This window comes from Ochotona curzoniae, unplaced genomic scaffold (genome assembly GCF_017591425.1).
Source record: "Ochotona curzoniae isolate NIBS_2020 unplaced genomic scaffold, NIBS_Ocur_1.0 scaffold_4506, whole genome shotgun sequence".
NCBI classification, from domain to species: Eukaryota; Metazoa; Chordata; class Mammalia; order Lagomorpha; family Ochotonidae; genus Ochotona; species Ochotona curzoniae.
Window position 1 is genome coordinate 51,071,465 of NW_024467119.1, and position 71,617 is coordinate 51,143,081.

Here is a 71,617-nt window from a genome sequence, read left to right on the forward strand (position 1 = left end):
GAGGATGAGGTGGAAAGGAATGCTGTAAAGAAAGCAGGGTATGGCTCCTGTTACAGCCTCTCTCCTTCTCAGACGTGAAGATAGAAGATAGTGTTTGTCTTTATGCGAAAGTAGCTGCTAATTACGTTATTATGTGTTAACATTCACCTCTTAAATAAGCCCAGCTTCCATCAGTGCACAAAGCCAATGTTCATCGGGCCATGTGCAGAGTACAATGTTTCTCAAAAATGCAAATCACGTAATATTTAGACAACCGGTAACAAGTTCTATCCTAATCATAAATCCGAAGACTGTGGGCCTCATCACAATTGAACCTGAAAATGAGCAGGAAAGTTTTTCAACATCATCAATTCTCTGAGACCCTCCACCAGCTCATGAAGTCCCCATCAGTCAGGAGAGTGCCGCACGCCTATCACTTAAAAACTCAAAGTGATTCTGTTGGGCATCAAAGGTTGTTTTGTTTCTGCCTTGCCACAGTCCCTGAAGCCCAGCATCAGTCTGATTTGAGATTTTGTTGGTGCTATAAGCTTCCAGGCCTTTCTCCAGATCTACAAAATCAGAAACTCTGGGATGCAAAAAGTCACATTATAAGAAGTCCCAGGTCCAGAGCAATAGCGTGGCAGCTAAAGTCCTCACCTTGAACGCAGCAGGATCCCACGTGGGATTATAATCCCAGCAGAGCTCCCTGCCTGAGGCCTGGGAAAAGAGTCAAGAATGGCCCAAAGCTTTGGGACCCTGCACCCCACCCGACGTGGGAGATCCGGAAGAAATTCCTGGCTCCTGTCTTCGGATTGGCTCAGCTCCACCGTTGCCTGCCACTTGGGGAGCGAAACCATCGGACAGAAGATCTTCTTCTCTGTCTGTCCTTCTCTCTGTATATCTGCCTTTCCAATAAAAATAAATAAATCTTTAAAAATAAAAGAAGCTCCCATATGATTCTGGCTCATGTTCAAGCTTAAGAATCACTGCTTTAGAATAGTTGTCAAAGTGCTTCCATCTACTTAAGTTAAACACCCAAAATAACTCCTGAACCATTCTCATTTTTTAACATTAGAAGATATTTGCAAAAAGAAAAATATACTTTGCCTTTGCAAAAACAAGAGCTCAGTAAATAAATCCAAACTAAAAGATGTAGAGAAAAAATTTCTACCATTTAATTAATTTTTCCTGGTTCCTTCTCCTTCCCCCATTTCTCGTTGATTTCTTTCCTTCTGTTTCTGTTGATCAAAAACTGAAGTTTTCAGAGTGCCAGCCTAATGAAATGAGCTCTCTTTCTCTTTAATTGCATGAGACACATGTGAGCACCAAAATATGAGTTGCAGATTTGCATGTTTTAATCTTTGTGAGAGCAGCATTCTCCAAGCATCATGCAAGCCCCCACGTGACGGTTTTGGGTGCCACAGGCAGGCATAAGTTGTTTACATTAGCAAATACATTTCAACAAAAACACATGTTGGCAGTTAGCACTCCCTCAGCTCCTCATACAAGCCACTCTGCGGAGAACAAGACTTTGTTAGAAGAATTTGAATGTGAAAAGTATCTTTTTTTTTATGTTTGGTTCCTAACAACCATGGAAAGATCTCAAAATATTTTGGATGTGTTAGATTTTCAATGCTCCATATAATGCAAGTAGTTAACATGATGAATCCAAAGTTTCAAGTAAGAAATTCAAAACTCCCAGGCCACATTTTCAGTGAGAAATTTCTATGAAAACTTCTGGCGGAACTTCTCATCCAGAAGCCAACCAAGAGAGCACTTCTGCTGACAGCGGGAACCTCAGTACCAGATTCTGTGTGACTGTGAATTGCTGGGTATGCCACAAAGATGACCTGGAGGGGGAGGTATCTGGCACTCCTCGCCATGCCCTCTTTCTGTACTGAGGTGGCTAGTTAGAGTTCCAGATTTGCTTGCAATAGCAGCTTCCTGCTAATATGTATTCAGGCATGGAGCAGGAGATGACTCAAGTAATTGGGTCACTGATACCTACCTAGGAGGCCAGATTGCGTTCCAAGCTCCTGACTTCTGCCTGGCCCAATCCTGGCTGTGCCTGGCACTTGGAGTGTACTCTAGCAATGGAACATCTGTCTATCCCTGATAGTCTCTCTTTCTCTGCCTTTCAGTAAAATGAAAAGATATTATTCATTAATATTCCCAATCCAGTGAAGTAACACAGGCTGGAGACATGCAAGCCATTTCCATAAGGCAAATAATCATCTAGAGCCAACTTGTTGCTACACAATGTTGCTACTTCTAAATAATCATCGGTAAATAACTGATTCCCTGAGCTCCTTTGAAGTCACTTCACTGCCCCTGCCAATGCGCCTGCTTCTCCAGACACTCCTACCCCTCTCCCATCCTTAAGCTACAGAAAAGATACCAAGTGGAGCAAGCACTCCAGTGCCATACTGAAACTCTGCAACTGCCATGTCTTCTGATGCCCACTGCCCAAACCATGTAGTATACTGAGTATTTTGAACATCACACTTACATCCACTTCGGCTTTGCAAATGACTAACAAGTTACTTACATACGCAATGTCTTGGCTTGACACGAATACTCAAGTATTTTGTTCTTGAATTACAAGCCCTTCAACATAGAGACGTTTGAAATCGTACAATCCCTCTGAGGAGGTCCTACTCCCAACATTCACAGTGGCACCAGCAGCCATTGTGGTCATAGTCACAGTCACTATTGAACGAATCTTCCCTCCTTGCTTTTTTTCATTGCACCTCTCCCAAGCCAACAGTACCATGGATCACCAAACTGCAAATGTGCTCTTCCCCCTCACAACCAGTATTTGAAAGAGTGAACACTGTGGTATAGTAGACAGTGATGTCACCTGGGATCCTAGCATCTCATATCAGAGTGATGGGTTCAAATCTCAACCATCCCATGCTTTAAATGCAGTTTTCTGCTAATGCAGTTTGGAGGCAGTGGGCTATAGCCCAAGTACTTGAGTTTGTGCCTCTCAAGATGGAACTTCTGGCTCTTAGCTTTGGCTGAGCCCAGTCCCAGCTATTACAGACGTTGAGGGAGTGCACCAGTAGATGGATGATTGTGTGTGTGTGTGTGTGTGTGTGTGTGTGTGGCTTTCTGTATGTGTATGCCTTTAAAATTAAATGAAGATAAATATTTAAATTTTTAAAGCGACTTGAAAGTGACATATAAAAATTACCAGCTCTCATATTTGCATGATCTTTTTTTCTTCATTTCCAAGCCTTTCTAGATTTTTTTTTTCTTCAATTCTCACATTGTCATGGGCTACTAGTGAGTGGTGATGCAGATGCATAACCAGTACACTCTTCTGATTGGTCATTCCTGCCCTTGCCGTTCAAGTTGAAAGACTGAGTTGAAATACACGGTGCCATGCCAAGAAACAGGCTCAGCCACAACCATACAGCCTCTAGAGCAGTTTTCTTCAAGCCTAACCTTCCAAACCTGCTCATTCAGTTTTGCCTGTTGACTAATCCACACCCGCCAATTCCTTGTCAGCTAGCTGGGGGCTTTACCGGTTCCTTTGCTTCCTGTTCCATCAGTGACCCCATGGTTCTATTGCTTCAAGCCCTGCAGTTCAAGAAGTACCCAAAAGTTCAAGTGCCCCAAAAGCCTGAGACACTGGGCATAAGCAGCCATGCCCCACAGCCCCGCAGCCCTGTTTTGCCCTGTCACTGACATTTTCACAAGTGCAGTGGCTGAGCTCAGGATCTTTCCCTCCCCTCCACCCTGTGCTACCATTTAATCAGCCTCTTGCAAATACCAACCCTTTACAAGTTACCCTCTAAGAATCTTGGAATCCATGACTTAACAGGGCTTAAACTAGTAATGGAAATAGTGGTGAGTCAGAACAGACATAAAGACAGACATTTTAAGACTTATGCAAAAAATAAATACATAAAATAATTCAAATAGATGTAAAACACCTATGGTTTTTCAGCATGGGAATGCTCAATTTATGTGCTTCTTATGTTGCTGCTAATAAAGAATTTCTGTTCAAAATATTTCCCAAATGTGTAAGTTCCATAATAACATCTCCTCCTTTTTTTAATTAGGTTACTCACTTTAAGAACATTCTGGAAAATGAATTCAACTTAGTACCCAAGACTTTGTAGTAGGCTTGAGTTCTCTCATCCAACTTCTGATGAGGTTTACTATGTAAAGAGGATTAACTTTAACATTTAATTTAAGCACGTAAGGATTATATTATCTATAAATGTCAGTAAATAGTATTATCTTTATCCTTTGGTATACAAGATATCACACTGTGGTACCCTATTTTAATTCAGGAACACTTGGCAAGTTTGGCATAAGGTGAGTTTCTAAGAAAGTGAAACATGACTAACTACACAGGGCAAAGACCCATCTGATCTTGAAGCTCCTTTATTTTCTCCTATATGCCCAAAGCTTATGCACATTTTGACTTTTAATTCATCCATCCCATAGCAATACCAGTGACTTAATTTTCCTGAGAAGAAGGCAACTTTGTCTTCAATTACATGTATTCATCCCTAGGTTAGTAGTTAAACATCTTATATAAATCCCTGATGGTGAGAAACAAACTTTGCATTAGATTTCCCTTAGCAACAAGAACCTTTGGTCTAGAATACTTCATTTATCAATTTATTCTTTTCCACAAACATTTTTGGTCCTTCCTAATGTTACTATATTCCCTATTATTTGTTATTTGTTGACATTAATAAATCTAGTTATAAATACACCCAAGATAATGCTCTTGAGAAATTCAGTATAAAAGTCATCATCTCAAACCACTCTCCTAATTGCAAAGATAAGAAACAAAATGTTTGAATGTCAACATGTTTTAAAAGTGCTATTTTATTTGCTTCATAATTATCTTATTTTCTAGTTATAATACACTATAACAATGGTATCTAACTTCAGATGAGGCCTATTGCCAGGACTGTAATACAATATCAAGTACAGGACGCGGGAAAGGGTGCATTCGGTATTGAAGTGCCTCGATGAGAGTCCTAGTTCTTCCAGTTTTGTCACCCTACAGGTAATGATGCAGGTGCTTGCATCACTGCCACCACACAGAAGACCGAGATCCACGATTCTGGCTTTAGTCTGATTCAGGCCTGGAAATTGCAGGTGTTAGGGGAGCGAATCAATGGATAGGAAATCTGTCTGTGTCTCCTTGCATTTTAAATAAAATGAAAAGAAAGAAAGAAAGAAAGAAAGAAAGAAAGAAAGAAAGAAAGAAAGAAAGAAAGAAAGAAAGAAAGAAAGAGAGAAAGAAAGAGAGAGAGAAAGAAAGTAGAAAGAGAGAAAAAAGAAAGAAAGAAGAGAGAAAGAAAAAGAAGTATGGGGGAGGAGAGAAATAAGATCTAGTTCATCCCCCAGTTCACATGAAAATCAATGTTGTTTCTTAACCTTCAGTGGGCACTTTAAGAATAGAATGCTCTCAAACTAGTAAATCTCTAATTGGAATAATTTCACTGAATGTGTGTGCAAATAAAGTGCATACATATAAGTCACACACATACACACACAGAGTATATTGTTACCTGACATAACAATGATAACTCAATTCTACGTATTTAGTAAGCAGGTCAGCTTACCTGTAGTGTTTATTTTAGTAAGGGACTAATACAGTGTTATGCATTCTGCAGGATTGACAAATGCAATTTGTAAGCACTTTGTTTTGTCAAAGCTAACTGCTTCTTTGTGTCACTGTGGAAGCTGAGTTCCTCCTGAAAAGAATGAAATAATTTATTCATTTACCCAGGGAAAGTTAAATCATTTAAGAAAAAGCTGTTAATTTGATTTTCTTTGATGAGAATTAGCCAACTAACAAATCCTCAAAGGGAAACTTTTACTCACATGTAAATACAGTGGATTTCTGTTACACCAATAGGATTGATCTTGTGAAGGATCGCCACCAAAAAATATGATCTTGGAGAAAAATGACATTTTATGGAGGGGTGACATATGAAGGGTCACAAATATATAATGAGCCTTGCATGAACATAATGTCCAACAGAAAATCATAGAGTCTCTGCTTAGTGGACTTTTTAACTAATCAATTACTTTATCTGGAAGGGAGAGTGACAAAGACACACAGGATTAGAAAAACAATTCTCATCTATCACACCCCAAATGTTCACAACAGCCAATTGGGTGGGGCTGAAGCCAGGAGCCAGAAATTCCTACTGACGCCTCACATGGTCACAAGGACCTGATTACCTGGTTATTTTCATTGCACTCCAGGTGTGCTGACACAGGAAACCAGAATGACAAGAGGAGTCGGGCTTGAACTCAGGCACTCCAAGGCGGAAGGAGGAGTCCAAGGCAGCACCAATGTCTCTGTACCAAACAACCAGCCTAGATCTGTGTTTAAATCATCAATTTGACTTGGGTAAATCTCTTATTTGTACTACGGAGACTCCTCCTTATGTCTTGCAGCTGGCTTTTCATGGATTGTGGCACCATAACTCTAATCCCTGCCTCTGTTTTTAAATGACCTTCCTTCGGCTTCTCTGGAGCCAGGTCTCTCCTGTCTCTTATCAATGCATACATTTGGGTTTAAAGTCGATGCTAAATTCAAAATGATCTCATCTCAGGGTTCTTAATTCTACCTACAAGAACCATATTTTCAAATAAGTTCACTTTCACCTATACTGGGTCCTAGGGAAAGATTTCATCTGTCGAAGGACACAAATAATTCCACTACACATTTGTGGGGTTTTTTTTTTTTTTTAAGATTTATTTATTTTTATTGGAAAGTCAGACCTACATAGAGAAGGAGATGCAAAGATCTTCCATCCACGGATTCACTCCCCAAGTTGCCTCAACAGTGAAAGCTAAGCTGATCCAAAGCCAGGAGTTTCTTCTGGGTCTCCCATGCGGGTGCAAGGCCCAAAGGCTTTGAGCCATGCTCGACTGCTTTCCTACGCTACAAGCAGAAAAATGGAAGGGAAGTGGAGCAGCCAGGACATGAACTAGAGCCCATATGGGATCCCAACGGATGAAAGGTGAAGACCTTAGCCTCTAGGCTACAATGCCGGCCCCCACTACACATTTGTAAGCTTGGTAGCGAATATATGGTTAGCTACAAATGACACATAACTCAAAATAAAAGAGGTATAAATAAGTGAATTTTTTTACTCAAAGCGAAACTCTACAACAGGCATCAGTGTTGGTGTAGCTCCCATATTGTCCAAAATCCAAAGTGCCTCTTTTTACTATTCATATTAAAGAAGCATCCTTTCCTAAGTTCATCCCACAGACCAAAAGGAATGCCCAATCAGCAGCTATCATATCTATCTCTCTATATTGCCAGCTACCAAGAATGTAGAAAAAAATTTAAAATTTGAAGAAAGGAAGGGAGAGAAGAGGTGATGGAAAGAGAGGAGTGGAGAGATGAAGAGAGAGAAAAAGAGAAGAAAAGGAGGGAAGGGATGATGGAGGAAGGAAAAGGGGGTGAGGGATGGTAAAAAAAAAAAAAATTAGAATAGTTCTTTCTTTCAGAAAAATTTCCTGGAAAATGTAAATGTCACTGCTTATAGCCAAAACTAGCAGACCTAGCTGTAAGAGAAGCTGGAAACTAGTCTATATTCTGGCCAAACAGTATCCCAGCTAAAATCTAAGAATACTATTACTGAGAAAGAAAGGGGAAGCAAAGTTAAACAACATCTAAAGATCTCTGCCCTCGTGGAAAATGATCTCCCAGGACTGTCCTGAAGAACTGAACATCCTAAATTGTTGTGTGGTACAGAATCCATGCCAACAGAAAACCTGTACTGAGTTATCTCTGAAATATCTAAGAAGGAAATACGTAAGCTCTGAGCAGAAAGCAGAGCAGAACTCATGGCTTCCATTTCCCCTAAGACAATGGTAACATGAGAACTACACAACCACAAACGTAGGTCACTGTGAGCTGACAGAAAAATATACTTTAAAAACTCCTGTGGTTATATTATTCAAAGTATAATACAGATCATGACATTTTCTCAAGAAGATGATTTGATGTAATATAAAGTGTGTAAGATAGGAAACGATACCTTGCCCTAGGAAATGGAGCTTACGGCTATCAGACCTGGAAACAAACCCCTATAAGACAGCTGCCCCTACTGGAGACTAGAAAGCTAAGACAACAAAACCCAGATATGAAAAGTAAGTGGACTGCAGATGGCTTTAGCAAGAAATCCCTTAGCAGATGCTGCCAGCCACAAGCACAGAACCCAGCACCTAAACTCCTCGCTCTAAGAAAAAAGACGCAGACAGCATGTGACAAGCAGTAAGCAGAGAAAATACATCACAGGACCTTTATGAGTGGGGTTCCCACACAACCAGCTAAGGGCATCCATTTACCAATAACGAGGACGAGTTGAAGTTAAAAAAAAAAAAGAAGGACTGAGAACTACTTTTTTTAAAATAGATGTATATTTCTACTTAAAGTACAAAAATTCTTTGCTAACCAGAACCGGAGAACACTAGTCCAAATCCTAAAGGGAAGGCTCTTTTTGTGGCAAAACTGATGGCTAACTCCTTTTATTTTAGGTCTCCTGTGGCTCTGGTCCCAGGCATACATCTCCTATCCTTTTCACTGAAGCTCTCCCCTTTGTTAAATCTTTTGAGTTTAGTAAGAAAGACATTGCTGTTACTCTGAATCACTGTTAAATGCTTACTGCTAAAACGAGAAAATCTAAGTCTTCTATGAATAAACTAACAAAGGGAAGTCTTCCGAGTTCAGGCAGTGATGGAAGAACATACATGTTTCTGAAACAGTAGACAATAAAATATCATTTTTAGGTCATTATCTGGAATCCAGTCCCATAGTACACAAGATGCTAAAAAAAATTTAAATTAAAAATCTAGCTTAAGTATCACTCCAACTACTACCAAAAATGGTAGAAACAGTTGTGCGATAAGAGATCATTATCTTCTATTATTGGATCAGACAACAATCATCTGACCAACTCTCATTGTCAGAAATTTATATTACATCTTGTGGCCTCCTATCTATCACATCTATAATAATGAAAGCAAACTATCTTACCAACATGTTAGTGTTGGTATAAAAACCATATAAGGAAGCAGATGTGGGCACTTTGCACAGTACAAAGTAACACGGAAATGCAAATACTAGAATTTCCATGAGCAGGAAGATTTTTGTCTTTCCTCCAGGAGCATTTTGCACACCCTGACTCACCACAGGATCACTGTAATTGCCAGGTGTTGAGAGGATTTTGTTTTATGTTCATTGTTATATAGTTCGTGTTCCCATTTCATCTTTCAGGTCTTTATCTTGATTCTTCGTTTTGTTTGCTGAATTTTCATTTTGCTTGCTCAGGAATAAAAATCTTCTGTTTATGATCCCTCCACTGCACAGTTTTTCTCACTCCGCAGCATGGAATTGTTGGTGTATCCCTGAAGGCTTCTTGCTGGGGAGCATGTGGGCTTGTAGGATGAGTGACTGCAGGTGTTTCCTCGTCGCCAATAGACTTAAAAATTGAGATGTGAAAACAAGTTAGCTTAACTGATATATCGGAGGTGGCAGGGAATGTAAATATTCAGCTTTGAACTTCACTTTCAAATATAACAAAGCACTCAGAGCACCTGTTTAGGCACAGGTTGTTTTCCTTAAAGACACCTGTTTTGGGTGACACTTTCTATAATAATAATCTTGGTATTCTTAAGGGGCCACAGTAAGAATCTAGGGAAAAGAACCAGCAATTGGACCAAAACAACAATACAACTGATCCAGACTAGGTCAAATGACTCTACCCTGACATCCAAGACATTCCCTGTTTCTTCTCAATTCTGTTTGCCAGACCCTCAGCCTTCCTGGAGCATGGTGGCAGCAGGGAGGGGAGGCTGAGAAAACAGAACAGATTCTTGTACTGTGGTACTCAGGTCATTGTCCCCACTGCTCTAAAGGGAGAGCGACAAAGAAAGGCACCAGGATCTCCTCCAGCTCATGGTGTTTGCTACAGTAGCCACAATAAAGGGGAATAGAGATGATGGTTGCACTGATGGCCCAGGCCACCAGGAGGAGGATCAGTGATCAGCCAAAGGTCATGGGGGTGGATCCCTTTCATGGAAATAAGGCATCAGAAGAGGGTTCTCCCCCCCCCTCCCCCGGTAAATGATAGAGCTGACATTTATTGCCCCCCCCACTATGTGTCAGGCACTGCTTTAAAAGCTCTGTTTGGATTGACATATTCATCCTCACCACAAGCCTGGGAGGCAGGTGCCATTGTTTTCTGTATTTTGCAGATAAGAAGCACAGAACAATTAAGCAACTGAATGAGAGAGAAGAGAATATTCTTCAGGAAGCAAGCAACATATTTGTAGAATTTCACCAAAAAAGTCCAGCCAAGATGAAAGAGATAATTTTATTGAAAGCTTATGGGGGGGGGGGGACCCTGAGTGATGGCCTAGTGGCTAAAGTTCTCACATTGAACGTGCCAGGATGCAATATGGGCACCAGTTCTAATCCCGGCAGCCCCACTTCCCATCCAGCTCCCTGCTTGTGGCCTGGGAAATCAGTAGAGGATGGCCCAAAGCCTTGGGACCCTGCACCCGCATGGGAGACTTGGAGGAACTTCCTGGCTCCTGGCTTCGGATTGGCACAGCACCAGCTGTTGCCGCCACTTGGGGAGTGAACCATTGGTTGGAAGATCTTCCTCTCTGTCTCTCCTCCTCTCTGTATATCTGACTTTGCAATAAAAATGGAATAAATTAAAAAAAATATATTATTAGGGGGCCAGCATTAGGGCACACCCAGTTAAGCTGCAACCTGTGAAGCAAGCGTTATATATGAGTGCTGCTTTGAGCTAGATGAAATTCCTGTCCCCTGGCTAGCTGCTGGTTCACACCCCAAATACCCACAACAGCCAAGGCTGAATCAAGCCAAGGCCAGGAGTCCAGAACTCAATCTGCATCTCCCATGTGGGTGACAAGGATTCAACTACTTGTGTCATCATCTGCTGTCTGCCAGGATGTGTATTAGCAGGAAGCTGGAATTGAAACAGAGCCAGGACTCAACTAGGATGCAGATATTCCAATCTGGAACAAACCCTCACCCCAAATATTTTTCTATAGATATCGGGGTTCCAATTCCCAACATACTTAGGACCATAAGAAAATAGCTACATTATGTGCTGCTCAAGAGCTGGACTACAGGCCAACACCGCAACTGGCGATGTCACTGCTCACAAGGCTGGGATCCTATAATGTAACACCAGCCTGAATCCCGTTACTCTGCTTCCAATCCAGCTTTTTCTAATGTTCTTAATTAGCTTAAACACTTGATTTTCTGCCACCTGTGTGGGATACCAGGATGGAATATGAAGCTACTGGCTTTTCAGCTGGCCCAATGTTGGCTGTTGTGGTCATCTGGGGAAAAAATGGGCAAATTGAACTCTCATTCTTTCTTTTTCTCTCTTTCTCTATCTCTCTCTTCCTATTCCCCTCTCTCCATATGTAACTCTGACTTTTCAACTAGATTTTTTTAAATCTTCAAGGAAAAAGAGGGGCTGAGATTATGGCAAAGTAGATCAGGCTGCTGCCTGCATATCCCATGTGGGTGCCAGTTCATGTTCTACCTGCTCCGTTTCCAATCCAGCTCCCTGTTAATGCTCCTGGGAAAGCAGCAGAAGATGACCCAAGTGCTTGGGCCCCTGAACCCACATGGAAGATTGGGAGGAACCTCATGGTTCTTGGTTTCAGCCCTGCCCAAACCCAGCCGTTGTACCCATTTGTGCCATGAACCAGTGAGTAAAGATCCTGTGTGTCTCTCTCCTTCTGTTTCTGTAATTCTGCCTTGAAGTATATAAATAAATCTATTAAAATTTTTAAAAGAACCAACCTACCCTCAGTAGGACCTGGCAATATGGACTGGAGGAATGTTCATCAGTCCAAAATGTGTCTCACTCCAATGCCAGTTGAGAAAGATTTCAATATTAATCAGGCAGGGTAGCAACAAACTATAACCAGCTTTTATCTGCTTGTGGTATAGTAATTTGAAGGCTGAAGAAAGTGAGCTGAGTTGTCAGGACGTGTGACAAGGAGGTGTCACCAGCTTTCCTAGGGCAGTGTAAGCTCACTGAGGATTGCAAGTGTGTGAGCACAGGGCAGAACAAGTATGTCCTTCCCTCACTCTCCCACTCCATTTGTCATGATGCTTTCAGGTCTGTCTCTAGCGAGTTTTCTTTTCTTTATTTTTTATACTTTATAAAAATCTCTCATGTTGTTTACGTAGTTGAGAGGAATGCATGCCTAAGTGAGTCTCAGATTAGAGTGGTGAGGGTCACAGTATGGAGTAAGGTTGATGAGACAAATGTTTCAATTTTTTTCTCCTGTGTTTACAGAAAGGTACTCCTTGCTGTCAAACTAAATCAGTAGGATGGTTTTTCAATATCACCTTACAGACCCTAATATGGGGAAGAGTATTCCAAAGTTGTTACTTGAGTAGTTTTGAAAGTTCTGAGATGCCATAGACTTCATTGCAACAGAATTGAGAAAGCCTTTCCAAGGTCAACCAGTTGATAAAGTTCACCTTAATGCATCCACAGACCCAGGAATATGTTGCAAAGCTTGGCCAGGAGAGTGGTCCAACCTGTTCTGCTTTCCATCCTCTGACGAGACACTTCATGTCCTCTATTGGCCTAGATAAGCTGGCTTTTACCTGGGCATCTGGGCATGCTGTCCACTGCACAGGCATCAGCAACTGGGGAAGCTCAGCCCTGACCCATGTACTCCAAAGTCAGACCACATATATTATGATTTTCCCTGTGACAGGGGTTTGAGTTCAGCCATCTAGTTAAGGAGTCCCCAAGAAACCTTGCCTGGGGTGATCTCAGTCCTGATTCTTGTGTGCACCAACCCATGCAGGGTTAGATTTGGTTCATCACCTGCACCAGCCAACATGCATACCGGTAGATGCAGCTGCCTTGTCAGTTCTGTCCCAGCCCCATTTCTCACATGACCTGATGGGTGCTGCAGCCTAGTCTCGCTTTGCTTGTCACAGGCCCAATATTCACATACACCAGTGGGAACTGCAGCCTAGTTGGGGTGTCCCCAATATTCCCTGCCAGGACTAAACCCAGTTCCAGTTTTTGCATGTGCTGGCATATGCAGTAGCCTAGCTCAGTCCATCCCATACGCCATCTGGCCATCATGTACACCCGTGGGTGTTGCACTTAGCTTAGTCTGACCCACCCCCAGACCTGGTCCACACATATGCAGACACATGCTGCTATCTCGACCAACCTGGCCCGCTCCCAGTTCTGGTTATCAAGCTCACCAACAGGAACTTCAGCCCAGCAGAGGAGTGCACACAGTTCCCCTACCAGGCCTGCTCCCAGCCTCAGGAACTGGTGGATTTTCTGACACAAACTCTATCTTTTGCCAAAAGGTCAGCATTTCCTATTGTTATTACAACAAAAACACTAATGTGTCCCTATAACCCTCAACTGTCCACCTCCACAAGGGAAAACCAACTCTCTCTCTAAATCAGGAAAAGTCAGAAATGGTAGCACCAATCCTGTACTCTCTCTTCCTCCATATATTAGTTTTCTGTGGCTGCTGTGAGAAATCATCACAGACTGGATGGCTTGAAGCAACAGCAATTCATTCTTCTCAGAGTCTGGGAGTCCACATGGGAGAAAGCAAGGTGTGTGTAGGAACATACTCCCTCTGGAGGCTCCAGAAGAGAATCTTTCCTTGCTGTGGCTCCAAGCTTCCAATGGCTGGCAAGTTCCTAGGCTTCCTTGGCTTATGGCCACATCACTCCAAATTCTGACTCTGCCTTCGTATCAGCTTCTCTTCTGTCAGTCTCATGTCAAGATTTGAACTTAATTATATGTGTGAAGATCCTTTTCCAAATAAGCCAACATCCCACAGATTTCAGAGAGTAAGATGTGGACGTATCTTTTGGGGCAGGGCTGGGAAAGAGTGCCATTTAAACCACAACATCACACCAGAAACTCAAGTGAGAAAAAATGGGAAGCTATAATGGAGCAGAAGGACAGTGCTTTGTAGTGCTAGCCCCGTCAGCTCATGGAGAAAGACACTAAAGTGAGAGACTGTGATCCCTGAAAGAGCCAGAAAAGAGCATCAGTGTCCAGTCCCAAACAAGTTGCCAACCAGGCATGCAATCTTGGATGATTCATTGATCCTATCAGGGCTTCGGGTTTTCTTATCTACAGATGAGGAGTTGCTCAGATGTTCTTTGAGTATACTTCCAACTTCAACATCTTACGAGTCTACAAAGAATTCCAAGCATATTTTAAAGCCCAACATGCACACAGCTAAAAAACAGACAAAAGTAACGTTATCGCAGCTCGATTTTCACCCAGCACATGCTACTGAATGTCCTCTTTTTTCCCAGGGAAACAAAGTCCTAATACATTAATGAAAGTCCTAATACATTACTAAAAAACTTACCTCGAGAATTTTTCAGTGATACTAAAATGGACAAGCTTCAACAGATTAAACTGTTTTATACAAAGTTTATTTCTGTTAGAGAGAGAGATGGAAAAGGGAAAGGGGGAAAAAACTGGCATGACTAATTTAAAGCAGAGATGCCTGGTGGCAGCTCAGAGCTGTCTGATACACACCCGGGATTGTGCTGGGCTAGGAAGGCACTGTGGTAGAAGAAAGAAAAAAAAAAGTGTGACTTCTGGATTCAGTTTGAGCTGAGATTACTCCCAATTCTATAATACTAATACCTTGAACAAATCCCTTAACTTTCCAGAACCTGTATGCTTATGTGAAACCAAGGCGAAGTATAAGAATGTGTATTCCACGGGGAGACAGTGAGGACCCAACTCAAGGAGATATGGAAGGCATTTCACAGCAGCTGCCTGGCAAGTGTGGTTTCCTTCTGTTTGCCCTGCCCAGAAGAAAGCAAACAGATCTGACCTTAAACAAAGTTGTAAAGTGTTTGAAGTTTACTTTTCACCTGCTTTCCTGTACTTCTCTTTTCCCTACTGATGGCAACCCTTCCAGGCAAAGGGCTCATCATTTCCAGGTGCTTAGTGATTAAACTGAGATGATTCAAACCCATATGTTACCTGAAGCAGCCACCAAATTACTCCATCGACTAGTGGTAAGAAGTATGTCGCAAGAAACTTGGATATGAGCAAAAAGATGACTGGGGTTGAGAGGATGGAAATGGAGAAGTCTCAAGAAATGAAAGAAGACCTCGCAGCTTACTCTGAAAGGGACTCTTAGTTTAGACATTATAGAATAGCAGCTAAGAACTGAATGCAAGATGCTCTAGCTTGTTACTGAAAGCTAGATAGAGTTCAAATTTGTAGCCAGAAATTATTTAAGTAAAATAATGACAAAGGAGTGCATATTCTTAACAGTTAAAAGTCATTCCATTGCCACATTTGCCTTCTCCAAATTAATATATTCTACCCACTTCTTCTAAGATATCTAGCTGCACAATTTATTTCTGCAATATATTTGTGTTTTGTCAATCAATATTTGATTATTTTTTTCATTCCTAAATCTTTCCCACAGTTGTTTTCCAAGAAAACAGTCTTATAAATTAATTACAATGGTCCCCCAAAATACATGTGCCAGAATTAGAGTTTTCATTAGTATCTGTAGAGGTAGCTAAATGTCAGTTTGAACATTTAGACCCCAGGGTCTGCCAAAATTACATTTGAACACAACCTTGTGAGTGCCTGCCTCGCTCTCCATTACAGTAATACCTTTGGAAAGCTACTATTCCTCTTTACATCTTAATTTTCTAAAAATAAAGTCAAATTTCTTGTAAGGCAAGCAAAATAATATCACCTACACAGTAGAGCAGTTAGCAAAAGATACACATGAACAATAGGTATGGTCTTCATCCAAAACATAAATAAATGAAAACAAATATTGCCTTTTCAGTCTTAGTCTTGGGAGAAGCATTAGACTGGATACATGAAATATTTAGCCACAGAATCATTTCAAAGTTTTTTATTCTATTTTGAAACACGAAGAGAGAGGTAAGGAAAGAAACAGAGATCTTCCAGTTGCTTGCTTAATCCCCAAATGCTCAAAACATCGAAGGCTGGGTCAAGACAAAGACAGGAGTCAGGAACTCCATCCCAGCCTCTCACGTGGACGGCAGGGACTCATGTACCTGGAGCCAACCTTGTAATCCTTTGGCTCTCTCTCCATCACAGTGACACCTTTGGAAAGCTTGCAATGCTGCATCTCTTACGTGTGCAAGTTCAAGTCCCAGCCTCTCTACTTCTGATCCAGCTCTCACCTAATACAGATGGGAAGGCAGCAGCAGAGTACCCAAATGCTGCTCACCCCCACGGGAGACTCCTGAACAGATTTCTAGTCTCCAAGCTTTGGCCTGGCCCAGATGGGTAATTGCAATAATTTAAGAAGTGATCAGGGAATGCAAGATATCCCTCCCTTTCTCTGTTTGGGGGATTATATAAGGTATATAAGGGCATTTTGACTTCAATGAAACATTAAAAAGGGGGGGGGGGGGCGGAACAGGTTGTCAACAGGTCAGTACCACTGGTACTTTAATCTTAATTGCCAGGCATGCCATTTTCAGTTCAGCTGGTTATGACCGCGTGAGCAATTTGTCAATTTGATCTATTTTTTTCTCCATCAAATAAATTATAATCATTGATATCAAGGAACTGTGACAAGAATGCAAAGATGTATTACATTTAGCCACAGCTTCTAGAAGTTTAAACAGATGAACTACACCTAGACAAGCAAATGTAAATAGTCTACATAAGCATGTAGAAATTTAGCTGATCCTGTTTACCATATTTACAACAGAACTAACATAGTCATCCCTTATTTCTTGCAACTGACTGGCCGGACTCCCACCGGAGCTGTTTAGTGTGGAGAGCCACCCAGGATCGTCAAGAAGTCAAACAGAACAAATCAGCACCACCTACGCAGTCCCAGTAGAAGGTACTTAGGGTATCACTTCTAAATCACCATTCCGTCCCGTTGCAGAGGTTTCTGTGCAAGAGTGAGCAACCTCTTCGGTGTCCTATCTGTAGGCAGGACTAATGGACACAATCCCATAACCAAAGACAAAGTGCAGGCGTCAGCCCCTTTGCAGAAGCAGGTAATGAGAACACGCTTGGGTCTGGTACCCGCACAAGGAGAATCGCAGGCACCACGTCAGATGATGACGTGAGGTGTTTTGGAGGCCGGTGTGTCCGGGCCTTGCATCCCAGAGCCGTCTGTTGCTGTACTGCGAATGGGCCTGCCTCCACCACTGCAGATGAAGAGTACCCTTGAATGAAGACTTTTTTCTCCCTACACCTTTTTAGATAATGGTTTATTCTGATAAAGACATGGGTTTATGGAATTAAATTTTTGTGTTTTAATGTCCTTTAAGACCTTTGTTCACTTAAACCAAATTTATTTCTTGAAAAGTATCATTGGTAGAGTTACGGGGCTGGCACTGTTACATAGTCAGCTAACCCTCCACCTGTGGTACTGGCATCTCACGTGGGCACTGTTTCTTGTTCCAGTTGCTCCATTTCCAATCCAGCTCTCTGCGTATGGGCTGCGAGGGCAGCAGAGGATCGCTCCAGTTCTTGGGACCCTGCACCCACGTGGGAGATGGAAAACAAATTCCCGGTAAATCAGCTCAACTCCGGCTGTTGCAGCCACTTTGGGAGTGAACCAGCAAACACAAAAACTCTCTGTAATTCCTTCTCTCTAAGAATCTTTCCAATAAGATAAATAAATAAAAACTTTTTTAAGAAAAGATATTTCTGTCTCTCCTTCTGTCTATAAATCTGCATTTCAAATTAAAAATGGCTTTTTAAAACTATTGGTACAATTAAAGAATTTGTTGAATAAAGCATTCAAAATTTAATAAGGCATTTAAAATTTTGTTTTATGTCTTTTCATTTAAGGAGATATATAGTAACTACATAGTAGAGACCATCACATACAGATATAAAGATACAATGCAGTGTGCATCTATACTTACAAATCAAAGATGGATTTCCATGAAATTGTTGAATGTATTTTTTTAAGATTTATTTTTATTTTTATTGGTAAGGCAGATTTACAGAGAAGAGGAAAGACAGAGAGAAAGATCTTCCATCTGTTGATTCAGCTGATTAGTAGCTAGAAGTGGGTGCAGGGTCCCAAGGCCTTAGGCTATCCTCAACTGCTTTCCCAGGCCACAAGCAGGGAGCTGGAAGGAAACTGGAGCAGCCAGGATACAGATTGACACCCATATGGGATCCCAGCTGATGCAAGGCAAAGACTTTAACCACTAAGCTACCACTCCAGACCCTATCGATTCTACCCTGACAATAGGAAGCTGGACTCTGCCATTGTCCATGCCTGCAATGTCAGGATACACTTAAATAGCAGAATGATGGACTTATGATTGATTGTGAAGAACTATACTAATGTAATGACATGGGAGAAATTAGGGCTGGGCAGTGGGGATTTTGGGGAGGGGTGAAGGGAAATCCCAGAGGCTGTGGAATTGTATCATGGAATAATTTAATTATTTAATTAAAAACAATTTTTATTAGACAACATGCTGAAGCGTAGGGTTTATTTTATGATCTTTATGTTGACTTTGCATTAATGCTATTTTGAAGAAAATAAAGAAATTTTCACTAATTCAAGTGAGTTCTCAGGGTAGACAATTAGATTCCTTTATTCCTCTGTGTATACAGCTTTATTGTTCCCTACACAACCCTTCTTCCTTGATCCCGAGAATTAAGCCAAACAGCACAAGCAGCTCAGGTGGGCAGGGGCAGCACTTGGCACCTGACCCAGGTTACTACTCACAAAGCCCGGGAAGAAAATACAAGTATCCTTTCTTTCCAAATGCACTCTCACTCAGAATTTCAGTCCTTGCACCATGTCTTCCCTGTACATGACCCTTTGCTTTTGGTTTTGGTTTTGATTTGATAACCAAAAGTGCTTCAAACACTAGCCAAATCACTTGGGAGTCTTTATTAGAACCTGGTACATAATTCAGCTTTCCAGCTTCTTTAATATAAATCAATCACAATTGCAAGTAGCAAAGGATATTGAATATAATCCAGCATAGTTAGCATTCCTATGGAGAATTATGAGGAAAAACAAGATATACCACGGGTTCTAACTTTAGTTTTCAATTTACAGAATTGGCCAGCTTTTTGATTTTAGAGTATATGGATGAATGGAAAAGAAATGAGACGGACAAGCTTGGGGAAGGGGAGAAGGGGTGTTTTTACCTTTATAAAGCCACAACAATGTAGTGATTGCAATGGACACATCATCTAAAAATATTTCCACCTATCATTTCATACTACAAAACCATGCAGTCTGGGCAGTATTTGTTTTAATTGGTCTGAGACAAAGAGATTTTCATTAACTCCCACCAACATTATTCCGAAGAAGAGCCAGCTTTAGACGAAGTCACGCATTTCTTTAATTATGTGCTGCTATGCCAAGGTATTCTGGGGGAGGAAAAAAAAAAGTTCCTTCATAACCCTTGCTAAGAATCTTGCCACAGGGACCTTACACTTTCTTAAATTAGGAGGCAATCCTTTATTAAATATATTTTAACTAGCTATGACTATGAAAGGGAAATCGCCTCTATGAATGAAGAGATTACAGAAAGGAGAGGCAGAAAGAGCCTGAATCTGATTGCTTGGTTTTACAAGTCGTCAACACTTCAGAGAAGGCTTTAAGAAAATATAAAGCTCTGTTTTCACATGTTAAGTATTATCCTGTCCGGAATGAAGCCTGCTGTTAAACTCTGTGCTAGATCTTAAACAAGCACTACATGAACTCACGAGAATGAGACAATATTTTGATAAATCGGTAGTTTTTAAGGAATTTAGATGAGTTTTCTAAATAAGCCAGAGTGTTTTCCCATTTGATTATTATTTATCTTATTCTTAATTTGTTTTCGTTGCCAAAATTATATAAGCATCTCAAACTTACAGGAAATGGTGAAATGCAATGTATGTATATATGTGCATAAATATTTATACATGCATTTATACATGGCAGCCCATTTAAAATCATAATGCTGAAACATGGACCTCCTATTGTGAATATTTAAACATCTATTTTCTTCTCTATATATACAATACAGGACACAAAGAGAATTTGTTCACAATTATGAAACTATTTTAAACTACCTTTTTAATGAAAGCATACTAAAAATGACATGAAACAAAATAGTGTAATGAAGCTTAATTATTTTACTTCTAAGGAAGATTGGGAGAACTGATCTGGTTTTCAAAGTATTTCATGAAGGTTCTATTTATTTTCCAGAGATATCAACTCAAATATGAAGAAAAAAAATGCTGCCAAAAAAAGAATCTCAAAACTTAACAATGACAATCAGTTAGTGACTCCAGAAACAATGAGATACTTTTCGCCAAAGCAGGAATGTATATTAACTAAAACAAAATGCTAGCAAAGAATTTGTGGCTTTGAAGTTCTAGATTTGTTTTAATTTTATAGTTTTCAAATACCTACTTTTAATCTAAGAAATCAGGCATGATGAGTCATTCAAATCAATGAATTTTCTCATCATCTGTAATTCATCCCTTTTTGAATTTATTATTTTTAATGTCACAAAGAAATACTGATTCGTTTTCCTTTTTTTCCCAACTCTTGCCATCTGCTCTTCTATTACGTAAGGACCATAACCAGTAGACATAGATCAATAACCTACAAGGAAATAGAATATGGAAATAGATTTCCTCAGGGCAGCAATGTCCCCTGCACCTGGTAGTAGAGCTTGCAGACTACCACACGTTTCACAAGCCTCCCAGGTCTACTGTTTCTGTCATGACAGGCTTCTCGTTCCCTGTGAGCTGCACCATCACCAAAATTGGCACCTCTGGGACATTTCCTCTTCTCAGAAACTCTAATAAAAATGTCTGCCAATGAGAAATCCAGGTCTGTTTAGTTCATAATCAAGCCAAGTAAGAGAGGACATGAAGCTCATCCCCCATCTTGCCTTATTTCAAACCCAGGGTGTGTTCCCCACCCCAGGAGGTCTGGGCTAATTCACTGCGTTAGAGCTTTTAAATGAAATAATCTTTGGAAGGACCTGCAAACAGTGTATATTCCCACTGTTTTCAAACCTCCTCAAAAAAAAAAAAAAGTTTGAAGGAAAAAGCTAGCTAGCAATGTTTAATCTAAATCACTGGATTCTTTACAATATAAAGGATGGTAAGAAGAATGATTGGAGAGGTAAGAAGTTAACTTCACCTGTAATTTTCCATTTAGAATGTGGTGTTTAAATTTAACCTGGGAAGTGAATGACTCAAAAACAGCAATCTTGTGAAGTCAATCTACAAGCTATTCTACTCGGTAGGACTCTTTTCTTCCCCTAATCCTGAACCCTACTGTATCAGCTTAACCATTTATCTTTGCTTTGCTTTGCTCCTGTGTGTGTAATTACAAGATTTCATTGGTCTTTCTTCTTTAACTCAACTTATGACCATTAAAGACCTAGAAATATTATTTCCATCATCTGGAACTCAATTTAACAAATTACCACAAACGAATCTACTAGATTACCACCTTGTTGAGCAACAATCTTAAACTTCATGACTACTTTCCTCCTCCTTTCAGCTCAGTCATTTCTCGTTCTTTCTCAGTTCCAATGCTGTCTTGTGCATCTGGAAAGGTAAAATGAGGAAAACAAATACGATACAAATACCTCTTCTACAATATAAGAAAACAATAAATACATATTTTGAGCTAGAAAAATTGCACGTGTATTGACTGTTACAGAACCAACTTGGTTTTGCAACTCAGAAACCAGAAAAAGGACGTTAATGGCACAAGAAAGGAGGCAGCAGCTGTCGTTGGTGGTAAAAGGATAAAGAACTACTGGGAGGGCATTTAGCCTAGCAGTTAAAAACCAGCTAGTTCACTCAGGCCCCACCTTGGAGTGCCTGAGCTTGATACCAGGCTGATTCTTGCTCTTGGTTCATACATCTCTGAAAACAGGGGGACTACAGCAGGACAGGATAAGAGCCAGATATCATATAGGGTATATGTAAGACTCATACTACTCTTATACTTTTTAGAATGACAGATAAAATACAATTTTGTTTATCACATACAGCATGATGTTTTAAGGAATGGCTATATCCAGCCAAATTTACAAGTGCGTTACCTCACGCAGTTCTCATTTTGTAGTGAAATATCCACTTCCTTAACATTTTTCAAGAACACAATAGATTGCGATTAGCTGCAGTCACCACACCATCCAGCAGATTTCTTCAAGTTTATCCCTCCCCGCTATGATTACGTAGTCTTTGGCCAACATCTTCCTATTGTCCCTATTCCTTAGCCACCTCAGCCTCTGATAAATACCATTCCACTCTACTTTGTAAAAATTAACTAGTCAATTGAAACAGTAACAGAGGAGAGAGACAGAGAGAATCTTCCATCCATAGGTTCATCCCTCAAATGACTAGAACAGTTGGAGCTGGGTCATGCTGAAACCAGGAACCTGGAAGCCCACCCAAAGCCCTTAGGTGGGTGACAGGGACCCAAGCCCTCGGATCACCTCCTGCTTCATGAGCTGCTGTGTTGTCAAGCACGTTATCAGAGAGCTGAACGGGCAGCAAAGCAGTTAGAACTCTAACTGGTACACACGTAGTATGCCAGCCTCACAAATGATGGCTTAACCCAATATGCCACCATGCAATATATGGATTTGAAAGAAGAAAAAACATTTACACTCAGATAAAAGACTGTACATGAAAAAAAAAAATCACATTTGTTTCAGGATTATGTCAAACATTTTCTGTCAGGAAATGTGAACATGTTTCAGTGAACTACCAGTTTCAAAAAAAAGTCAGGCTCGGGAAAAAAAAAAAAAAACTTGTGGAAAAAGGCACATCTACACCTCCCCCCCCACAAAGAAAAATTGTTATAACCTCAGGAGTGACATGAGCACGGTGATCAACATCCTTCCAAGAGACTGCACAAATATAAAAAGCCCTAATCAGCGGGGCCAGTTCTCTCATGAGCAAAGGTGTGGTATGTGTACAATTCCAAGATAAGAACAAAATCATGACACGGAAACAGTAGCAGCACTGTTTGCTACATGTGAGAGCTGAAAAATACAACCATCACCTCGGTCTGCTCTGTCACACTCATGGCTAAGGGGAAATCTATCAACATTGAGTAACACGCAGTGTATTTGAAAACTAGCGTGGAGGTACAGTGATGGATTAAAAGATAAACTATTCACAGACAGGAAGGCAGATACAGCGAAAATCAAACGTGCACTTTACTCACGCACCAAGATAATAACCAGCCCCCAAGAAGTGGCATATGAGCCAAGAAGGCTTGAACACAGATGTTTTGGACTTTGTTTCTCATTTACTTCATCCAGTGTCATCCTTCATAACTGGATGTAACTTTTTGAAAGTGTCCATGACACAATTTTCCATTCATTCAATGAGGCTACTAATATTTTTTCCAACTGGTTTTTTTTTTTTAAGATAAAAGGCACAAAAAAGTATTTAGAGGATCATGGAAGGCATGCCCTCTATTGATTAATTAGAACTATTTGACGTGACATTGTTTGCTTCCTTAACTAGATTCAGGCAATAGACAGATCTTCAGGGCAGATGTGAAATTATAAAGCATTGGATTGCATTACCTAGGGACCTATGGAGACTTGTTACTGGAAAAGGCAGCTGGCTTTCTCAGTGACAGAAAGCACCAGGGGAAGCGAGAGGACATCCTCTTACATCTTTCCAGAACCCACTTTACATGAATCCTAATTTCTCTTTTCTACTTAGAAAAATATCAATTATGATATCCATAAGATACAAACAGAAAGTAGATTATGTACCCTCAAACCTTTCTTTCAAAAATCACCATGACCTCCGAAGGAGAAGCTTGAAGCCTATTGTTATAGACACTGGGTGACATTCCATTTTAAAGGAACTCACAGGGCTGGTGTTACCTTGTACTGAGTCAAACCACCACCTACAACACTAACATTCCACATGGGCACCACTTTGTGTCCTGATCGCTCCACGTCTGATGTAGCTTCCTACTAATGTGTCTGAGAAAGCAGAAGATGGATCAAGTACTTAAGTTCCTTTACTCACATGGGAGACTTGGAGGATGTTCCTGGCTCCTGGCTGTTGTAGCGTTTGAGGAGTGAAACAGAAGATAAAAGATTCTTTCTCTTTCTTTCTCTCTCTGTTCTTTTAATAAAAAAGTAACCCTTCAACTAGAAAGAAATCAGATTTCTTTGCCATAATGTAAGCCCACTTCTTCACATCCTTTTTTCTACATACACCACAACAGAACAAGAACATTTTTGCCACAAAACAAGAAACTGGATGAATTCTTTCATTCTTCTACTTGGCCTTCTCTCAGGTTGACGTTTGGACTACAACCAGGGTGCACAGTCCACCTTTGTACCCCATACCCAGGGTCCACCTTTGTACCCCATACCCAGGGTCCACCTTTGTACCCCATACCCATGGTCCTTGCAGCAATTAACCCTCCTTGAGGCTGTCTCCTGAAGCCTGCTTCTTCCCCAAGAAAAGTCACTTCTTTTCAGATTTCAAATAACCTTCCTCAGCAATACAAACACAAATAGACAAAGTAGGTAATCATAGGCAAAAGTATCACTCCTCCTTCGGGCTTGACAGAGTTAAACACAATAACCAGATTCCTAACAGGTTTTTCTAGATGTCACTCCCTACTCAAACTGGCATGTCCCTGCAGTCAGGATGTCTTATTTACTCAACCCTTATTTTCATCCCTCTTTGGTTCTCCCAAAAACCTACGCCAATGGTATTATTTTCTTATAATCTCTGGGAAAGAGTTCTTATAAATTATATTCCTGAGATGTTACGATAGATCCTCAAAAAGTTTATGGAAGCTGTGTATTATGGGAAAACCCTCTTTCTTCTTTTCTTTTGGTCCCAAAATAAATTTACCTTTAGATTCAACCTTTCCGTGAAAGCCTGATATACCATGGTATGTTAGGCTCAGGCCATCTTGACAATCTAAGCATTCATTTTTCTCTGACTGAGAAATATCTTAGAACTTGCATTTTTATTCCTTGGAATGAACTGGCCATAATAAATACAAGATACTGACTTTTTGTCTGTCACCCAATTATTCTCCCTTCTCTCTGGGACTTAAAGTATTTCTCACTTGCTTCAGCTCCCAGATCTCTTATTTACCCAAATAACATATTTATTTTTCCTGCTTCATTTTCCTTTCACTTTTTTAAACCTTCCGTATTGAATTTTCATATTTTTTTCAGCAGAGGATTTTTTTTTAATTTATTTATTTGACCAGCAATAAAAACTGGACAGAGAGCTCCTCCTCAGTGGCTCAATTCCCAAAAGCCTAAATTCAACCCAGATTTTCCACCTGGGTTACAGGAACACAATGACCACAGTTTCACAAAGTCTGCAAGGGCAGGAAGCTAGCATCAGGAGCCAGAGGCTGGCATGGAACCAGGCTCTCACTGAAGAGAGCCTAGCAACTCACAACCTCCAGTCTAAATGCCTGCCTCTCCATGAGAGAACTCCAATCTGCCAGTTCCAGTTTCCACTAGCTCAGTGGAAAAGCTAATATTTGGGACTTTGGAGTTGGACGAGCCTAGATTTAAATTCCCACTATACCACTAACCAACCACGTGACCTTAGTAAATTTACTCCAAGGGCTTATAAGCATGTGCTAATACTAGAGGACCAATTTTGGACCAGTGACGTTATCACTTCAAGTCTCAGTCAGTTCACATTTATAAAATGACAAAACCTACCTTGTAGTGCTGATTTAGGAACAGATGTGATGATCAATATAATGGTGCTTAGCACAGTAACTAAATAAACCAAGCACGCTGTAGATATTGGTTGTTATCATCATCATTATTATTAATTCAAATCACTAGATCCATTTAGTATATCTGAGGTTATCTGACTTCATTTTCTTCTCAACAATTGTGATAATTTCTAACATTCTGGCTGAATCACACCTTAGCCAGAGGCTTTCTGTGACCATCCACATGAAGCTTGGATTAGAAAGCTAGGGAAGCAGGAAGCGCGGCCACACATGTAGCAGAAGCTTTTGGATGTGTCTGACTTTGTGTTCTCTTGGGTCCTTATTTGTCCCCAGCCTCCTGGAATGTTCCAGCTTCCTATCAGATCTGCTTCAATTAGATACCTCAAAGCCTAAACACTGAGATCATGACAAGTAGGAGTGTAATGGTTCCAAAACATTGTTGTATCCGAGACCTTCTGAACCCATGTGGTGAAGACTGCTACAAGGAACGGACATAGGTACATGCCTCCTGCTTCAGGATCCACAAATGCTCCAAGTGGAGAAACTCAGGGAGTGAGGCATGACTGCCACATCGGTCAGCTCCCTCAACCCAGGCTGCTTTCCACTACACTGGCTGCCAGCGTCCCCTCCTCTTCCTCCCTCCTAGCTCTGGCCCTTCCCTCCAGAAACTTACTGTTACTCAAAGAGGATGTCTTTCCACCCTTGCCCAGCTGCTGTACTCTTGCTCAAAAGTCAAAGAAATGTAAAAGGCAGAGCATTTGTAGAATGATGTTAAGAACGCCAAAAACCGTTATTGGCAGTGATGGTAGTGTCCTCTCTAGAACTCCCCCTAAAAAGAGAGAGAGAGAGAGAGAGAAGAATTTAAACAGCAATACAAGCTATCCTTAGAAAAATGAGAATAGGAACTGTGACAGGATAAAATCTGGAAGCTTTGTATAAAATTAAATATTTTTGATATTTGAAACCGATTTGAAGAGTCTAGTGGCAGAACAGACTATTGTAAAATCAGGATACCCACTGAATTTGTGTGTAAAGAATATGGACCCAAACAAGGACGTCAGGCCTCGCGAGAACTTGCAAACACTAGCCAATAATCCAACAAGATCACATGAGTGCAGTAGTTCATTCGTAAGAATGCATGGATAGTCAACTCAAAGGATTTATCCAGTTCAGAGTGTCTCTATGCCTTCATTTTATGAACTTAGTATTTGGTGTTTTAAAAATTGCATTTAGCTTCTTTCAATGGAAACACAGAAATAGGTGTCAATTAGATAGATAAAACAACTCATCTTTTATTCATCCCCATAGTCATAAATAAATGAAATTAAAATAGTAAAAGTTTTAGACTTCAAGGATCCTCTTTCCACAGAAGAGTCCAAGGAATTTTGTCCTAACATCAGTGAACATGCTGACCTATACTTTCCTGTCTGGCTTTGCCTATCTTAAAGCAAAAACTCCATAACAGAATCTGCATTGAATGCGTTTACTCTGAAGTGATTCTTCTCTACTGTGGCTTTCCATGTTACCCCAAAATGCAGGTGTCCCAGGAGGGAGAGGACCTCCTGGTGAAATTACTCTCTGTCTCTCCCTCTCTCTCTCCCTCTCTCCTTCTCTCCCTCTCCCTTTCCTTTCAATGTACACAGTAGGAGTTGATGAGGAGAGCCTGAAGTTGGTGGTTGTGATTCCAAGAGCAACTTATATGCCAATCCATAGCATTAGTTCCTCTTTATTTTACAATTTGGGAACGCATGTGGGTGGAGATGTTTCAGACATACTTATGCACATTTTCAAACTGCCTGAAAAAAAAAAAAAAAGGAAGAGCCAGGCACAGTGGTGTCTGGCAGGCATTTCAGATTTCAAGATGAGCTGCCCAGGGAACATCTGTTAAATCCCCGAGGTTTGAGGGGGCAGTCTGTGTGGGTCTTCCTATCTGTGAGAGTGTGTGCACAGCAAAGGAGAGGGCAGGAGTCTCCCATCCTCAAATCTGCAAAGATTGAGAGATTGCAGGGGTTCCAGATGTGCCAGAGGTCAGGGGGATCAATACAGAGGCCTTGGCACGGAAAAGCGGGGAAAGGTTGAGACAGAAAGCCGCTGCAACAGTGAAGCCACTGCGAGGTAAGGGAGTTTCTGAATAATTAAAAAGTTCAGAATAAGCAAACTCGGTTGGTTGCTATGGGGGAAGGCGGTGGAGTGCGAGATTAAAAAAAAAAAAGGCAGTTGATGTGGTAATTAAGAATTTGGTAGGAGTCTAGGCAGGTCACCTCCTTTCTCAGATCAGAGCTCCATCAGAAATTCTTTCAAGTGTCCTTCTGCGTCGCCAAAGATGACAACAGCAAATCAATAAGTGCTTGAAATGAAAGGGGATGCTGGCTAGCCCCCAGGCTACAGATTTCGCGCCGCCAGCCTTTTCTGAGCTCCTATGGCGTGCCTTTGCACCGCCTCTCTTCAGAAGCGCTACCTTTCATTCCTATTCTCAGGACGAAGGTAAGTGCTCAGTTAGCATATCTATTAAAAGCCGACTCTGGTTCCGACTGTCGGATCACGCGGACAGCGCGCGGCCGCCTCTCTGCAAGCCGCCCCGGGAAGCTGCAGAGACGGACACCGTGGCCTGGCGGCCCGCCGGACCACGCACCTCCCGGGCTGAACCCCAGTCCCCACGGGTTTAACGTTTCTGGGTTCCAACTGTGAGCTCACAGCCGGAGCCTGGAGCCACCCAAGCGCTCCTTCTTATTTACAAACAATTCCCAAATATTTTACAACGGAGGAAAAAGACCCGTGCTCCAAAATTTGAGCTCAGAATCGCAGAAAACTCCGTCCTGCATTGCAGAGGCTGGTCGGCCCCCTTCCAATAGTCAGTTCTCCCCTAATATGTCTTGATTTAACAATCTTTCCAGCGTCCGGCATTTCTCAGACGTTTTAATTAGGTAATTCATTAGTGAGTCAATACAGACATTTATATATTCTTTTAGCTCAAGTGGTTAAGCACTAATTTCGAGATGCTTATAAAACACCAGAATAGGCAACTCATGGTAATTTTAATTTATATGCAAATCAATCGGTTCATCTTAAATGCCTTTAAAAAAACAATTATTGTATTGTAGCATCGGAGGCACGATCAAGCCCCTGGAATAGATAATTCAAAAAGAAAATCTGGATTGAGAAGAAAATGTAGAATAGCCAACAAATCAATAATGTTTGAGGCAGTTAAACATCGTCAGCCATTGCTATTTACATACTCGCTTGTTGTCAGATAAGAGGCTGGGGAAATTGCTTGCGAGGGTTGAGATCATAATCCAAGTGAAGAAAGTAAATGGGAGCCCGCAGCCCGTCACAGCAGGCTCCAGAAGAAGTACAGTTCCTTCCCCAAATCCCAACTCTGGGGTGAGAGGGAGTTGGCAGGGGTTACCCCATATTTGTCTTTGATTTTGTCCCACTTTAATCACAACTATTTCGTCCTCCTGCAGCCTGCCCGCTTGATTCTTTTTCTAACAGTTCTGTCACTTGCTTCAACATACTAGAGGGAGGGATAGAATTCAAATCCTCATCAATTCTCGGCACCCAGGTAGCCAGGATGGCTGCTGCTGTGCTTGGCTGTTCTGATTGTACTCAATTCTCTGTACCCCCATTAAAGAAATCAAGACATCGGAGGAATAGCTGAAGGGACTGGTCCAGCGCTCTAGTTTCTTGGAAGGCTATTCTCTTTAGACTTAGTTTAAAATTTTGGAAAAGTGTAAAGGAAAGATGGACTGGGGGTTGGGGAGAGAAGAATTTTAAAGGTATTCTAGAACCGGTGGGTTTTACCAGGAATTACCAGGGCGAGCAGTCACTGGAGATGTTTATGTAAAAGTGTAACATCCTTGAAATTTGCTGATGAGTGGGTCAGTGTCTCCCAGTCCAAGCGATCTGGCCCTCGAGGAGTTGGTACCTTTGATGCTACAATCTTGTTTACATGTGCAGAGCAGGGAATTGCTTGCTTTGCTTGGATGCTCCCTCCACCCCCTTCTAACTGGAAGTAGTAATCGGAATCTAAATACGATCGCCACGGCCCACTCTTCCATTATCGCTTCGACGAGGGAAAACCCTGAAATCCACGTCTTAAATCAGCTTGGCGGTGCGCAGCCCCCCAGCACCCTGTCTCTCCGCTGCATGCCTAATGTATTCCCTGGTGATTCTAGGCATTAATTAGTTGTTTAATAGGAGTATGACTAAAAATGTAAAAGAAGGATTAGGAGCGTGAAACGTATGTCCAGCTCCTTCCCCACACTCGAGGAGGGAATGAGAATCATTCTGGATCTTCTATTTCTCCAGGAGCCATTTGCATTTCCCACCAGCTGCTCACTTCAGCTGCTCGAGCGCTGGGCGAGGCGAGGACCCGAAAGCTCTGCGCGGTGCCTGCAAGCCGCCGAGACTGGGGTTAACCAGGCCCTGGCGGGCCAGACTCCAGACAGAAGGGGGCGGGGAGGGGAGGCTAGGGGAACGTGAGCTTCGCAGAGACCCTGCATTTCGGCCCTGAGGAGGGGGCGGGGAGCTGCACGCGCTCAGCAGCAGCGCGTCTTCTCGCCGGCGCAGAACCCTGCCCGGTTCCCAAGTCTCTCTCCGCGGGTCTAGGAATCTTTCTGTCCCTGCTGTTCTTGCCTTTTCTCACTTGGCGACTTCCCGCCATCCTTGCCACCAGCTGAAGGCGAGGCCCTTCTGTCCCGAGCATCTCTTAATCTCTCGCAAATGAAAAGGGCGGAGGGAGGTGGAGGGGGACGGTATGGAAGGGCACATTAACCCGTTACCTAAGGGGGTGCAAAGACAGCAAGCGGAGGATGGGCAGGGATGGAAATGTCTTTCTCGAACTATGTTTTCCGGTCTGCGGCGACTGGAGCTCAATCGTGGAACTTGTTAGAGTATTTTTTTAAGGGTTGCCTCGGCAAGGTTTCAAAAGGCGGGGATGGGGGGGGGGGATTCTTAGAGGTAAAGAAGAAAACAAAAAATTTAAAACAGCTCGTGTGCTTCCTCCCCTTCTCTCCCTTGATAACAAACACTAAGGGAGCTAAGGGCGTAGGGGCAGAGACAGAGAGAAAGTTCCAGGGTTAGTTCCAGTATTTGTGGATGTTCCAAAGAGGTTAGAGATAGCTTAAAATACAGATAGCGCCTCGGCTTTCTTCGTGGCTGAAGAGACCAACCTTTCCTCTAAAATGAATCCATCTGTCGACTGTTAGCTGTTTCAAAGTGAAGGGATTTAGCACTCAAAACAAATTGAGCGAGTTTGTTTGCCTGTTTTTACTGCTAACTCAAATGAATTCAAAACACGGAGTCACTCAAGAGAACACACAACATGTTTCAGACAGCCCCCAAACGCAAGGAAGCCAAGCACCTGTGTGACGACCTGGAGCCGGTCTGGAACAGCAAGCTGCTTAAAACGTGCCTCCGGACGTGAAGCGAATTTTCCCGAGGAAGTTATCCTAGTTCCCCTAAAGCTGCAAGCAGTGCTGCATTGATCTAGGAAGAGCAAGTTAACTTTGGGGGGGGGGGGAGCGCGGTTATTCTGCACTGGGGACCCTAGAGGACGGCTCAGTAGTGGTAGGCAGTATTGAGATTTTGATGAGTGGGAAAAGCCGAACTCTTCCTCACTCATTCCTTCCCTCCCCCCGCTATGGCTGTTCTCACACTTTCCAATCCCACAAATACATTTAACAGGACGCCCTTGAGATTGAAAGAACTTTGTCCCACATGCCTGACAACAGCCTTCGCACCTGGTCCTCCAGGCAAATCATATTTACAGTTCTTCCACCCAAAGGAGGACCCAGTCAAAATATCCTCCTAGCTACCAAAATCTTTGGAAAACCCAGAGTTCAGAAGTGGGGCACATTTGGTGGGTGTGGGTGGCCCCCGAAAACTTTCCAGACGCTACGGTTTGAGGAGTAAAAGCGGATTGGAGGGCAGCTTCGGCCCCCTCCCCCACCCCCATCCTTTGCAATTTAATCCCATCCTCGCCAGGAACCTTAACCTCGTCATTTTAAAAAATGAGATATCCGTGACCCAAGGTGAACTTGCGGAGTGTAGACACAGCAGAGGAAACTCTAGACGCTAGCAGCGTCCGAGCCTTGTCCAGTGCAATTGCTTGGTGAACACGGACTGGTCAGTGCTTGGCTGTGCCCACCTGCGCGCCGACACCGGGAGCGTGCCTGGTTTGCAGGCCCTGACCTAGGCACGCCACTCGGGCCGCGCGGGGCCCAGCCGGCCTGGCCTTCTCTGGCTGACTAATGCAGCTCGCTCCTGCCGGGTCGTGGCCCTTCCACCCTCTCTTCCTCACACTCCCCATCTTTTGCTCATTTCTCCTGGGCCATCCTTGCTCACCCACCCAACTCCGCCCACCTTACATCCCCCCACCCCCCAACTGCGGCCCCAAACTTCCCTCCCGGCCTCACTGCCGCCACCTCTTACGTCCACGCTGCAGACATTGGGAGAGATCGCACGTGCACTCTCAACCCCATACCCCACTCGCCTCGCCCGAAAGCAACCCATTGCACACACTGTCCTTTGTTCCATTTCGTCGGCCACTTTTCCCGTCCCTTCCTCTCACTCCCCCGCGAGGACGATCCTGACTCCCAAAGGCCTGGTCCGCCCCCTCTCTGATTACTTAGAGCTCCTGATTTGGCACAGATTCTTTTCTCTTTCCCCTCCATCCCAGCCTCCCTCTCTGTCCTCCTCCTTTCCACGGTGCCAGCGCACGCTCCTGCCGTGTGGCAGGCTCCGGTCCGACTCCCTCTCCTCCTTGCCCTCCCCAGCTTGCTCTCCCCACCCCACACCGCAGTTACTCCCCTCCCTCCCCCGACTCGTGCGACACCCCGGCCGCCTGCCGTCCGCCGCCCTCCCCAGCCTCGTCTCCGGCGCCTGTGCGCGCTCCCCCCGCGCTCGCCCGAGCGCGGTGCTCGCTCCTGGATCGCACGCCGCGCAGCCGGGCTCGGCCGCCCGCCCGCCGGCCCGCCCGCGCGCCACTGTGCACTGGAGTTTGGTGGAATCTCTGCTGACGTCACGTCACTCCCCACACGCAGTCGGAGCTGAGGGAAGAGAGAGAGAGGGATGAGAGGGAGGGAGGGGAGAGCGAGTGCAAGACGGAGCGAGAAAGCTGGAGAGAAGCAGAAAGAAACTGCCTGCGCCGGCTAGATTTCGGAGTCCCTCCCAACACCCCGCGCACCCGTGGACACTCTGGGAACTTCACACCCTCGGGGGCCCTGTCGTCCTCTTGGGCCCGGTTTGTGGGCGCCGGCGGTGCAGCTGGAGCCTCGGCTTTGTGGAAAGCGCCCAACGAAGAGCCGTGTGGGACGCGGAGGCAGCAGCGCTCTCCCGGTAGCTGGTAAGTGGAGGTCATCTCTCCCGTAGGGATGTGAGATAATGCGAGTCTGGAAATTTGTTCCACTTTGGAGAATCTTCACTGGAGGTGATTTGTGGCTCCCCGGCTGAGTTTCTCCCCCTCCGAGGGAAAGCAGTTGGCAAGCAGACCTCGCCAAGCCCTGCTCCCTTCGCCCCGGCCGCAGCCAGTGACAATCTACGCGGTGCTGAAGTCGAGTGGCGAGCCAGACCATGGCTGGCATTGAAAACGAGGTATCTTCCCCGAAATCTCGGTGCCAACGCTACAGGGACAAACCTTCGGGCTGAGGATTAGAGTTCTCAAGATAAAGGGCCTGGGGACAAAGTTGCAGCTACTGGAAGATTAGCCCCCTTCCCATCATTACCCATTGGAAAAAGAGATTCCATCTTAACTGGCAGTTAGTGTGTGACCTCTTAGGCCCGAGCGAATTACCTGGGAGCCAGGCCTGGATGCCAAGCTCGCACAATTACTTTGGATTATAAATCCTTTAAACTGATCGCCAGTCAACTTCAGTCTTGACACTGCACAAGATACATTTTAAATGGATGCAGGGAGGAAAGCGGTTTTCCAACAGGCGATTGTGAGAGAAACAAGAAAGGAAGGAAGGAAGAAAGGAAGGAAGGAAGGAAGGAAGGAAGGAAGGAAGGAAGGAAGGAAGGGAGAGAGAGAGAGAAAGAAAAAAAGAAAGAAAGAAAGAAAGAAAGAAAGAAAGAAAGAAAGAAAGAAAGAAAGAAAGAAAGAAAGAAAGAAAGAAGCCTCTAAGTCTGAGAAGCATGTTCCTCTCCTGACTCCAGTGTAACCATCTTTGTTTCCCAAGCAATTTAGAAAATTGGAGGATCAGAGAGGTGGTGTGATTATTCTTATACTCTTCTGTGCGAAAAGTGTGGATTGCTCAGGTAAACTGATGGAGGAAAACGCTTGCTATTACAAATCAAAACAACGACCATCTGTACCCTCGAAACTACTCTTAATCAAAAAAAAAAAAACTACATTTGATTTTGAGAGATTTCCTTGTATGTATTTTTAAGCCATGCCTCCGAATGAGATGCCTTAGATGCACGAAATAGCATTTGAGGGAGAAATCTATCGAAAATTCAAATACCAGTAATGCTAAAAGACACAAAACCCAGAAGGAAAATAAACTGAGTTCTGCTGATGCAATGTAAAATAAACATGTTAGGCTTCAATCATGAAATTTTTCCTAAAAATGCTATAGCCACCTTCACTTGTGGAAGGTTTACTGTATGTCGAGTTATTCAGGTGCTTTGTTCTGAAGTTGAGCCTGTTTGTCTTCAAATGTCCCTATAGTATCTTTGCTAGTTGGTTTAAAAGAAGACTTACACATGGTTTTAAAAAAAAGTCTGCATCAAGCAGTATTTTATTTTTCTTAAATGATTACCCAACAAATTAATTTACTGGCTAATCACACCAATTTGGTTTATTTAAAACACATGTTCCGGTGCTGTTTATTTTTAAACTTTCCATTAACGATTTTGCTATGGGGCAACAGCATAAATGGCAGGAGGGAAATAGGAAGGGATTTGGAATTATTAGAAGTATATATATTTTTTCTTACAATTTTATTCTTGAAGCGATCTCCAGAAAAGTATTTTGCTAGCAAATTGTTCTATTTCGTAGGGGTTGCCGGCTCTGTCATTGGGTTTGGTTCCTGAGTCTCCATTAGCTATGTCGTGTTTCTGAGTGTGGTCACAATGGAAAACTCAAGTTGGCCCAAACAAGATTGCCTAGCTTATACGTTCCAACCTGGACTTGAACTTCTGGTGTGTTTGTGGAGGTGGTGGGGCAGGGAGGGTGAGAACAACTTCCCATAAGGAAAAAGTTCCACATCTCAATTTGTGAGATTAGCCATCCAAGTCAGTCCCAAAGTCTGGCAGCCAAATTTGTCACAGACTTTTCTTGACAGGGCAAGTTGAAGGATCTGCAGGCAGGAATTGGAGGTCTCAGAAAAAAAAAAAAATCTTTCCCAGTTGCTTGGTTTGAATGTGCAGGCCTGGACATTCTGAGGCACTAAATGCAGGTCTGGGGGTTCATTCTGACTGTAAAACACGTTTTGGAATCACAAGGGTGTGTTGGAGTGAGGAAAGAAACACGCTCTGCCCCCCTTCCCAGGGCTGAGAGCAGTGCCCTGTGAGTTCTTAAAAATGTCTTTTGTGTTGCTTTGTTTAGGCTTTAGAACTGAAACCCACAGGGGGGATCAGGTAGGGGCTAACATGTGTCACCATGGGCTGATTCTCTACCCATTTTTTTTCATATATTTCAATATTCAAAAAATAAAATAAAAACCATTTGCAGTTACCATCTGCAATGCCCTGGCTACTGGCTAATAATGCAGCCAGTTCAGACATACAAAAAAAAAAAAAGATTATCAAAATGATGATGACATGCAAATTTCCCCTGAAATTATCATAAGTAAACATTTGAAGTCTGGACTAATAAAATCCCATCTGTGTTACTTCATATCGAGTTAGGAGAAAGCTGTGATAATGAATTTTGTAATATCTCACGAACAGACATCTCAATCAGGGACTAATCCTGTGATTTTACTGCAGAATCACTAAATCTGGAGCCGCCAAACTGCTACTTCTGGGCCTACGGGCCCACAAGGATCCACCGGCAGATCCCCTACCCGCGTCCCCGCTGGCGGGTGGAGGGACGGTGCCTGGACACCTCCACGCCACGGCGCCCCTTCTCTAGACGGCGCGACCTTGGCCAGAGGTTGCCGGGCGAGGCTGGAGAGGCAGAGAAGCTGGGGGTGGGAGGTGGGGCGGTGGTTGGAAGGGGGAAAAGCGATTCAGGGTAGAGCCAGGCCCTGGGCGCCTTGCCCCGCCTCTGCCCCTCCGCCAACCCGGCAGCACCCGCTCCCTCCCCCAGTGCTGGCCGCGCACGCCTTGGGCACTCACTGGGCTCGCCGCCGTGCCCACCCTGGTGAGCATGGAGAGGGGCCGGCGCCAAGGTCCCGAGCGGCGGCCCCGGGAGGGTCGGGACTGCCTTTCTTTTCCTCTGTCTAGAAAGCACGGGCGGCTCTTTCTCCCCTCATGTCCCCCCCCCCCCCCACACACACACACTCGTTCGTGCCCCTAGCCACCCACCCCCTCCCCGCCGTGCCTGTGGTGGAGAAGTAGGCGCGCGTTAAAAGCTTGGCTCGCTGCGCTGTGGTTGGAAATTTGAAAAAGCTTTGGCTCGCGCGGCGGGAGGCAAAAGGGGGAGCCCTGGGGAAGCATTCGGCCCGCCCCAAGAGGTCCTTCTCTGGGCTGGACGGGCAGGCACGAAGCCCTCCGGGAACGTTCGCTTAGCCCTCGTCGGGCTCAACCCCGTCCACCCAATCTCCTCTGCCATCTTAAATCATACTTTAGGATAAATAAATGGCCGGGTGAGTATCTCCAAGGGAAAAAAATGTGGCTAAATATGGAAAAGTGGCTCCCGATGGATGAGAGACCCAGAGGCAGCACCCTAGGCCACCAGCCCCTTGCTTACAGAAATACAGCGAACCGAGGGAACATACTGTCCAGGGCTGGACCAGTGTGTCTCTGGCGTCCCCTGAATGCTTTCGGAGCTCCAGATACATCACGGTGTATCTGTACACGACACTACCGTGAGGGAGGATGGCCTGGGCCACACCAGTCCCCACAGAGGCCTTCCCGAACTGTTCTTACTGAGGTGGCCGCTCCCATCCAAATGTGTTTTTCACAGAGGCGCCTTCCCGGGTGCTTCCACCTGGCTCTAGAATTGAGCTGGTTTCATTGGGCCGTCAGCCCGTGGGTCCCTTGGCTGCAACTCAGCAGACCCAAAGCTCGGCTGGGGAAAAAATGTCCCCGGGGAGCAGGTTATCCCGTGTGGATGTTGCTGGGCAGCCAGAGGCCCCTCAGTTCAAGACAAACACGCCTGCAGCCAGTAGGCGCCTAATAACTAGCGTGGATGCGGAGCGCCCCAGATGTCGCCTCTTTGAGCCCTGCGCGCGTTCGACGGGCGCTGCGGCTCACAGCCCTCCTTCTCTCCTGTTTTGCAGATAAACGGGGAATGGAGACCAACTGCCGCAAACTAGTGTCGGCGTGTGTGCAATTAGGTAAGATCCCGCTTCTCCCGTCCGGGTCACCGGATAGGCAAATGCGCCAGGTCAGGGCGGCTAGATCCGGCAGATCCCCACGAGGGGCCGATCGCGGCTGGAAGACGAGCGGCCCCTGGACGCTGGCGGGTCTCTCCCTGTCGGAGGGAGGCGACAGTCGAGGAGGAAGAGGCCTGGGGCCAGCCGAAGGCCCTGGCTCTGTCCTGCGGGCTAGAACCGCCGGAGGCGCGCCGGCACGTGGACCACACAGCCCCGCTCCCGGTTGCCACCACAGGGTCCTGGGGATGGGAGTGCCGTTCGCCTTTTGCTCTAATTGGGTCTTTGCTCTTTGTCCCTCTTTCTTCTCCGTCCTGCCTCGCCTCGCCTCGCCCCGCCCCGCCCCCTTCACCCCAACCCCGTCCCCGGCTCCTTTCGGCCGCGCTCCGGGGCGCCCTTCTCCACCGCACGTTGGGGCGGGCTCGGCCGCGGCCCAGGCGTGCAGCCCGCGGCCGTTGAATGCCTCTTCTCCAAAGACTCCGAAATCAAAAAGGTCGAGTTCACAGACTCTCCCGAGAGCCGGAAAGAGGCAGCGAGCAGCAAGCTCTTCCCGCGGCAGCATCCCGGCGCCAATGGTAAGGCCTGGAGGGAGGCGCAGGCCGCGCGCTGGGCACCCGCCCCCGGGACTCTGGGGCTTGGGTGAAAAGCACGCAGGCGACGCCACCAGACACGGCACGCCTTGTGCTTGAACTTGGAGTCCCGACCTCTGGGTGGGACGGAAAGCAGCCGTCCCAGAGACAGTAATTCCTTTCCCCCAAATTATACTGCACTCCAGAGACCAAACGCCTTTCCCAGCGGTCTGATCCCCTGCTCACGCCCCAGCCTACCTTTGGGCCTCTAGCCGGCTGCAAAAGTGGTCCAACAGCGACCTCTGTCGCTCGCGGTGGCCCACTGCGCGCTGCACCACCCGGGTCCACCAGGACCCCGAGGCTCTCGGCCATGCCCCACCCAGTCGTGTTGGGTGCGCAACTCGTCCGAGGCAGCGGGCGAGCCCTGCAAAGCTGTGTTTGTAGAGGTGCTCCTCTAGCGGCTGGGGGAAGGGGCGGATGGAGAGCGTCGGGGCGCCGTGTTAATGGGCTGTGTACCCCCTTGAAACGAACCTGCCGGCCTGCCGTACAGTTAGGTCGCCAGGCGTCGGTTTGTGACTCGGCTATGGTCTTGGAGGAATGGAGGGATCTTGCTGTGCCAAACCTGCTGGCTTGTGTTGAAAGTACGTCCCCAGCGCACAATGTAGGCCTTTGGTGATTGCAGATTGTCCCTTAGTGAAATGTGTGTGTGTCCAAAAGATGGGGGAGATGGGGAGACTTCCTTGGAAAATTCATGAAATACTGCAAGGGCCCGTTTCTCCACCCGCGCTGTCCAGGTTCCAGGACGAGCGAGAGCTTAACCTTAGGAGGTTGTTGACCTTTGATAGTTAAGGAGATAAAGCTCCCCCCTCCGTGGCCTTCGGCCCCTAACCCCCTCCTTCCGGATTAAAGTGTAAGGATACAAACATACCGGGGAGGGGGTGGCGATTTGGGACCCCCGCCAAGTAAACAAACTGTTTTACTAAAAAGAAAAAGCAAAGTCCCCCCCACCCACCCACCCACCCAGACCGCCAAGACCTAGGTGTCGCAGGGATCCCGGGAGGAGCAGCACCGGGAGGAGCAGCACCGGGAGGAGCCCCAGGGCTCTGGCCTGGCCGAGCTGCGGCACCCCGACAGCGGCGCGGCACCGCCCGGCGTCCTGCGGGGCCAGTTAAACGCTCACTTGTCTAGGATTAACCCCGCGGAGTTAAATGGGGGCAATGCAGAGATAACGTCTGGTGATTTCTGTCATTAAGATTGTGTTAAATTCTTCTTCTGTTTAATAATCGGTCGTAAAAATAAATTATTAGACCGGAGAATGTTTGAGATATGGTTAAAAATCAAGAGCAGCGAGGACTCCCGGGGAGACGGCTTTGCGCGGGCTCAGCCCCCCGGGCTCCCCGATCCGGCTTCGCACGGGGCGGGCGGGCGGCCTCCGAGCCCGGGCCGAACGCTCCCGGCCGCGAACCGTGCGCAAGCCGGGGACACTCCGGCGGCCCCTTCCTCCCCGCACCCGGCCGGCGTGACAGGTGGCCTCCGGGTCGGACTTAGTGAAGGGGATTGGGGAGTTGGAGGGGAAAGGGCCCCCCGCCCCTGGCCAGGCGCAACCTTGGGTGCAGCCAGCCGAGGTGGGCAAGAAGCGCATGACAGCAGAGAAGGCCCTGTCCGCGCCAGCCCCAGGTTGGGCAGGTGCCCCTGGGCGTTCGCTTTCGCTAAGTAGGCGAGCTGTGTTTGGCTTCTCCAGGACTGTGGGGCCGCTTTAGGGGACCTCGTCCCCTAGGTGACACCGCGTCCTTTCCCCAGCTTTCTGACCCGAGAGAAACGTGTTTAACGCCTTTGCTGAAGAAGGGGGCAAGGGAAGGGACTGGACAGCAGGAAATGCTGGGAAAAAAAAAAATCTCGATTTGCCGGGTTTATAAAGAGCAGGCAAACCAAAGCTAGGGCAGCAGAGAAAGGCGATCACTACACTGTTCTTGGAGAACAACTTCACTTAGGGAACCTGCGAATCTTCAGCCACGGCCTGCTTCAAAACAGCAGCATTTAGTGTCTCTGGGCCCCATCCGCCCAGGATTTGTTGGTTTTCAATTGCAACAACAACAACAACAAAATGGTTCCAACCACATACTCTTTTTTTTTTTTAAGGCATTATACTGATGTCCTGTTCTATATCGATACGGAATAATGGCATCTAGTATTGATTCTTATCCCACCCTTCACCCTGGCTCCCAAACCCCGGTAGACCTTCTGGAAGGCTAAAGGCCGGCTGAGTGGACAAGGACCACCTCCCAGAGGCGGAGAGGCCCACAGGCCCCTTCTCTTGAGGCACACTTTCCTTCCTCCCCACCTGGGAGGAATGGCCCACCGAGAGACGAAAAGTTAGTGGGAGAAATGGCTTCTCCCCCAATTAGAAGGTGCCCAGCGCCCTTGATAATGTCCAGGATGAAGAATCCGTTTTGTAAATCTTATAAAATGATGTCGATCCTCCCCTATAATAGGGACTCAGAAAGTTTAGGGGGGTGCTTGTGGGTGCAGGGCTGACAGCCCCAGCCCCTGGCTCTGCATCCCGGCCTGACCTACAGGTTTCAGCCAGCCTACCACAGCCACGCCATCCGTGTGCTTCGGGCTGGTGGAAAAGGCGGGTGATGGCATTTGAATCCAGGTTCTGTATTCTATACTCACTGCAACTCTGTACCAAGTGGTCTTCAGAAGACCCCAACCAACTTCTCTCCCCACGTCGCCCCCCCCAACTAATCAGCAAATGTTTGCCAAGCACGTACTCCGTGGAGTTCCAGTGTAACCCCCCAGAAAGCAAAAACCGGATTTTCCTTTGCTAGTATGAAACAATTTCAGTTGGCGCACTGGATACCAGCGGGATCAGCAAAGTCGCTGCAGTAAAAAGCATACACGGTGGTACCTGGGGCCGCTCTCCCATCCGAACCCCGGAAGTCCAAGTGGACAGTGCGCGGGTTGAGGGGCAGGAGGGTCGTACAGCAGCCAGGGACCAAGGCCCTAGTACCGGAGGAGAAAAACGGAGAGGGGTTGAGTCGTCTAGAGAGTTTTCCGTTTTTCAGGCTCCAACCCGACCCAACCGACCCTCGCTCAAATCACACCTGCAGCTTAGAGACAGAAAGCTGCCCGAGGCCTTCGTGGAGTGTTCCTAGTCAGGCAGGTGGTACCGGTGGTCAGCAGGTAGTCAGTGCCCGCGCAGCCCTGCGGCCGAGGTGGTCTCTACAGGTCGGGAGCTCCCTGCCGACCAGCCACTGCGCGCGAAGTTTCCCTCGCGGCTGCTCGTGTTGTTGTCTCTGGCAGGCGGCTACTAATACATGCAGTAGTTGTTGGAGCGACTCGAGGGAAAAGGAAATGTATAACGAAAGCTTATTCGTGAGCGGGAATATACTAATGGAACAATCTGATGTCTTCTTAATCCTATGTAAAAAGCTTTGTCGTCTTCCTAATATTGACTGAATGGGTAATTAATGGCTCTTCATCTAGGCGAATACCCGATAATCCAAGAGAAGCAAAAGACAACAAGCCCAAGGTAGAAGACAAAAGGCCCAGTGCAGCCGCTCCCCACCCCCCCCCCACCCCCAGGCTCTCCCACTGTAAAGTTTCCTCCAGCAGCAAAGGAAGGAGTGGGAGACTGTGGCCGACCGTTTGGGAGCCAGGCTTTAACCACAGTTCCTGGCCACCCAGCCCCAGCCTTCAGGTCTCCCTGCTCCCTAACACTTCTGTCACATCCCCTCTCTACCCGCCTAGGGACCCTGACCAGCACCCTTTGCTCTAAAGCCCACGTCTTTTCACCTGGGACAGTGATTGAGTAACAGGCCACACACTAGATCCCCCAAAAGACCCAGCCACACGTCTCTGGTCTAGAAGGAGACTGCATTCCCCCTCCCCCCCCACAATCCCATGCCTAGAGTCTGTGAGGATTCAAGTTAATTGGGAGGGGCGACATTAACTGAAACAGTGAGAATCTGCAAAACGGTCCACGGGTGCTAGAGTGACCGCGAGTGATGGAGTCGACCTCTTTGTGAGGAATTGACACGAGGAGTGCCCAAGATTCTCCTGGCATGTTTTTTAACAGGCTGACATTTTAATTTAAACCTTTAGAAGTAATATACTCCCTGGGTTACTACAATGAGGTGGGTTTTTTTTTTTTTTTTTGGCAGATGACAGCTTTTAAAATATTATTTCGCTAGGGAAATAAAAGCTTCATCTCAGATTATAGGTGGGTATTTTTGGATTTATGTGATTTATGGTCACCATGACAACTAATGCTGAATGTTAGCTACCAGCATGTCTGGGAGAGAGAAAACAGAAAGGAAGGAGAGAAATAGAAAGGGACGTGGACCTGAGCTAGAGAGGTGAGAAAAAGAGAAAGAAAAAGCAGCAAGTTCATCCAACTGTTTTTTTTTTTTAAAGTGATTTCAGTTATCCATTGCTACTTTCTTCCCATTGAGCTTGAATATCTATGCGTGTGTGTGTGTGTGTGTGTGCGTGTGTGTTCGTCCGCACTTGCACTCTACCCTTCTCTCTTACTTAGTTCCATGAATAGTTGCTTTTCAGAAATTGAATGAACACTTCATGGAGCACCCTGTAAATCTGGAGGACCCGTAGGGAAATGCAGCCAGCACTAAGGACTTGTTGGTTCAGTGACTCCAGCTCCCTCCAATCCTCCCCCCTCCCCTTCCTGCACCTCCCAGTGCCACGAGGCTATTCCTCCTCCACCACCAATAATCAGTGGCCCCAAAACTTCAGAGACTGGTCTAGCAGAGCTTGGGTACCATTTAAAAAGACCAGCACATCTAAAGACTTCTGATTTACAAAAGAATCACCCCTTTTAACAAACTAGCATTTTTTAAACTTCCATCTGGAGAACGGGGTTGAGGAAGAATCAGCCACAGAGACATTTTTAATGTCTGGTTCAGTTTCGTGGCTGTGGGAACTGTTTCCAGCTTGGTCTACGTGCAAAGGAGCAAGGCAATGGAAAGAGGGGAGGAAGGGTTACTCCTGGGCAGGGTGCAAGGTCTCCAGCTGACCTCTGAGCCTTACACCACAGAGTCACATATTCTGTCTGTCTGTCTCTCTCTCCTCCCCCCTCCTGCCCATCACGTGACCTCTGGCTGGTCTCTGTCCTTGAACCGGCCTGGACCCGGCAGGATTGCCATCCCTCCACAGCCGGACAGTTCAGAAACCTCTAATTGAACCATCTTGTGGATGAGCTTGGAGAACAGATTCTTTCCAATAGTAGGAGATCGCTTGCTTGGGTCCCAGCCCAGAGCCAGGCAGCCGCCACTGTGTACAGTTTGGCTTTGCAGCTCAACCAGCAGCAGTTCACTGGCTGTGATGGCCAGAGGGCCTTTGCAACTAACACTAAGGAGTGTGAAGTGAAAGGAGACTTTAAGACCGGCAAGCAGTAACAAATATGAGCTTTTGAAAATATTTCCTAACCCCACATCACACCGTTTCCTTCCTGGAGGATCTTTATTTGAAAGAGCAAGCCAGAAAAATCCATGAGATAACCCATGGCGTCTCCTGGACTCAGAGACTCAGCCCTGGGCATCCTCTCCTCAAAGACTGAGGAATCCAGCCCTCATTCTTGTTCTGGATCAAATGCCTCTGCGGTGGAGGGTCCACATCCAAGTGACCTCTAGAACCAGTTAAGACCAAGTCGGAGATCACAGTGGTACTGAACTTCAAAATGGATATGATTCCTGAACTTTAAACTTCTTCCCTCATTTCTGCTACCCCAAGTCTTCTGTCTATGAAACCTCCACAATCGAGGATTTGTCATTTAAAAAGATGCCTTGGTCTTTCCCATCTGCCTCTTTTCTCCTGTCTAGACTTCACAGCAGTGTTTTCCTGCCATCTGTCCTTTGTTGGGCTCCTGGGCCATAGTGTTACCCAATATCAGCTATCCAGAGTATAGTAATGTGATGAAGTAATGTGATGAGGAGATAGGAAAATGCAAAGAAAGTCCTCATCTTGAGTCAGTTCCTTGGAGAGCTGGGGAGCAAGAGAAATACAGAAACAATGTGTATATTTGGATTCTTTTGTTGTTACTTTCATCAGTGCTCTCTAGAAGACTGTCTTAATTGTCCTCTAGATTCCAATGGATCCATATAATTTGAGGTTCCTTATTGCCATAGGCTTCTAGGCTGCCAGCAGATCCCCAGCACTTCCAACATTGCCCACATGCTAGCACCGTGAGGAGCCGTCATTTACCCTGGGATGTTTCACCTATGGAGCTGGAGACCCTTCATGCCTGTGTATTTGCCACAGTGAATGATGCTTCAATGGAGCAGAGCCGTCAGAACTTAAAAGTTTGTGGGTTTAATGAGAGGTGGGCTTAGCCATCTCTGGACTCTGCTGAGCTCCCCAGCTTTCCAGAGCATGGAGTTTTAAACATACCCCAAGCTGCCAGATCAGCCTCACCATTCTGGGTTTTGATCTTGAAGAAACAAGGAAGAAGGGCATGACTACTACAGAGGGAATTTTTAAATAATAATAATAATAACCACTATTATTATTCTCTGATGTGATAGACGGTCTTGTGAAACGTAGCTTTGGGGAACCCGGTACCATGGGGACTTATAGCAATAGCTAAGGTTTAGAAGAAGAAACTGGAATATGATTAGTAAACACTTTGGGCAGAAGAGAGCTGAATTCGTATTGACTTAGTTATAGGTCATTGGCTGGCGGTGCAATGGGAGGAAATATTTACTTTACACATATACTTTATGATCTTGGGGGAATTAGAGGAAATTCAATAAGAAAACGGCTAGAAACATTTAAAACCCTTATTTAAAAGACTTAAGCAAATTAGAGTCTTATCAGATTAAAAACCACTACAAATGTAAGTGCATTGTCTTCGGCGAAATGTGTGGGGTCTGGTAAGGAGATTGTGTGCCAAATCTCAGGGATAAAATGCGTCATTTAAGCAGCAGATAATGAGCAGAATGTAAATTAATTTAACCTTCTTTACCAATAGGCTGCTGGTGTAATATGTATAATTTAGTGATAAGATTGCAGGACCTAATATAGCTGAATGTATCAGCCTCAGTTAATACGGACCTGTCACACAGGGACAAACTGTGCCTGAGCAGGGGTGTGTGTGTGTGTGTGTGTGTGTGTGTGTGTGTGTGTGTGTGTGTGTGTGTTGGCAGAGGGATGGAATAGACATGGAATAGAGTAAAGCAGAATACAAGGTTAAACCCCAAAATGCCAATTGAAAGTTTATTAGGAGGAAAGTTCTCCCTTGCAGTTAAATTCTTCTTAAAGTGACAAGATGCTCGCGAAGAGAGTGAAAATCAATTCTCTTTCGGTTCCTGGGACTGCTCTCAAGTGAGAGGAGCTACAGACAGAGTTTTGGGTGAGCAGGGCCAAGGGGCGGGGGGCGGGGGTGCTGGGGGGTAGGACACACGCACGTAGGTTACAGGCGTATTTGGAATCTGCTCCACCCATGCAGGCAGGGTAAATTTCCCAATCTCCTGAACAAGGACAAGGAGGGAGTTTTCTAAAGGCACCTCATCCTGGTGTTGCAAATCATTGACTGTAATGTCAAACAAATACACATTCAGGGGTGATAACACTAACTCCACAATAAAACAATCGCCAAGGCAGGAACCCGGGGGGAGATTAGCTGGTGCCCTCTCAGGCGACCTAAACTGGGGGACAACGGATCAAACTGTACAAAACTTATTTTGAATATGCTTGGCTTTCTGTCTTTATTTTCTTTGGAAATCAGATGCCCTGTCAAGAGCCCATGCCCCCAAAGGTGGTTTCACCTTGTTGCTGCTGCTGCTGTTGTTTCTCTGTCCAGGAGTAAGGCTTTGCTTTTCCCAGTTGGGTACTCAACTGAGTTTCCCCCCGTAGCCCACAACCTCCCGCCTTAGCCTGCTTGGACTGCTAACGATTCAAGACAGCCTTGAGCTCCCTAGGAAAAGAAAATGACTGTTAAAAATTATCCTTGAAATTGGTGATTTGGCCACATTCTTAATTGTATGGAAATTCATTAAGGCATATTTTATATATAATTAGCTCAAGGTTGTTGATTCTGAAGGCTTTACGGATTTGAATCTGATTGATAATAAAGTAAACAGGAGAGTCGGATTTAAAGCGTGGCTCTCTCGGGTTAGAACAAGCTTAATACGGTGTATAAGGAATTTTAAAGATCCAGGATATGTCTTCATCAACGCTAAGTAGAATGGATAAGCTTTCAGCATTTTGAAAACGCTGGGTTAGGGTTTCTATTCTATTGTGTGTTTTCTGTCTGGGGACTAATAAGCATTACAGAAGACGTGATCTGAAGCGACTTTTATTCTTGTATAAATCCTGAGTGAACCACCAAGCAGTTGTTCGTTTAAAGTCAAGGTAATTTTCTTTTGACGGGTCCGTTTGCTTCTTGATTTCTAATTTATTAGTCTGCTTTTTCGGAGCTCTATTTTGCAATTAAAGTAAAACTTTTTTTTTTTCACAATAGCGCAGCATTCAGTTAACAGACTGGAAAATTTTAGATCGGAGAGGTGATTTTTTTTTCCCCCCCCTTCATTCTCTAGTTTTAAATAGTCGGTTTTCTGTAGGTAAGGGGCAAGGAAGGGGGCGGGGCTCTGGATGCAGTGAGACAAAAGGGGGTGATGGGGTGCACTGTTGAGTTTTGCTCCTTTCAACCCTCGACCTCTCCGCTCCCTTCTTCTGCTGGCTTCTCCTTGCCTCAGCTCTCTCCCTCGCTTCTGAATTCCAAACCGGATCACCTTTGGTTGGGCAGGAGCAGAATTCCCAGGAGCGGGCCCCGCGTAGACCCGGTGGGCACCGCGAGCAATTAGGCCGGCCCCTCTCTGCTGATAGGCGCAGCTGGACCAGTCCCTCCGCCGCGGCTGCAGGCCTGCTGATTGGTGCGCGGGCGTGTCACTCGCGCGCGGCGAAGGGTCTGGGAGGAGGTGGAGGCGGAGAGGGCTGGGGAGGGCCGCGGCCGAGTGACGTCTCGGCACCAGGAAGCCCGCCTCTGGTTTTAAGATGTTAGGCCCACTGGGAAGCGTGGAGCCACAGATCTGGTCCGTCGATCGCCTGGGTGCCTGGAGCTGAGCTGCGGCGAGGCCCGGCTCCCGCTCGACGGCCGAGAGGGTGTGCGTGTGCGTCGGGCGCAGGGTGCGCTCCGAGGCCCGCGTCGCCGCCACCGCTGCCGCCGCTGCGGCTGCTGCCGCCGGCGCGGGGAATCTAATATCAGCTACCTGTCCCTGTCACTCTTGACACTTCGCCGTCAGGGCTGCGCGCGGGGGGCGGGCAGAGCGCGACCGGCGTTAGCTGTCCTTATTGGAGGGGTACTTGGGGAGGGAGGGAGGGGAGAAGGGGTCTCTACCCACTCTGGTTTCGCTTCGGCGCTTGGAAGCCTGCTCCCTAAAGACGCTCCGAACGGTACCCTCCTGCCTACATCCCGACCCCCCACCCCGACCCCATGTCTCCGTTCGCCCGCTGACTTTTCGGCTGCCGCCGGACTCTCTCGCTTGAGCCTTCCGGAGGAGACGGGGGCGGCTTGGCTCCAGGACTCTGCGGGGGTTGCGTCCCCTGACTCTGCTCGCTGCAGCCACAAGCCACAACCAGAGCCGGGAATCTCCGCGCCTAGAGCGCGCGGGACCCAGAGCCGTCAGCGGCGGCCACGGGGCACTCAGCCGGGCGGTAGCCCAGGACTCGTTAGGGCAGCGCGCTCCGTCGTCCATGAACTGCATGAAAGGCCCGCTGCCCTTGGAGCACCGAGCAGCGGGGACCAAGCTGTCGGCCGCCGCCGCCTCCTCTTCCTCCTCCTGTCACCATCCCCCGTCGTCAGCCATGGCTTCGGTCCTGGCTCCTGGTCAACCCCGCTCCCTGGACGCCTCCAAGCACAGGCTGGAGGTGCACACCATCTCCGACACCTCCAGCCCCGAGGCCGCAGGTAAGGCGCCGCGCCGCCCCGCGGACGGTCGGGCTCAGCCGCCCGGCGCCACCTGGCCTCTCGGGCCCCGGAGGCAGTCGGCAACTCCTGGGGGTAGGCGTGGTGGGAGTGGTCGTGCCGCCTGCCCTCCACAGAACTTCCGGGAACCGGGATTCTGCGGACCCCCGGGTCCTTTTTCATTCTCCTTGGATCGGCCTGGTTACTGTGGCGCGTCAGGGCTGGTTACTGAGGGGCAAAGAGAGAGCTTTTCCACCTCTGCCTCCTCCCCTCTCCCCTTGCCTCCCTTCTGTTTCCTGGGTCACACTAACCCAGCATCTCTATTCGAGCGCGGTCGGAGGCCGCCCCACTTCTGCCCCGGCTCAGTCGTCGGATTTTAGCTCCTGGGGAGCTCCGCTACTAAGAAGAGTTATTTGTAAAACTACTTAGAAACGCTCTCCGAACACAGGCTCAACCCCCCCCCCCCAAACATCTAAGGAACTGGCTAGTTTGGGAGAATCCCAAACATCTACTTTTCCCAGCCTTCCGAAACCACATGGAAATCTGAGCTGGCAACGAGGGGGGTCTGCAGCGCGTGTGCGCGTCCCGGGAGATTTGGTGTCTGCTCAGGGGTGTATAAATACACTTGAAAGCGCAGGCCGTAAAAATGAATGTGCCGCCGCAGAGCGATAAACATGTAAATAAAACGCGCGGCGTTGGGGGAGGGGAGGAGATGGGGCGCACACACCCACTCTTCCTTCTGCACACCCCACACGCGCACGCCATCGTCCCGCGCCCCGCCGCCGCCACCGGGACGGGTTGGACTTGGCGAGTTTCAGGGGGCGCGCTGATGGGAATCTTGGTATGTTGTTTCATTTTCAGACAAAGATAAGAGCCAACAAGGGAAGAATGAGGACGTGGGAGCGGAAGACCCGTCCAAGAAGAAGCGGCAACGGCGGCAGAGGACTCACTTCACCAGCCAGCAGCTGCAGGAGCTGGAGGCCACTTTCCAGAGAAACCGCTACCCGGACATGTCCACGCGCGAGGAGATCGCCGTGTGGACCAACCTGACCGAAGCCCGAGTCCGGGTAGGAGCCGATACTGAGCCTGGGGAGGGCTGATGGGAGAGCGTTGTGAAGGGAAGACCTGGAGGGCGCGGGAGGGAAGGCTGGAGGCCTCGCAGCGGCCAGGATTGCAAGATTACAGCTCCGCCTTCCGAGGCCGAGCTGCCGGCCGGGCTCAGGCGGCCCGAGATCCCGCGCCCTCCAGAGCCGGGCCGCGTGGGCATTCCGGCATTCCTCTGCAAAGGGCATTGTGTTCCCGGCTTGCCTCGCCTGACGATAGCTAATAAAAATCCTTTCTAGGCCTGGAGCTTCCAACAGGCTCCAACCTGCGCGCTTTTAACTTGGAAAACCCGCCAGAGACACCAGAGGCTAGCCTTCCCTGGAAACGTTCACGCCCGACCAGGGGTAGTTTGGGGAGCCCATTTCTTTTTGGCTCAAACTCCTTCCACATCTGTGAGTTTGTGTCCTCCCCCCAACTCACACACATATTAAGTCTCCCCCATCCCCTTTCTCCTAATTTTGTGATCGCTGGATGCAACATTTTCATACCCAACTACTATCCTTCTAGCTATCTGGAAAGGAAAAGGAGAAAAAGATTTTTTGGTTTGGTTTATTTATCTTCTCTTAGCAGTTGAACTCGTTGGAGACTGATACGTGCACCCCTCCTTCTAATAATAATAAGTTTTATAAAAAGAGCTTACCTTAACTTTGCAGCAAATCTGTACTTTATGAATTGGCAAAAAAAGAAAAAGAAAAATAGATTTAATAAATTACCCCATAGTAACATGATAATTTATGTTCGTCCGTGGAAAATTCCCAAATTTGTTAGGATTCTGGGAGCGGAAAGGAGAACCAAGCAGCATCCAGAGGCTTTACTGTTTAAAGTTCTCTCGGTGGAACTCTGAAGCCCCCAGTTAGAGTTGAAGAATTTAAAAAAGGAAAAATTAGACAACGACGGGCTATGAAGAGGAAGTGCGCTTCCAAAGCAGGAGGACCCAACTCGGAGTGGCGCGGGTGTAGCGCAGGGGGGCTGCGCAGCTGGATAAAATAACCACATGGACGGTGGAAATGGTTTTAGTTTAACTGCCCAGAGCGGTTGCTGGGGCCAGGACCGGGTGGCTTTTCGCTAGGTCAGTCGTTCAGGTTCCTTGTGGAGCGGCGGAGGAACGGGCCTTGCACGTACTCTCCTGGCCTGGGCAAAGTTTAGACAGCCTAGGGTGCAAATGGCAAGCAATGAAAATAGAAATGCAATCTGTGGGTTCCCAGAAATGCCTTATTAATGCCCATCCATCCCACCCGCATTTCTACAGTCCTCCCCCACCTCCCACCCTTCTCCAGCGTCTCTACAGCCGCCTCCGTCGCCGCCGCGCTCGGCTCTCATCCCTCCAGCTGCCTCCTTCCAGGCTGCTGCTCGCCCAGCCAAGAGCCGAGCGAGGCGTGCTTTTTATAGCAATCGGGTGCAAAGAGGAAGGGGGATAAAAAGGAAATCGAGAATGAAAGGAAAAAAGGAGAAAAAAAAAAAAAGCGGATTAGGCGGCTGGGGCCGGCGGAGATGTGTAATGTGAAACATCACCCGTGTCAGCTAGGGAGATCTCGGGCCAGGCCCTGCCCCAATACACAAAAGCCGGCGTCTGGGGCGACCAGCGGGCCCCCGTTGTGGATTGGGAGCGGGGTTGCGGCGGGGCCACCGGACGCGGGTGGGGGCTTGGCTGGCTCGGGCGGCCCCTCTTGAAGCCAAAGCAGAGGCCAGAGCCCTGCGCAGAGCTGAGGCCAGTCGCGGCGGCGGCGTGGCCCGGGCTGGGCTGAGGCGGATGAGATGGAGCAGTGGAGGGCTGAGTGGAGTGTGGAGGGGAGGGGGAGCGGAGAGAGCAAACCGAGTGATTCCGGGGCACCCGCAGCTTTACACGCTCAGCTCCTGGGGTTTAACGAGCTGACGAGGGGGTGGTCTTTTGCTTTTTATTTGGTTGTTTTTCCAGGCGAGAGTCGCAGTGTCCTGATAGAGGGGATCATGTTCCAGGGGCTGGGGGTGACGGTGGGGGACAACAGTGGAGGTCCAGAAGGGGGGGGAAGAACTGTGTGGGGGAGAGCCTCCTGCTGCCCTCTCAGCCCCGTGTTCTCGCCACCGAGTCTGTGGCTTTTGGGCTGGACGCAAGTCTACTAGGGAGCGCGCGGAAGGGTTGGGCGGAAAGGCGGCTGCCCCCTAGTTTATTTTACAAAGTGGTTTTTGGACCTGAAGGAGGGCCTGGGTTAGTGATCAAGCGGCCCGCAGGCCACCAGGCGTCCGACTGGGGTTTGTGGCGCAGCTGGGAGCCCAGGCTCGCAGGGCCGGCCTCTGCGCGCCCTTGGCGGAGTGCGCAGGACTGGGCGAGCGAGTGCTGGCCCGGGCACGGAGGAATGGGGCTGCGAGCGAGAGTGTGCACCCGTGAGTTAAGAGGTGATTTTGCGCGATCCAGGTTTTTACTAATCCACGCTGTGGCATCTGTTTGCTTCCTTGTCCCCTTCCCCAACCTCGGCCCTTCCACCGCCCTCTCCGCACCCACCTCCATCCCCCCAGGTTTGGTTCAAGAATCGCCGGGCCAAATGGAGAAAGCGAGAGCGCAACCAGCAGGCCGAGTTGTGCAAGAATGGCTTTGGGCCGCAGTTCAACGGGCTGATGCAGCCCTACGACGACGTGTACCCGGGCTATTCCTACAACAACTGGGCTGCCAAGGGCCTCACGTCGGCCTCCTTGTCCACCAAGAGTTTCCCCTTCTTCAACTCCATGAACGTCAACCCCTTGTCGTCGCAGAGCATGTTCTCCCCGCCCAACTCCATCTCGTCCATGAGTATGTCGTCCAGCATGGTGCCCTCGGCCGTGACGGGAGTCCCTGGCTCCAGCCTCAACAGCCTGAATAACTTGAACAACCTGAGCAGCCCGTCGTTGAATTCCGCCGTGCCGACACCCGCCTGTCCGTATGCACCACCGACTCCCCCGTACGTTTACAGGGACACGTGTAACTCGAGCCTGGCCAGCCTCAGACTGAAAGCTAAGCAGCACTCCAGCTTCGGCTATGCCAGCGTGCAGAACCCGGGGTCCAACCTGAGCGCTTGCCAGTACGCAGTGGACCGGCCCGTGTGAGCCGCGCCCCCAGCGCCGGGATTCTAGGACCGCGCCGGATGGGGGCGACTCCGCCCTTGAAAGACTGGGAATTATGCTAGAAGGTCGTGGGCACTAAAGAAAGGGAGAGAGAGAAAGATGTAATGAGCAAAGGAAACCACTGAGTTAGAGAGAGAGCGCTCCTTTGACTTCAAAGGGATGTCTCTATGTGTGACATCTTTCATTACAAGTATTTCCAACAGTTGCAAGGACACCACACACACACACACACACACACACACGCAAGTGTCTGACTGGATATGACATTTTAACATTACTATAAGCTTGTTATTTTTTAAGTTTAGCATTGTTAACATTAAAATGACTGAAAGGATGTATATATATCGAAATGTCAAATTAATTTTATAAAAGCAGTTGTTAGTAATATCACAACAGTGTTTTTAAAGGTTAGGCTTTAAAATAAAGCATGTTATACAGAAGCGATTAGGATTTTTTTTTCGCTTGCGAGCAAGGGAATGTATATACTAAATGCCACACTGTATGTTTCTAACATATTATTATTATAAAAAAATGTGTGAATATCAGTTTTAGAATAGTTCCTCTGGTGGATGCAGTAATGTTTCTGAAACTGCTATGTACAACCTACCCTGTGTATAACATTTCGTACAATATTATTGTTTTACTTTTCAGCAAATATGAAAAAAAGTGTTTTATTTCATGGGAGTAAAATATACTGCCTACGAATCGGCCTGGATTCTTTCTACGCTGCTCTACCTGGACAGGGTGTCTCAGTCACTGCCTCCTAAGGAAACCCCTTCCCTCTGCCTGCCTTCTTAAACATACAAGGCAGCACCGCTCAGTTAAGTTTGATAGAAATAAATTATAGCCATTCATCAAGAAAAGAAAAAAAAAAAAGATGCTCCCCAGGGAGGGGAAAAAAATGGATTCAAAGTCTGGTCTTGTCTTTCAAATTTTTCTTTGGCTTACACCCAGTGGATTCCATTATTGCCAGTAAATAATATAAGGGAGAAAGAAGAAAGGAGAAAGAGATTTAGTAAATACTGCTAGTTTGGAATGGCTCTCAGGTTTACTCCTGGAGGGGTGGGGGGTGGATCTGTGCTTCCAGTAAATTCTTCAGGAGAAGCTTGTGTGGTGTGCAGGTATAAGTCTAGCATTAATATACATTCCTCTCACAAGGAATACATCCATCATAAATTTACCAGGAAACGCCTCCAGTTCAAAATATTTAGGCCTCCACGTTTATCTTTCCGACTTAAGTAGAGAGATCCTTCATGTTCTATTGCGTTACTATTTCCAAATCCTTTGGAGACATTAAAAGAAACAAAGACCATTTCTAATAACCAGGGCCCTTTAGTTTCTCAAAGAGTCCAGGGGTTGAGAGGTTAGAGTGGAGTTTCCTGAGTCTTGTCGAGCAATATGTAGTTGAGGCAAAGGTCGTGCTCCCCGTGTTTTGTTTTAAATAATATTGACCCATTAATTCTAAACCTGCTTGTTCCTGAAATTATACAGGATTATAGTTTGCAAACTGCAGGACAATGAAGCAAATCAAGATGAATTACAGCCTAGGCCCTCCCTCCCATCCTCTGACATCTAATCGGGAAAGAGGTCGGGGTGAAAGGGTTTTTTTTTTTTTCTTCCTTTTTTTTTTTAAACTTCCAGCAACGCCCGCTCACTTTGCTTTGATAGGTGATTTTCCGCTCTTAAAAAGAAATTAGTGAAATTTGATTTTGGGGCAAATAGTAGCAAATGTGAGGTGGTTCCAAAGAATCCCTCCGCTTCGCCCTCGCAGGATGGGGGGCGGGGTGGGTGGGTGCCGAAGTCCTTTGTTATTCTTGCCATCTCCACCCCCAACCCCCAGTGGGCCAGGACAAACACGACGCGGGAGAAGGGCGAGCTCTGAACAGCCGCGGGTTTTCGGGAGCCGAGAAAAACCGTGTTTTTGCGCTGAGGTGGCTCTTATCTCGCTGAAACGTTACCTAGAAGCTTGTGGAAAGCTCAGACACTGAGTCTTTGTTCTGCGAGGCACTCACGGAGATGGAAGATAATGTCCCCCGATTTAAGATCAGCCCTCAGCGCACATTAACTTTGCTTTCTTTCTTTTCAAAGCTCCTGCCTCCAACGGGCGGCGGGATCACGCGGCGCTGGGGTCAGATAAAAGCCCTTTGGACGAGGGTCACCTCCGTCCTTGTTGTTCACTTGAGAGCAGTGGAGAGGAAAACGGTCCCCACGGGCGGACTTTGGCTTCTGGAGCCCCCGGGGGCCCAGCGGTCAGGGCCTCCCCAGCGCCTTCGCCGGACCCCGGGGGGGGGAGGGGAGGAAGGATGGGGAAGGGTCTGAGAATGGGGGAGGGCAGGAGCTGAGCGAGTGGATTTGGGGCTGGGGGCTGGAGGGAAGCGTGGACCAAACTGCCGTCAGAATTTGCGTCTCCTGCAGGACGGACCGGGAGTGACTTGCGAGCTCTGGGTGCTGGAGGTGGATCTCGGCCTACTTTGCGCAGGCAGAACTCGACGCGAGCAAACCCATCCATCTGCAGGAAACAAAAACATAAACAAACAAATAAAAAGCCAACAACAACAACAACAAAAAGAAAGATAGAAATGGAGGTCCAGGTTTGGGACGCTTTGTCACTTCCCCGACTTGAGTGGCACAGGCTGGGGGGCGGGGACTTGGGACGGAAGATAAGGCAAGCACCTCGGCTCCTTGCCTTGCACCTCCAAGGGGGAAGAATTGCACCCTCTTCTGCCTCTGCCTCCACTGCCCACCCCGCACGCCTGCCGGCCGGCGTCTCTGCGCCTCTGCGCACCTCCTACTCGGTTCGCTGTGAGCCGGAGGAGCTCGGTGCGCGTCACCGGGTGCAATCGGTCGCTTCGCCCCTCCCGCGCCCGGGGAGCCTGGGCCCCCACCCACTACGGCTCCAGGCACCACCTCGGTTCCACTCAATCGATTTTTTGCTGCATGTCAACACTTATTACCGGTGAGTGTGAGGGTATTTTTTTTCTTCTTCTCTAGGTCTCTTAATGATTTCTGAACTAGTTGTCTATTAAAGCGCTTAAAGCAGCCTTTACCATAATCTATAGCATGAACACCAACATCCACCCCTCCCAGGCCCCCACCTCGCTTGGGTTCCAAAATGGCGAGGTTGGAGGTCAGGCTTGAGCAGTCCAGGCCCCCTTGGCCTCAGCCCACCGCCACCCACCTCCCCTGGTGCGCGGAGCTTGGCTGACCTGGAGCAGGAGCCCCGAGCACCCCATCTTCGGCCTGAGGCCTTCGCTTTTCCTCCCTGCCAGCCCTCCTACCTGTTGGGTGCATCTTTTCTTCCCCCTGAGTGCCCCTGGCCAATCCTTGGATTTTTATTTCACTTTTTCAAAGCTTGAAAACTTTTCCAAGCCCACACACTGTTCATCCCCCGCCCCATGTCCAATGCAGATTGGCACAGACCTGGAGAAAGAGGTAGGCAGTCCACCTCGACTGCCTCCCACTCCCCAAACCTGAGTCTTAGTATCTGTAACTTAGTATAAAATGCTAATAATTTATTATTATTAAAAAGAAAAGGGGAAGCCGGCGCAGTCTGCTGAGAGAAGGAACCCGCTTTGCCTGTTGACCTGCCCTTTCTCTCACCCCACCCTCTTCCTACGAGGTGCTGACACCCGGGAGTTGTTTGGGGGGTTGTAGCGACAACAAAATCAGTGGGAAAAATACCGAACCGCGTCTTTCCAAACACACACACAAATCCTGATATTCCTAGAAAGTCCCATAAATTAACCCTAGGAGGAGCGACGGAACCCTTTCAAGGCGAGTCTATAAAAATCTAGCGCGCTCTCTGCAAAGGAAAGCCCTTCCCCCCACTCTCCACCCCCAGCCCCCAGAGCGGAGGGCACCAAACAAAGATCTGTCCTGCAATCCACATTCTAATCCACGGGCGCCCTGGCCGCCGTCGCCCGGCCCGGCTCGCGCGCCAGGAGCCGCCCGCCCGCGAGCTGCAGCCGGCTGCTGGCTGGCGCTGGGAGGCCCCGGCTGGCCCTGTAACTTTTTCACAGAAGTGGGTAGGGGAGGCAGGGGATGTAATCAGATCAGAGCCTTTATGAATATAGACTCCCTAGTGATTGATTTATAAACCCCTCGGCGATCTGCACTTAATCCAAACACACCGAGGCAAGGAAGGTAGCTGACCAAGGGGCGGACAGGTCTCCAAACGAACACGAGAAATTTCTGGTAACAGACTTTTCTGAAGAAATTTTAAGATATAGTTCTCTCCCATGTCCTTCCCCCTCCCCCCAGCCTTCCTCCCCACCCCCCCCCACAACTGAATTTTTAACTGAACTTGAGAAAATGGTAATTCAAGATGAGGCTTTGAACAATGGATTAAGTGGAAACAATGACTACCAAAGTATATCCTTCTGAGTTTCAGCAGATGAAATTGGGAAATTTTACTCATCTTGCAAGTTTATCACACTTGCCTCCTCTCTTTTTTTCCCTTCCCCCTCCCCACTCCAGGCAAGATAGAAGCTAGAATGTTATGTTTGGGGGTGCACTTCTGCGTTTCTGTGCCTAGTTATTTTATGCATTTTGTGTAAATGTTGACTTTAGATTTTGTTTGAAGATTGGGAAAGTCTTGCAAGAGACGCAATATTTCATTGAAGATATATGAGCATTTAATTCTCCTCAATTACCTTTTAAAACGTCTTTGCTACTCCTTTTGGAAACTGCTGTTAACAGTGGAGTGGCAGTTGGGGAAAGCAGGCGATAACTTGAAGCTTACGTTACCCAGCAGAAGAATGGCTGAAAGAATCACCTAAATTCCTCGTAATTTAAAAAACTGTCTTTAGAGCATTTAACGGCTGTATGGTAAAGTGTTTCCTTATGGGTGGTGGGTTGAGACGGACTGCAATTTCTTTCTTTTTCTTTCCCCGCCCCTTACTTTGCAGAGGTCCTGCCTGAGAGGGGTGTGTGTCTGTGTCCTGTGACTTGGACCTTTTAATACCTAGTTCTCCTAGTCTTCGGGGGGGGAGTTTAAAGCATTCCCCACCCCGCCCGGACTACTTTTTTTTCTCCCGCAATCTCTTCTCTTGTTTTCTTTGTCCGCGTCCTGTGCTGTTTTGTACTTTATTCTAGCAACTTAAAAAATGGCTCTCAGATGGCTACAACCTGCGACCAAGGGAAAGGCGGGAGGCGGTTTCCTAAGAGCCGGGGGTTTGGGGGACAAAACCGAGCCACGCCCCTCCCTCCTGCAGTTCTCGGCAGCCCGGGGAGCCTGCTCACCAAGTCCTGAGAGGGATTGGATGCTGGTGCTCAGGGAAGATAAGATGCAGAACCGTCCCTGCGTGTCCCCAGGAAAGCGGTGAGACAGGCTGCAGTTCTAAGGCGCTCTCCCCTGCTCTGTGTCAACAACCCACGGCCAAGTCAGCTTCCCTGGCCAGGTGTCGCGCCTGGCCAGGTGTCGCGTGGTGGTGACTGCAAACCAGTCGAATCTGCACAGCGGTCATTTTCTGCCCCATGCGGAGGCCCTAGCAGGGTTCTCCCAGGCCTGGTTGCACCTGGCCATCTGCATTGGGTTGCTCCGCGACAGCTTAGGAGAGAGAGAGAGAGAGAGAGAGAGAGAGAGAGAGAGAGAGAGAGAGAGAGAGAGAGACCCTGCAGGCCGTCATTCGGCGCTAAGGAAGGGGCTTTTCCTGTCAGAACGCAAGGTTGCAGACCACACATCACTTTGTCAGAAAATAAAAGAATACCAAACAGAAGCGAGTAAAATAAAACCTTCCTTTTGCTGGGCGCTGGGCCTCCAGCCCTTGTTGGTGCACAGGACTCCGCTGACCCCAAAGCCTGCAGGCCCTGCTTGAAATCTGTGAAATTGAGGGGACTATTCTTATCTGATGTGGTGATGGGGGCGGGCCTTGATTATCTGTTTCTATGACCAAAAAAAAAAAAAAAAATTCCCACAAAGCTTCCACGCAGCAGTTGGGCCGCAGCTTCCTGGTTTCGCAGCCCCCTACCCCCCAAACCCCTTGCCCTGCTCAGTTAGGCCGGCGCAACAACTGCCCGGCACTAGGCTTGCCCTGGAGACAGCTCCAGGACCTCCACGAAATCTATGGATGCCTCACGGCCCCACCCGTGGACCAAATGTGCAGCCACTCCACCTCAGTGTTGTTACCAAGGGCGGCTTCTCCCAGGGCTTTCCTGCGCCCGTTGCCTTCCAAAGACTAGTGCAGTTGCTTTGCTCCTAAAACTCAGTTTTGGGTCTGGCGACAGTGTTAAGAGTCCTGCCTCTGTTTACCCTGACTTGTTTACGAGCAACCGGTAGCGCCATCTTACGCCCTGTCTGGGGTTCCGTCCCGCTAAGATCCCAGCACTGGGTTCGCACTAGTTCGGGGCAACAACACCCGAAATCCGCTGAGCTGCTGCTAGTATCGCCCCATTGCCGGTGGGCGTCCTTGGCCCGAGGTCCCTGCCTGGCCCAAAGCTGAGGCTAGGCGCTTCGGCCCTCGGAGCCCAGCTGGGAACAAACGCCCCTCCTGGCTGCCGGATGCCCCAGTCAGCGCTGCTCCAGGGCTCTGAGGGCCGCCTCATGGGTGATCGGAGCCCAACCGAGGCACAGCCGTGGAGCAGAACTTCCAGGCAGCCGAACGCGAGCGCTTTGGCCAAAGGAATCCAGGGCCCGAGGAGCCTCCCACCAACCCCATCCTTTCTCACCCCTGCCTCGGGCCTCTGCGCCTCCACTCCCACGCGGCCATATACCATGAATGGGGTCATCCCTGCCTGCCTCCTTGGAACTGCCTCTCCACGCCCGGGAGTTGAACATTAACCGGCCCGAGCTATAGAGTGGGCTAAAACGTTACATATAAAAATGAATCATCTATCTGATCCTGAGAGAGACGTCCTATAGCTAGTTCTACGTCCAGAGCAGCCGCTTTCTGGGCCTGGGGAGCCTATTTGGTGCTCATTTTCTTGGGACCATGTGGCCGCAGGAGTCTGAGGACTAGTGTGTGGGGTGGAGATAGGGGTGGGAGTTACTGAGTCAATTTTCTTCCTTGTGGAGCCTACAGTTAAGGGCTTCTAACCCTTGCGAATGTCTTTTCCATTGGAGAAGGGGCTGGAGCAGCCTTTCACGAGCGGTACCTTGAGCGTGAGGAGGGGGCAGGTGCTCACAGGGACCAGAAGAGCCTCAGAGCTGCCAGCCCTGGCGCGGCTGGGTTGGGTTGAGTGGGTGTAGAGGGGACACGATGGCAGTAGCCTGGAACCTGGGCACACTGGGTCTCCCAGCCCCGCCTCGGTTCTGCCACCCCAATCCCTGGCCTGTGGTGGGGTTGAAACCCCAGGCTCGGTGCCCACCCCCACTCCACCCCTTTCTTGCTTAGGCCCTATCTGCTTCTGGCTCTGATTTGCTCATTTCTTTAAACGACAGTGGGGACTTCTGCAGCGACTTCTGTGCTGCGCCTCCCCCCACCCCACCCCCGTGCCCAGTCAAACGCACAGAACTGGTGAAAAGATAACAGAGCTGAGGGAAGAAGGAAGATCCTGCACCTGCTGCGTTCCTGTGCCCTCACCTGGAAACGGCAGTGACTCTGGTGCTCAGCGGATTCCTGAGCAGCTGGGGCTGCCGCCTCTGAGCCTATCCCTCTCTGCAGGTCCCAGAAAAGAGATGAACTAAATGCCAGCAGGAGAAAGAGATGCTGGATGCAACTTCAGGGAGGGGCCAGACAACTCTTGAAGCTCTTAACATAGGCTTGCTTCTTCTGCCAGCTATTTTATTATTTAAAATACAGCACTGGCCCATAAAAACTTCATTGATAAATTTTATATATCTCTATATAATATATTACATATAACATCTAACATTAGAGAGGGAGCCAGTCCCATGATGACACTCTTCCGGCCACCTGGAGCCAGTATCCCATCTGTTCATTTAAGTACCAGAATGTTTGCCCAGGGCATTCACCCAAATCTTTGCACTTTGGGGTGTGAGTGTAAAGTGGCCATGGTGCTGCTGTGTGCGTGTCTGGTGTGTGTGGACCTTGCCCTCTCCCATCTGCCTCACTGTCACCCTTTAGCTTCTGTAGTGACCTCTGCGAAAGCTCCAGTGGGCTCCCAGCATGCATGGTGATCCCAAGAGTCTCTGGCAGTGGGTGGAGGGTGGCAGCAAGACAGGCCGTGAACAAGGACTTTCAGAGATGCCAGTAGGCAGCAAGCATGTGGTGAGGACTGTGCGTTTTGTGTGTGTGTGTGTGTGTGTGTGTGTGTGTGTGTGAGACTGGGCCAGCCCCCATCAGCTAGCTCCTGGAGAAAATGGCCTTGAGTTTAAGCGGTGCAGGTCTCCCACAGTGTTCTGTATCATTCCTGAAGAGCAGTCTGGCCCAACTTCGTGTTACTCCTGCACTCCTACCCGCTCCCCCAAGAAAAATAGAATTGACTCAAATGTTCCACCAGCTGGCTCCGGGGAGATAATGAACACATCAAAGCAAACAAATACAAAGAGGTATGAATCACACACTCAGTTGCCCTTCAGTGACTTAGAGACACAGAGGAGCATGGGTGGGGGAAGGGCATTTACTTTAAAGGTGTGGGTGGTTGGGGAAAGCAGTATTATAAAGCCCATGACAGCCTTCACTCAAACTGCCTCCCCCACCCTGACACACACACCGAATTACCATGTTATCTGACACCCTCAATCTATTTGTGTCCTGGGTAACAGGCAGTTTGACCAGGAGGTCACAAACTAGAGGGCTTGGGTGACTGGGAACAAGTTTGACAAGAAAGGAATCTGGGTGGGGTGCCACCAAGGAGATGGGCGAAGGAGGTGGCCACCATGCTTGAAGTAGCCTGGCAACCCCAAGTCTCTGCTGGACCCTGCAGGTGCACCGAGTGCCTCCCAGAGCCTGGGAGTTGTGGAAGGCCACCAACACAGTTTCCTGGAGGAGAGAAGTTGAAGTTTCCCTCCACGTGCCATTTCACACTACCTTCGCTTTATCTCCTAGCTGGGTCACTTCTTCCTTCTCTGCTTGCTCTTCCTCTACTTCAACAGGCTCTCCCCAGAGTTCTGGCAGCTCCTCCGTTGCCCCTGGCTTATCCTACTGAGGAGTAAAGGCTTCATTGGAAGTAGTGTTGACTTTGTCCATTCTCTTCTCTAGACATGAAAAGTTTTTGACTCAATCCAGTGTCTACCGGCAAATCATTTGCATTCATGACTGTGGAGTGACTGCCTGAACAATAAAGGCTGCCGGACCTGTAAGTACAACAGGCCATGCTGAATGTCCTCCCTAGGCACAGGGGGGACTGTGCATGGCAGAAAAGCCCCACGACCACCTGATGTCCTAGGACAAGGCAGGAGCTCACGCCTTTCCCTCCAGGCAGCATCAACATTATTATTAAGACAGCAGAGTGGGAACTTTGACTTCAGTTTACTGTTCTGACTTGGGATGCTCCTCCCCATCCCAAACTACTACCCTAACACCTGCACACACATTGTCAAAATTAGGTGTTCCGAGAAAGCACAGAGTGAGTCCCTGTCTGCATCCTGCTTTTCTTACTCTAGATCTTCTTGTGTCTCAGTAGCTTTTTGGTGGTGATTTCAGTTGCTTTTTGTGAGGGAGAGATGCCTTCCTTTTCCTCCTGCTACGCTTTTTAGGTGAGAACCTGGATATAGGTCATCCTTCCTGTCCTCAACACAAGGGAGCTGCCCAATTCTATCCTCCCTTTCCGGTCTGGTTTCTTCCAACCTCACACTAAATCAGTAATTCTAACTCTTACAACTCCTTCTTTGGATTTTGTAAAGTTCATTTCTGAATACTTTTTGTTCCTATGATCTAAAACTAGCTTTTGTCTGTTTCACTGTTTTGGAAATTATTATGTTGAGTATTTTATCAGGAGTTAAAATTTCTGGGGTCTTTTTTTAGTTCCATGTGTGAGCCTGGCACAGTATCTGATAAATTGTAGATGTTCAATAAATATCTATTGATCAAATGGTACATTTGCTCACAAAATAAGTTCAAAGACATTAAAATCTATTGAACTGGCATGAACTAAATCTCAAATTAATTCTAATTAATTTCTAATCCTTTTTGCAACAAATCAGATATGTACAACAATCTCAGCTTAATCTTTTTCACCATCTCCGCAATCATTGTCAGCTTGTCAGAGCATTTTTTTAGGATGCTGATTCATGAATGAGACTAATTTTAAGTTTTTCATATCTTTATATTAAAATGAAATAAGGAAGCTTTGGGGGTTGCTTTTATGCTGTTGTGGGTTAAACTGCCACGTGTGAATCTGGCATCACATATAAGTGCTAACATTAGTTCCGGCTGCTCCACTTCCCATCCTGTTCCCTACTGTGACTGGTCCAAGTTCGCCCCAGGTTCCCAGGCTCCTGTCACTCATGTGGGAGATGATGCTGCATTCAGCTGGCACAAGCCACACAATTCTGGCCATACAGGGAGTGAACCAGCAGATGGAAGGTTGCTCTCTCTCTTCTTTCCCCTTCTCTCTCAATAACTGTGACTTCCACATAAATAAGGTAAATCTTGAAAAAAATTTTTTTTTAAATAACCTACCTTTGGGAATATATGAAGAGAGTAGAAAAATAAGGTGTGTATAAAGGGATGTTGGAAACACCCAGATGACATAGAACTTTCCAGCTGTTAATTATCTAGGATTATTTTACTACTTAAGAGACTATGATATTCAATTCTCAGGCTTTTTTTTTTAAAGATTTATTTTTATTATTTTTTTATTGGAAAGGCGGATATACAGAGAGGAGAGACAGAGAGGAAGATCTTCTGTCAGATGATTCACTCCCCAAGTGAGCGCAACAGCCGATGCTATGCCGATCTGAAGCCAGGAGCCTCTTCTGGGTCTCCCACGCGGTTGCGAGGACCTTAACCACTTGCGCCACCGCGCTGGGCCCAGGCTTTTTTTTTTTTTTTTTTTTTAAGATTTGTTTATTTTTAGTTGAAAGGCCAAGTTACAGAACGAGACAAAAAGTCAGAGATCTTGCACTCCCCAAATGGCCACAACATCCAGGGTTTTCTTTTGGGTCTCCCATGCAGGTACAAGAGTCCAGCCAGGGCTCAAACTCTTATCCTTGTGGGATGCTGGCTCTGCAGGCTAAGGTTTAATGTGCTATGCCCCTGTACTGGCCCCATAATTACTTTAAAAATTTCACAAAATTTGTTGACCATATATAGCAAAATGCAATGTATCAAAACATACTACAAGAAAAAGTTGTAATTTTATTGTTAGAGTCAAAGAAATTAAAGTTAAAAATATTGACTTTCAGTCCCAGCGTGATGGCCTAGCAGATGAAGTCCTCCTCTTGAAAGCGTTGGGATCCTGTATGGATGCTGTCGATTCTAATCCCAGCAGCTCCACTTCCCATCCACCTCCCTGCTTGTGGCCTGGGAAAGCAGTTGAGGATGGCCCAAAATCTTGGGACCTTGCACCCACGTGAGAGACCCAGAAGAGGCTCCTAGCTCCTGGTTTTGGATCAGCACAGCTCTGGCTGTAGCTGCCACTTGGGGAGTGAATCATCGGACGGAAGATCTTCTGTCTGTTTCTCCTCCTTTCTGTATATCTGATATTGTAATAAAAAGAAATAAATCCTTTAAAAATTGACTTTGGAGAAAACAGTTAAGATACCAGTTAGGACTCCCAAGTTCCATATCAGAGAGTTCGGTTCGCGTTCCACTCTTCCATTCCCATTTCCCATGAATGCAGACCTCTGGAGGCAGCTGATGACGGCTAAGAGGTTGGGATCAAGTTTTTGGCTCCCAGCTTCTACCTGGCCCAGTGGATGCAATCTCTTTGTCTTTTAAGTAAAAATAAACATTACCTGAATAACAAGAAAGATGTTTTAACCTGAGCGCTGAAGTTATAGACCAAGCAGATCATGGTTATTTTTATCTGTACTGATTTCTAGCCAGTAGACTTCCCATATATTTGGTCAGTAATGGAAAAAAATATTTCTTAGCACACTTATCATGTCCAATTACATTTGCATCTGTTACCATAAACAATATGTTTTCATCTTTCATTATGCATGCTTTCTAGAGCAGTACAAAGCGATGCTGAAGATAATTCACTGAGTACTTTCCAAGAACTGGGTCACTGCTTTATTATCTCTATCAGTTCTCACAGCAACCTTATCCAGTAGATACTATTATTTCCTTCTGTGACAGATAAGAAAACTGATGTTCATATAGAAGCAAACTCAGGTTGCTTGGTTAATGACTGGCAGGGTCAATCCTAAACTGGAATCCAAATCGGTTATAAGCGAACATGGTCACTGAATAATCCTGTCCTACTGAAGGAATGGCTAGTCTTCCAGACCTTCCGCCATTCAAGGGACGGGCATTATGGTTTGAGGGGTGGAGGTCTGTGTCAGCCAATGCTGCTGACACCAGCATCCCACATCGGAAGCACCTGAAGTGCATCCCGATGACTTTGCTTTCAGCCCAGCTCCCTGACAGTGTGCCTGTGAAGTAGTGCACCACAGCTCCTGTGCTTGAGTCCCTGTCGCCCACGTACATACGAGACCCCTGTGCATTTCTTGGTTCTTTACCTTAAGCTGCCCTAGTTCTAGTTTTTCTACTATTTGGGGAGTGAATCAGGAAATAGAAGATCTCTCTTTCTCTCCTGTGACTGTCCTTTACAAATAAACGAAAAGTTTTTAAAAGAAAATGCCATCCATAAAATAAAGAGAAATACATTAAAAGTTCTGTGAAAATAGGATCACCTGGTTATATATATATATATAATATATATAATTATATATAATTATATATTATATATAATTATATATATAATATATATAATATATTTATTTATTATTATATATTATTTATTATATTTATTATAGGATTTATTTATTTATTTATAATATATATATTTATTTATAATATATATTTATATATTTATTTATTTATATATTATTTATTATTTATTTATTATTATATATAATATATATAATATATATTATATAATTATATATATATAATTTGTAAAGATTTATTTATTGGAAGGTCAGATATACAGAGAGGAGGACAAACAGACAGGAAGATTCTCTATTGATTCACTCCCCAAGTGACCACAACAGCCCGAGCTGAAGCGGTTCAAAGCCAGGAACCAGGAATTTCCTCCAGGTCTCCCAAACAGGTGCAGGGTCCCAAGGCTTTGGGCCATCCTTGACTGTTTTCCCAGGCCACAAGCAGGGAGCTAGATGGGAAGTGGAGCTACTGAGATTAGAACCGATGCCCATATGGGAATCCAGGGCTTACAAGGGGAGGACTTTAGCTGCTAAACCAAGTGCTTGAAAAAATTATAATCAAAGTGACTGAGCCAATCAAAGCTGAAGTTTGTTTACTTTTTCAAAGCACAGTTTTGGACTTAAAGTAAATCAGTATAGACAACTTGCCAAGACATTTTGACATGTGTTATTTTCCATGTAATAAGTGATATTGCTGACATTAAAGAAGTATAAAATGTATATATATTTGAATACATAGGAACATCCTTTGTATTTAAATATACACGTATATTTATGTATGTATATGCTTTGATACATATACATATACATGCATCAGTTAGCATATGACTATTTTGCCTTGGTCTTATGCATTGCAGCTTATTTCCTCCACTGTTCTGAGCCCCCACATGCATTGTCCCATTTTGAAGCTAACTTCAGATCCTTATTCTGACATCCTTACTCTGAGGAAGGCCTTGCTGACACTAGGACAACTTTAGATCACTATTCGCTCACCGTGTGTGTGTTTTCATAGCAATGTCAATGCACTTAACAGACTTTTGTGGCTTTAACAGTTTCGAAGGTTGTAAGCCAGTAAGTTTACAGAATATTCTCAGTTTTACTTTTATGTGCCAGTTTCACATGCTTAAATTCTGGTTATATATCTCTCTGTGATATCCAAAAAAGCAGGGCATAGCCCCCAGTGAGTCTCTAGTGCATCATCTCATTCGTATGTCCAGTTACTTGGTTGAGATAATTTCTGCTTGAGGATTGTAATGTTTAAAAATTATATCAGTCAATAGCTTCTCTATCAATGCTACGGCTTTCTCTATTGTCATTAGTTTCCTAAACGTGTTTTATTCTATTTTTACTGTTATTTACGTAGTTGATAGGGATGTGGGCCTCTGATTAAGGAGAAAAAGGTTGAGATATGAAGGAAGGTGAATGGGATAAATGTTTCCCATTTTCATCTTTTTCTTCTGTATCTGGGCTGGTGGGAGGTGGGTGACGATGAGCCACTCCTTGTTGCCAAACTGCATGTACCTGGGGAGGTGGGACAGTCATTTGATGACACCTAAAAGACTATAATGTGGGGAGAATTGGTCCAAGGATGTTATTACTTGAGTGATTTTGATAGTTCTGAGATGTTGTTGGTTTTATTGCTCCAAGCATGGAAAAGTCTTTCCAAGGTTTGTTGGCTGGCAAAGTCCATCTTAGTGCATCCATAGACTCAGACACTTGTTGTAAAGCTCGGCTGGGAGAGTTGTCCATCCTGCTCTGTTTTCTATCTTCTGATATGGTACCTGATGTCCTCCTCTGGTCTAGTTGAGCTGGCTAACATGTTCTTCGTGTGTATCTGTATGTGCTTTCCACTGCACAGACATTAGCACTGAGGAGGCCAGTTTTGATACGTGCAGTACAAGGTTGGACCACATGTTGTATGATCCTCCCTGTAGTCAGAGTTTGAGTCCAGTGATCTAGTTGAGAAGTCCCCCAAAGAAACCTTAGCTTTTATACCCAGGATCCCATATGGGTACCAGTTCTAATCCTAGCAACCATGATTCCCATCCAACTCCCTGCTTGTGGCCTGGGAAAGCAATAGAAGACAGCCCAAAGCCTTGGGTTCCTGCACTCTTGTGGGAAACCTGGAAGAAGTTCCTGGCTCCTAGCTTCAAATTGCCTCAGCTCGTGCTGTTGTGGCCACTTGGGAAGTGAATCAATGGACAGATCTTCCTCTCTGTCTTTCCTCTTCTCTGTATATCTTTTTCAAAATTTTCATTTATTTATTTATTTTTAAAAAGATTTATTTATTTTTATTACAAAGTCAGATATACAGAGAGGAAGTTCTTCCGTCTGATGATTCATTCCCTAAGTGGCCACAACAGTCAGTGCTGTGCCGATCCGAAGCTAGGAGCCAGGAAGTTCCTTCCAGGTCTCCCACACGGGTGCAGGGTCCCAAGACCTTGGGCCATCTTTGACTGTTTTCCCAGGCCACAAGTAGGGAGCTGGGTGGGAAGTAGAGCTGCCGGGACCAGAACCGGTGCCCATACAGGATCCTGGCACGTTCAAGGCGAGGATCCCAGGCGTTAGTCCACCGTGCTGGGCCCGTCTCTGTATATCAATTAAAAAAACAAATCTTTAAAAAAATAAAGACAAAATTTTATAAAAGAATGGTTATTTCAGACATAACTCAGTCAAGGTTTTCTGTTGGCATGGATTCTGTACCAAACAACGGATTAGGATGTTCAGTTTTTCAGGTCAGTCCTGGGAGATCATTCTCCACTGAGGCTAAGAGTTTTGTTTCTTTCTTAGTAATAGAATTCTTGTATTTTAGCTGGAATGGTGTTTGGCCAGAAAAGACTTTTTAAAAAAGGATTTATTTCTTCTCTTGAAAGAGTTATAGAAAGAGAGAGACACTGAGATGAAGAGGAAGAGAAGGAGAAAGAGAGAGAGAGAGGGAGAGAGAGAGAGAGATCTTCCACCCATTAGTTCACTCTCAGATGGCAGTAATGGCGGGCACTGGGTCAATCTGAAGCTGGGAGCCAAGAGGCTCTTCCAGTCTCCTACATAACTGCGAAGGCCTAGTTTCTTGGACTATCTTTGCTGCTCTTCCAGGCCATTAGCAGAGAGCTGGATTAGAAGTGGAGCGGTCAGTACTCATACTAGTGCCCATATTGGATGTGGAGAATTAACTTGATATGCCACTGCACAGGTCCCCAGAAAAGACTTTTCATAGAAAATAAAAAGGAAGTAAAAAATCTATTTGATTCCATATTTTACATATTTAATTTTTAAAGGATTTATTTATTTCAAAGGCAGAATGACAGAAAGGGAAACACAGAATAATTTTTCTTTCCACGAATTCACTTCCACAATGACTGCAACAGCCGACTCTGGGTTAGGCTGACTCCACAAGATAGGAGCTCCATTTGGGTCTCCCATGTGGGTGGCGGGTACCCAATTTGAGCCACACTTGCTGCCTCCCCGTGTGAGCATTATCTGAAAGCTAAAAGGGAAGTGGAGGCAAGAATCAAACACAGGCACTTCGTTGTGGGATGAAGGCATTTCAAGCGGTGGCATAATCCAATCAGCCACTTCTCATGATTTTCTAAAGAAAGTTTTTGTGACTTTATTGTGTAATAAGGCATTGAAACATCTAAAGAAATCAGTATATGAGCAATGAGACAACTGCTTTCTCCTTCACTTCTTTTGGATACTAGAGCAACTTGTCCATACTTTTCTAAAAGGACAACTTTTAGAACTACAGCCTTCCAAGGCATGTGCTGATAGAACACAAACTTCTTCTGTCAGATGCAACTAGTGTAGTGTCCAAACATCATGTACAACACTTTGTTGGCAGCAGTGCACCAAATCCACTCCCGTGGTGGTCCATTCATCTCTGTTTCTGTATTGTGTTAGGAGCAGCTAGAGGAATGTGAATAGTATCAGGAAGAGAATGGAGGAGAAAACAGTGGTGAGTGACTAGATGGAAGAAGGTCAGCTGAAGTTGTGCAAGACTTGCCTGAACATGTGCAAACTCATGTATCACTGATATTCTGTTACAAGAACATCTGTTGGTACCCCTTGCTAGGGTCTTCACCAGCCTTGAGCTGGCTGATGATCTCACACTGTGATGCGGGGCATGATTTTCTGGGAAAGGAAGCCCAGAAACTTGTCCACAACAGTCCCTTTCTCTTGGGACTGCTGCCCTTTCCACATCAGGCATCAATTGCACCCCAGTTTGCTTCCCAATTGGCCTGTCTCTCATTCCAGAGTGTTACCCAAGGGGCTGGTACCTGTGCAGTGACAGTGGCAGTCTGCAACCAACTGTCCTTTCACTATGATTTTTAAAAAGTATGCTCTTTACAATGTTGATTTTTGTACCCAAAACTACTTCCTTTTCTCTGGAAACAGAGGTATCCTTCTTTTGAAGTAACTGCTCTTCTCTCCACCCCAACTGTGTTATTAATTGAGGTTGCCAGTTGTCAAACTGGTTTCCATAATCACAATAGCAGGCAAGTGATCTTGGTTAGCCCTGGGGTCCTTCCCTAGATATTTTCAAATAGGAATTTAGAGTAGAGGCAGTCCTTTGCATGATGGAGGGGTGAATTTTCAAAAGCCGGTTTGTTATCTTTAAAAGATATTAAATATTAGTCTTCACAAAATAGGAGAATCTTGCCTATAGGTTCTATGTGTGTCTTTCTACACCTTCTCTGGAGTTAATTTATCACTATTTGGAATTCTTTATACATATATATGTGTGTGTATATGTGTGTGTGTGCGTGGGTATTCCAAGAAACCTGAAGCAAGCTTTCAGATTCAAATACTATTTTGGTATTATTCCTCCAATGACTTGCTACAAAGACATTTTTGGAAAAGATTATGAAAAATGAACCAAAAATCTGAATCAAACTATAACTAAATAGCGTGACTTGCCTTGAAATTCTAGCTTTATTCCTGTAAGTTTGTGTCCTGCAAGAGGGCAGACTGAAACAAGTCGGCCCAAATCTATATAAACAGACTTAAGTTTGGGAGAGCTGCGGCGTTAGAGGCATTAATTCTCGCTTTGATTATTCCTTGGAGCCTGGACAAAGAGTATTTGTCCAGTAATTTCTCATGTGTTTTCATCTCTCTTACTCCTCCTAGGGAAAAATAGTTACAGCAGCTTACAGAACTTCTCTGAAGGCACAGCCACACTGCTAAGGTATTTTTTTTTCCTTTCCTAGTGGGTGGTCCAGCATGAACATTCCCCAGTGGCTGAGACCCTAGAGCCTGCCTAGACCTCCTGTAAGCTGCAGTATTTTAACATTTTTATGTGTAATTTAAGATGAAAATGGTTAGAATTAATAATGGATAATTGCCTTTTCTGTGAGAAAATTTTAAGTAATTCCAAGCATATTCTATGAAGAATATGTCATAAGTCCATGTAAAAAATTAAGTATCTTCTTGCTTATTTTTTAAAAAAATGTAAGATATTAACTCTTGACTTGCCTTTACCATTTGTAATCCTCTTTTCTATATCCTTCTATTGTTTTCTTACTTGTTAAATATATTCTTGCATTTAAAAAGTAATTAGGAATGCATGATAATTCAATAAAGTAAAAAACTAAGTTTTGTGCTCTATACAACTCATTTATTAAAATGTTATTGAGTACTATAGCATGGTTTTGTCCTGTGTGCAAAAGAAGATAAAAAATAATTCCTTATTGAAATAAATGTTTTATAATCAATATCTCATTCAATTATGACAACAAATTTATGAAATAAATTTGCTCCTAATCTGCTTTTAAAGAAGGAACTAAAGATACCAACAAATTAATAACCAGGATAAAATCTAGCTATGAGTGGAAACAATTGAATTCGAATTTGGAATTGTTTGACCAGAAAAGGCTTTTCTCTTGATATTATCCTATGTTCCTACCCAATACATCAAGGCAATGTATCACACTCCCCCAGTTCCATACAGATCCATTTCATGAGGAACTAACTGCTTCTAAGTAAAGCGTACATGTTATGCTTGTGAATGGTATGACCCAGCCTACATTCTCAGGAGGATTAAAATACACACAAAGAGATACGTTATATAAGCAATAACTGAAACTTAAATGAGAATTCAATGAGAACTGTCGAGTGCTGCAAAGTATCATGATCAGAAAGGAAGGAACAATCTGGGTAGAGGCTCAAGACATCATGTTTGAGACTCCTTTAGACTTTGGTTTTCAGTGATTGGAAAAGCTGTAACAAAAGTGGTAGCCTAGTGGCAAGAGTTCTTTCCTTGCATGCACTGGGATCCCATATGGGTGCTGGTTCTAATCCCGGCTGCTCCACTTCCCATCCAGCTTCCTGCTTGCGAACTGGGAAAGCAGTTGAGGATGGCCCAAGCCTTGGGACCCATGCACCCATGTGGGAGACTAGGACAAAGCTCCTGGATCCTGGCTTTGGATTAGCTCAGCTCTGGGCATTGTGGCCTCTTGGGGAGTGAACCAGCAGACAGAAGATCTTTCTCTCTGTGTCTCCTTCTTTCTGTATATCTGTCTTCCCAATAAAAATAAATGAATAAATAAATAATTAATTTTTTTTTAAAAAAAGTGAAGGGGGAATGTTTCCAGCAGGGAAAATGAACAATAATGATTTTATAGTCAGGTATAAATGAGTTCCATGAATCAACAACATTGTGTGAAGAAGTAGAAAAGTTTAGAATGTTAGATTGTGGTTAGGATGTGCCAAAACACTGGAAATTACATGAAGAAGTTCACACTCATTGTGTAGGCAGTCAAAAGGCATGATGGAAGTTTTCAACAGTGTAACAAATGGGTAGATGCTATGCTTAATTCAGTTAATGTGGCAAGGATGCAGTTAATGTGGCAAGGATGCAACAAGAAGTAAATGTAAGGGTTTAAATGGGGGTTATAGAAGGAGAGAAGAGAAAATGGAGCAGAGAAAGACAACCAATGGATTACTTGGTCACACTAAGTAGGGAAAGGTCAAA

General features: G+C 46.2%; 1 protein-coding gene across 6 annotated transcripts; it reads left to right on the forward strand.

The window, feature by feature from the left end:
* The first annotated feature begins 27,674 nt into the window (after window positions 1-27,674).
* On the forward strand, window positions 27,675-52,619 carry PITX2 (paired like homeodomain 2). Of its 6 annotated transcripts, none has more exons than XM_040966802.1 (5): window positions 27,675-27,882; window positions 37,155-37,211; window positions 37,685-37,822; window positions 48,600-48,805; window positions 51,336-52,619. In XM_040966802.1, the coding sequence occupies exons 2-5, from the start codon at window positions 37,166-37,168 to the stop codon at window positions 51,897-51,899; spliced, it is 954 nt and encodes a 317-aa protein (XP_040822736.1). In that variant the 5' UTR covers window positions 27,675-27,882; window positions 37,155-37,165; the 3' UTR covers window positions 51,900-52,619. The 6 variants fall into 6 exon arrangements, with proteins under 6 accessions (XP_040822736.1, XP_040822740.1, XP_040822739.1 ...); XM_040966803.1 differs by lacking the exon at window positions 27,675-27,882 and adding an exon at window positions 32,859-33,112; XM_040966806.1 differs by lacking the exon at window positions 37,685-37,822.
* The last annotated feature ends 18,998 nt before the right edge of the window (window positions 52,620-71,617 follow it).

Coding starts and splice junctions, on each gene's coding strand:
- PITX2 (XM_040966801.1), top strand. CDS start 47,528: ATGAACTGCATGAAAGGCCCGCTGCCCTTGGAGCACCGAGCAGCGGGG. Junction 47,742..48,599: donor CTCCAGCCCCGAGGCCGCAG/GTAAGGCGCCGC, acceptor TTTCATTTTCAG/ACAAAGATAAGAGCCAACAA. Junction 48,806..51,335: donor TGACCGAAGCCCGAGTCCGG/GTAGGAGCCGAT, acceptor CCATCCCCCCAG/GTTTGGTTCAAGAATCGCCG.